Source organism: Melopsittacus undulatus, chromosome 2 (assembly GCF_012275295.1).
Source record: "Melopsittacus undulatus isolate bMelUnd1 chromosome 2, bMelUnd1.mat.Z, whole genome shotgun sequence".
Lineage (NCBI taxonomy): Eukaryota > Metazoa > Chordata > Aves > Psittaciformes > Psittaculidae > Melopsittacus > Melopsittacus undulatus.
Window position 1 is genome coordinate 26631972 of NC_047528.1, and position 72089 is coordinate 26704060.

Sequence of the window (72089 nt, forward strand, 5' to 3'; positions counted from 1 at the left end):
TTTCTATGTTGATGACACCAGAATTGCACACAATGCTCCAAGTGAGGTCTCATGAGAGCAGAGTAGAGGGGCAGGATCACCTCCTTCAACCTGCTGGTCATGCTCCTTTTGATGCAGCCCAGGATACGGTTGGCTCTCTGGGCTGCCAGCATACACTGAAGCTGGCTCATGTTCAATACACAGCAACTGGGCAATAAAAAGGAGGTCAATATAGCCAATTCTAAAATTAATTACATTTAAAAAAAATCTGGTTTTACATACATGATAACAGGCTCTGAACTGACTTTTACTGCTTGGGAATTGGACCTTTGGGCTATATAAAGATCTGTGAAAGGGGCAGGTCAGTGCTCTGACATGAACAAAACAGCAAGTCACATTACTAGGAAAGGAGCAGAGAATAAAAAACACCTTTGAGCCATTCTATAAATCCACCTTGCATCTACATCTCCAAAACTGTACATGGTTATGGATCTCCTAGCTCAAAAAACACATAGCAGAATAGGGGAAAAAGAAATAATACAGAAGAGTATCAAGAATGAACAAAAGCATGGAATGGTTTTTCCTCAAAGAATGACAACTAGATTAGGACATCACAACTTGAAAGGAGAAATCAGAGGTTTTATAGAAATCCATAAAACATGAATAGCCTGAAAATTGTTACTGTCTCTCCCTAAAGAAAACATAGGGGGTATCAAATGGAGTTAGCAGGTGACATGTTTGGCAGATAACCTTTCCTGTAATAGTTTCACATGCAGCAGTGGAACTCCATGCCAGAGGTTGCTTCAGATGTTAAATGAGCTCAGAAAACTACTGGTCATTCTTAAGAGGAAAACCATTTACAAAAGCACCATCTATGGCACCTCAGGCCTTCCTGAGCCACACAATCATTTGTATAGCCTTTAGATGTGGTCTCATGAAGGCAGTTCAGGTGTTCAAGCTAGGCCACTGCTTGCTACCTTAGCATGAAACTGCAGGACTGAAAAGCTTCTGTACAGGATCAAAAGAGCTCATCTCCTTGCTGATACCAGCCACAGAAAACACCAATGTGTTTCAATATCTTGATTTCTTCAATAGTTAACACACCCCCAGTTTTACTCTGTTTTCAAAGCCCTTTGTGAGATGGGACTGTCTTACCAAAGACGAAGGCAGCTCAATTGTCCTGGGCAGATGGACTGTCCAGAGCCAGTGCTCATGCTGCTGAACCTGAAAATCACTCCTGAAAGACCTCAACATTCTCCGGATGTAAAACCAGATGTGATAGATGTGATGAGACAGCTGTGTAACTAGAGCTGCCATGGCTGGATACAGGTTCTTTAGGAAATGACAGCAGATGGTGGTGTTCTAGGCAACTGAGTGGCATCAATCTGCGAGGGAACAGAGGATGAGACAGTCAAGATCTCAGGAGGTCAGGAGAAGGTCAGGAGAAGCTAACAGCAAGGATGTTATTGTGTGCATCTCTCACAACCCACTCAATCAAGAAGAGAAGACAAACAAAGGCTTCTTTGAGCAACTGGTTCAGAACAGACTAGAACAGTTCCTGTCTTCTGTAACTGGAAAATGTTCTCAGTTGGAAAAAACTGTCTTCACTGACAAGAAGTTTACTCAAAAGGTGTGTCTGCATCTACTAGCAAAGCTTGGAGGATAAAGTTACTATTGACACTAGCAGATGGAGTCAGGGGTGCAATAAGCTGGACATATACAAGTCCATGAGAGTGGACAGACTACATATGACAGTATCAAAGGAACTAGCCAACGTCACTGTGAAACTCCTATCAGTTTTGAAATACTAGTGACTGTGAAGTTCTAGATGGCTGGAAGAAAGAAAATGTCACAGCATACTTAAAGACAGACAAGAAGGATGATCTGGGGAACCACACGCTGATCAGTCTAACCTCAGTCCCCTGTAAGATTATCAAGAAATTCTCAAAGCCATTTCTACACTCAATGGACAAGAAGGTGAGCCAGCATGTATTTATCACAGAATCATAGAATAGTTAGGGATGGAAAGGACCTTAAGATCACCAAGTTCCAATCCCCCTGCCAACCTCACACTAAACCATGTCACCCAAGGCTCTGTCCAACCTGGCCTTGAACACTGCCAGGGATGGAGCATTCACAAACTCCCTGAGCAACCCATTCCAGCACCTCACCACCCTGACAGTAAAGAATTTCTGCCTTATGTCCAATCTAAACTTCCTCTGTTTTAGTTTAAACCTATTACCTCTTGTTCTATCACTACAGTCCCCAATGAGGAGTCCTTCTCCAGCATATATGTAGGCCCCCTTCAGATACTGGAAGGCTGCTATGAGGTCTCCACGCAGCCTTCTCTTCTCCAGGATGAACAGCTCCAACTTTCTCAGCCTGTCTTCATATGGGAGGTGCTCCAGTCCCCTGATCATCCTCGTGGCCCTCCTCTGGACTTGTTCTAACAGTTCCATGTCCTTTTTATGTTGAGGACACCAGAACTGTACACAACACTTCAAGTGGGGTCTCACATATAGTATCACAGAATAGTTAGGATTGGAAAGGACCTTAAGATCATCTAGGTCCAACCCCCCTGCCATGGGCAGGTACACCACGTAATGGTAAGTCACGGTTAACTAACTTGATTGCCACCTTTAATGAAATGGCTTCTTTGGCGGGTGGAGAAATAACAGTGAATATAATTTTCCTTGACTTTATCAAGGCTTTCAGCATAGTATCCCACAGTATCCTTGCAGCCAAATTAAGGAAACATGGACTAGATTGGTGTACTACAGTATGGGTGAATAATCGACTGGATCATCAGGCTCAGAGGGTACTGGACAACAGTTTAAATCTAACTGGTATCCAGCTGTAAGTGGCATTCTTCTGAGGTCGAAACTGGGTCTAATGCTGTTAAACATTTTTGTCTACAATTTGCATTAAGGTGATGAAAGACACCCTCAGCAAGTTTTTAGATGCCCCCCCAACTGGGGGGAGTGACTGATACACTGAAGGGCAGGGCTGCCATTCACAAAGACTTTCACTAACTGGTAGAAGGTGCCAATGAGAATCTCAAGAAGTTCAATAAAGACAAGTGCAAGTCCTGCACCTCGCATGGACTAACCTGGTACTGCAGAAGCTAAGCACCTACTGGCGTGGGAGCTGCTCTGCAGAAAAGGACCTTGGGTCCCAGTGAATAGCAGGTTGAACACGATTAAACAGTGAATCCTTGCAGTGATAAAGCCAGCAACATACTGGGTAGTATAAACCAGGGAGTTGCCATCAGGTTGATGAAAATCGTTCTTCCTGCCTTCTGAGTACTCCTCAAACCACATTCAGAGTGCTGCATACAGTTTTGGGTTCCCCAGTATGAGAGAGATACTGACAAACTGGAGAGAGTTCAGATGGTCAGGGAGCTAGAGCATATGCTCCACAAGAGGCTGCAGGAATAACTGCAGTCTTTCAAGCACCTAAAGGGGGAACTACAGAGAAGACAGAGCCAGAGTTTCTCAGAGATACACAGTGAAACAACAAGAGAGAAAGATCACAAGCTCAAACATGGACAATTCTGACTGCAGATTAGGCTGCAATTCTACACCATGACAATGGCTGAGCACTGGCACATGCTGCCTAGTGATACTGTGAAATTGCCACCTTTGGATATTTTCAAACCTGATGGAACACAGTCCGAAACAGATTTAACTTCAAAGCTTTGAGGTTTGAGCAGCTTTGTGCTTTCTTTCAGCAGGCACTTTGAACTAGACAAACCTCCAGAGGCCTCTTCCAACTCCTGATGTTTCTACAGCTCTATAACTGCCACATAAACATATATAAAACCCACGATGTTAAACCATAAACCATAAAAACTAAACAAAGCCAAACCCACATAGCTTTGCATATACAATGTAATGGTGACATGCAAACATGTCTCATGATGGGAATAAAGAAATGTATAACACCACACACTGATGGAAATAAGAGGGAAGGACTACTTTGAAGACCAACATACATGAAACAATTCAAGATGGGATTTAAGCATGCAAGATTATCAGTATGTGTTGCAGCTTCTGTTTTATCATTCAGCTTTACTGAAGCAAATTATTTACATCACCACAGTGAGAATCAGAAGATCTGGCCTGCAGAGGCAAAGCTGAATTCAACGTACAAACACTTTTGCTATGCTTATTTTGTAATTATCCCACTGACACACACTGCCAAGAGCTGGAGAGCTTGTGTCACTGCAGTCAGTTTGAAGCCCGGTTAAACAGCTGGTGAGTCTGCAGTACTTCATAAATGAACATGTAGAAGATTAAGAGCAACTGACTTTTCATTTCTATTTTATTTCACAGAAGCAATGCATTCTGGGGTGAGAAGGAGTGAAATTTCAGGGAAAACCTATAGTTCTAAAATTACATTATTCATAATTTAACCAAAGCAATACGTAAATGCCATGAAACTTGTGCATGTTCTCTGAAGAGATCAGCCCCTTCCTAAATGATGGCAAGAGAATTAACAAAGCCTACCTTCAGTGAAACGCTCTTCAAAGTCTTGCCTCCTTTATTATAGACAAAAAGTTTTCTGTACACGATCATCTCTGGTTTTCCTGACAGTATGACACTCAGTTATTGCAAAATTCAGTTACAAGCACCATGAATGTAAACAATTAAACTCAGTGGAGACAGCATAAATTCAGAGTCTACGAAAGCTCATTTGGTTTTCTTCCCATTAGAATTAACACGGTAAAATCTGGAGTTGAGATGTTTGTGTTGCTGCCAGTTAATGCCACACATGAGCCTCATGACTGACACTTGAGCTACCCTGTGCTTGTTTGTAGAGCTCCAGTACCAGTGTTTCCTGCTGTGTCAGAAGACGGCACCAAGATGTGCTGAACCCCTTCTTGCAGAGGCATAACCTAGGCAAAAAAATGCTTCAAAGCCTCCTCTTCATTAAAAGCCCCAATCAGCTTTTGTCAGGAGTCTGAATACTGGCATAAAGCCAAGATCAGACATACATCAGCTCAAACCAACTTTTGATTTCATGTTCAGATAAATGTTATCTATGTTATTGAAACACCATGAAAAGGCTTTTTATTTTTCTGTTCCAAATAATGAACAGTGTCATTTTTATCAGATTTGAACAAAATTCATCCCGTTGCTTGTCATATGGAAGTGACTAGTGTAGATAAAATGGCTGCCCATAAACTTGCAATGTTATTTCATCACTTATTTTTGTACTACCACGAGTATGACAGAAAATAGGGAATCAGAAGTTTAAATCCATGCAGCCTGACTGTCATAGGCATCACTGCTTGTAAGGTGAACTGCAAGCTGATGTGAAAAGCTGCTGGGCTGACCTCACAGTGTTTTACATGCATTTTGGCAGGGTGCAAACAATAATGTGGAGCACGACTTTGCATAAATTGGGTCCACTTGTTCAGAGGGGGTTTGACCAAAAGGCCAGGGAAGTCAGAGGAAAGGCTGTGGGGACTCTGGAGGAGCATAGAGAAGTAAACACATGCACATCATGACAAATCCTTGGTTGGTGCTGTTTCCGCTTCCAGGTATTTCTTAAGAGAACAGTTTATTCAAAACTGCAGTAAGCCTAAACAGCTTGGGAGAGTGGGAGAAGGCTGGTAATCTGTTATTTTAGAGCTTGAATAGATTCCTCCTATTTATACCCTGTGTTTTGCACAAAAGACAAGATCTACCTCTGGTACATGTTATGATAGCATCTCACAGAGAGGAGACTTGGACTTCAGCCCGATGCCTCTTTGTGTGGAGAAAATGACAGCAAATGGAAAAAGCCTTGAGGAGTAGCATCCTGACTCTTGATGATCTCTCTGCCCTGTTCTGGTTTGGGGGTGGAGGTTTAATGGAATTCCCCCTCCTTCCCTATAAACCTGTACTCAGTTTCTCCCAGGCTTCCTTCCAGAATTGTTTGTACAAATTGTGCATTTACTTAAATGAGCCAGGGGAACAGGAAAAAACTGTTCCACTTTTTCTAACTGTCATTTAGAGTATGTATGAGCTTTTCTAATTTTATTTTTTTCCCCCAAAGCAGCAGTTCTTCTGATTAAAACTGCCTGGTAATATAGCAAACATTTTTTTATCCACAAATTCATTTTTATTCTATCCACCACAATGCCATCATGGAAAGTCTTCAGCATCTGTACCTGTATACAGCTTACATCCAGCATTACACATACGCATTTTAAAATGTTAATTTTCTCATTGGCTAGACCAGAGCTACCATCAGTACCTCTTCTCTGCCAAAAATGTAACTCTTCATGATACAATCTGTTTATACAACTTAAATCCTGGTGAAAGTACTTAGCTGTCATAGTAACAGCTTTTAACTTACTTTTTGCTTTTAATACCAAATTAATTGGAGCAAAAGAAGTTATCAAGAACACACGCTTAAAAATTTACTTGAAAATCCAGTAAAATTTACTTGTTCTCTCTTTGGAGAGAGGTATTTGAGAGAGAAGTATGCTTGAACTGGAAATACAAATAATAAGTTTCTGCATTAATTATTTTTAGCAGAAAAATAACAATCCCTTAAAAAACAAGGAGTTGCTATATATCTGGGACTAGTGATGTAGCAGTGTATAAAAATGATGGGTTATCTTCCTTGATTTGTATTTCAAAAAGGTAAACTCTGTACTGCCTGAATTATAAGTGGTTTACTTGGGTTACCACTGTCCACAGGGTTCAGACAGTAGCCTTGATGGTTTCTTTCCAGCTGGAAAGGATATGGGTTGAAAATGTTCTGTAAGGTTTCCCCTTTTGGCACTTTCATCATCCTGGACTATCATTGGATATAGTGGAGCTTCTTCTTCCCTGGGGAAGGAATGAAACTTCTCACCCCCCTCACCACTGCCAGCTCTCATAAATTAGAAGGAACTGTGTGTGTCCTCACAGAAAACTTCTTGTCTGACTCTACTGGAGATGTGCTACTGGGACCTGTTGTGCTTAGAGCTGCCTTTGGAACTTGTGAAAGAGAAAGAAGGCCCCTTTCTCCTTCTGTCTTTCCTGAGTTAAGGGAATTTCTCAGTAAATTTAAAGCAGTTTGGTGTCACAAATTACTCTTCCTTTTCTGCAAAAGAAAAATGTATTATTATGTGCCTCTTCTGGCATTGTCTTCACCATCAAGGGTCAGCCATTGCAACCTTCCACCTTGCACTGCTGTGGAGAAGCTTCAGTGCTGATCATCTCTTCCAGTACAAAGGTACAGGATGCAAGCTCAGACTATTTCACAGTACATAGTTTGGGGACACCCATCTCTGAGGGATCTGTTTTCTTCAAATGTTGAGCATTATCTGCTGCATCAGCTCCTCCTCAGCAGAGAACCTTCTTCAAGCTCAAGCTGGGCCTACTGCTTTCACAAGTAGAACACGTTTGCCCTCGAAGGTGTAAAATAGGGACACCTCAGATGTAAAATTCTTCTTCATTAACTGATGAAACTGGGCAAACACTTCCACCATCATCCAGAGAACAAGGAGCTGCTCTTGAGGACTGTTTGTGCTGCTTGGAGAGAGATGCTGATGTGAATGAGCTGGAAGACCATTCAGAGAGAGGAGGCATTGAAGAATCAACTGACTCAAAGATACTGCACATGGCTGATACAGGCCTTCCACCAGTGGCTGCCTGTTTAGCCTTACTGACACCTTGTTTCTGTGGGGGAAGAGAGGCTTCCAAGTCATTGAAAAATCCATTAAGAGCAGAGTATGCAGAGACCACAGACAGGTCTGAGAAAGCCAGCTTCATCCCTGTGTCTACATCAGTCTCCTGGGCACCCTCCAAGTCATCAATGTTAAGCCTGGGGCTGCATCTCCATGTTTTTAACCTAGCTGCAGGTGACCCAGTATTTAAAAACTGAAATGGTTCACTGAAATGAGAAGTCTCTGAGGCTGAAGAGGAGTTCCCTGTGGGCAAGCAGAACAGAGACTTGCTTCGCTGAAATGACCATGAAATGCTGGAGGCACTGCTGCATCTACGTGTGAAGTCTCCTCGACCACTGTGTCTCAAGTCCTGCTGGGAGAAACCAAGATAATGACCAAGGCTGTTTGTGTGATGTGCCTTGTTTTGAGCCATTTCTTTTGGTTGTTCAGGGACAGATCGGTGGCTCTGAGGAAGAAAGGCTGGCAGTGTGGTGAAGCAGGAATCTGTTGACACAGATGGATATGGTTGCTTGCTCTGCTTTGCAGACTTCCTACACCAACTGCTTGCTTGCTGCAGCCGGGAGAGGGAGAAAAGAAGATCACATTAATACAGAATTGGCAGTCTTACAACCGTAAGTCTCTGTTGCTGAGTTGTTACTGCAAATAATTATGAAGCAGACTTCATTCAGTATGCTTGCAGCAAATGTTTCAGTTCAATAACAAGAGAAAGTACTCTGCCAAAATCCCAAATATTTACATAAGGAGCCTTGAAGACAACAAGAATAAATGGTAGAGGAGCCCTGCTTTGCGGGCTGAATTACACTAGCTTGGAATTCTCACTTCCTATTGACTTGTTCAGATTAATTCATATTCTGTCTCCCAACATTACTGCCTTAGTGAGTAGCTGAAGAACAGAAATGAAGAAATGGGGGATGTATGTTACCATCATTCTAATTTCTCATTTCTTCCTTACTGTGGTGCAAATGTTTTATTTTTTCCTCTGAAACGTCAAAAAGTCTTTAGCAAGCACCCTCATTCTCTGATGGGAATTATTATTTCTTTCAACTCTTTCACATCTGGATAGCTGAGCAATGTGCTCTACAACCAACTTGCTCTATTAACTACCTTGTAATGATTTTAAGCACAGAGATCTAATTTGCTTGTAGCTACCTAGACTGTGAAGACCTAACCTGGTGGCTAAGACTTCAGTTTGGACATGAATCTCAGCCCCAGAGCAGGATTTGGTTGTCTGCTCCCCAGAAACTTGAGCATTTGAACAGGGACAGCAGCTGTGACAAATGGGGAGCCAACATCCTTCTCAGGAAGCAGCTGGAGACCAGGTGGCTTTCCTATGGGATTAGACACTGGTGTGTGGGTAACTGTACTGAGGCCCTAGTGTCTGAACAATCATAAGGTTATTCATCAACCCACTTATCTCAGTAAGGTTTTTATAAGTTTAAATTTAAAAAAAGTTTAATTTAAATTCTTCTTACTGGACTTTCTCACATAATAAAAAATGCTAGATTTTTGTCACAGAAGGGACAGGAACTAATGGGTCAAAGTGCAAGATCATATCTAGTAATCTCATCTGTGGGACTTGTCAGTTGGAAGCAACTGAGGAGAAACAGCTAGGTATCTAAGTCGCTATGTGCTATTAAAATGAAGACTGTGACAAACATTATCCTGTGGAGTCCCAGATGAGTTAAATAATGCATTATAGACAACACTGCTAAGGCCTCATCCAGAATGCTGCACATGATTCAAATTATGCCTATGTGAAAAAGAATAAATTCAAACTGACAAAGATGCAGCCACAAGGAAAAAAAAATCTATCCATTAAAAAACCTGAACCACAAACTAATAAAAGCTTTCTAATCACAACACAAGTAGAAGAGTCTTCTGTGGCAAGTAATGGATAAAGAAGGAGCTTGATCATTTTACCAAAGAGATTATATGACATGAGTAAAAGGGATGAGACTCTGGTAACCAAGGAGATTCTTTGCATTCCCTGTCTCTAAAAGGACTCTGTACCATTGCTGCTTCTAACATCTCGGTAGCGCACATCACATTGTCTTAGTGACCCAGATCTGCCATAACCATCTTCTGGTTTTTATTGCAGCAATTTTATAAGCAAAAAAGGATTTTCACATCTGCAAAAAATGTTTTGCTTATCCATGATTGCCTAGATAGAGGTGATTTCTAGGACAGCCAAATCATAGGAGTTCATTTTGGCGTTGTTGATGAATATATATACACCAATGTATCTGTAATGAGGTATGTCAGTTCATAACTTATTTCTGTATAATATAATAAGCTGTTTTCCTCAATGCCACAAGGAACTAAATGAATTAACGGGGAAATTAACTACAGTCGTGTAGCAGTTTCATTAACTGGTAAGAAATTTAATACAAGTCAAATAAAATGAGTCAAGTTGTCAACAAAACATTAACCAGAAATTACTTTAGACCTTTCACACAACATTATTTTATTTATGTAAGATGTGAGTTAATTTGTTTAAAAAAAAATTACTTTGCAACATAAAAGGCTTGTGCCTGGAAGAAAATGCCAGCTGGTTCTTAACTGAAGACATTTTTGGGTAACCCAGCAATAACAATATGATATGCTGAAAATACACAACCAAATCATTGCACACTTCTGATGAGTTTGTATAAGAAATCACTTCTCATTCTATTTTGTTTATATTAACCAAAGGTACTATTTTTTTTCTCTGTGGTAACTCTGATATCAGATACACTACAGAGACTCAACCATTATGCTTGGCCAACAAGAAATCAACAGAAACACCTCCTAAAACTTCTCCTACCTCGTGGAGAGAGAATCCTGGATTGACTGAGCATTGGTTATTTTCACACTATATTCTTGTGTCTTTGTAGACTTAGTTGATAATCTGGTAGATCAAATATCCAAAGAAACCAAGGACACATACAAGTAAAGTCTTCTTGTTCGGGTAAAGGTAAGGAGGCCTTTGAGAGCACAAGCACTGGTTAACAGTTTAAACAAAACTTCACCTGAAAACACAAGGCTTTTGGGAACTGATCCAGCACTTGCAGTGGGGAGAGTTCTGTAGGCAGCACAAAAGCCTTGCCTTTACCTTGTGCAGACCATGCCATCTTTCTATATATGTAGCATCATAGAATCAACTAGGTTGGAAAAGATCTTTAAGATCAAGTCTAACCTTTACCCCAGGACTGCCAAGGCCACCACTAAACCATGTCACTCACCTACATGGTTTGTGAACACTTCCGGGGATGGTGATTGCAACACTTCCCTGGGCAGCCTGTTCCAGTGCCTGACCACTTTCTCTGTAAAGAGGGGGCATATATATACAAGATAGGCATCACGGGTAGGATTTAGTTGTCTAGTTAATACAGTCAATGGAGTCTGGAGAGAAATTCAGCTTTCTCTGAAGAAAATTCCTATGTCTGGCTAGCTGAACTACTTTCTAGGTCTTTGGTGTGTACTGAGTACATACCCATCAATGACAGTGAGAATGCAGACTGTAGCTCACACAAAAATACTTGGATAGACATCAGGTTTAGATGTCTGCAATCTGGAGCTGAACCAAATCCTGCAGAGATAACTCCCATGTGTTCATTTTGCTTTGATGTTTAGAGGAAGTATTTTGCACACCGGCAAAAAGCCTCATGCATGCAGATGATGTTAATGATTTGTTATTCTTATTTGTTGACATAATTTTTGACATGTGTTAAAAAAAAAGTAGTTTAATTGGGTCTCTCAGGTCACATTACTGGGAGATACTGGGTCTGATTCAGTTTTTCAAATAGTAGGTATCTATCTGCTGTATCCTGCTTGGCCTGCAAGCACATGCACAGGTCACTCCCTGTCAGGGATTTCAGTGTCTGAAAATGTGCCTGAGCATGTTTAATTTATTAATACAGGTAAAGTCTTTGGCAATAAAGCACAGATACAAGAATAGATGTTTTGAGCTCTATCTAATATTTTCAAATCCTCCAGTTTAAATCAGAAAGAAGTGCAACTAAATAGCTTTACGTACTTGGGCTAACTTGGAACATGCCTACACTCACGAGAAAAATTTACTTTAGGTAAGACATTAGTTTTAGGGTTTTCTCATTTTAATTTTTTTCCTATCTCTTTTAGTGTTCTTTGGACAGATAAAGCATTTCATTTTATACAAAGTATTTGCTGTTATTCCTTCTCCTGTGTTACAGCTCCCAGTCAAGGCCAGTTGGCCTGGCAGTAGGTAATGGTGGAACAGCAAGGAGAAGGGGACAAGTACAATCTGACCTCAGGATGGCAGCCTGCAGTGCAGACCAAGAGACGTCACTAACACAGCTTCTTTCTGACCAGCTCTGTTTATAGGAGATATTGCTGACCTCGGTGCTTTTATGTTTAGATGCATTATGATATTGAAGATCTATTTTCCAATGCTGCTCTTCATGATATTAGCAGAAAGAGGAAATAATAAAGGGAGATTATTTTAGTATTTTCATCTTAAAGCAACATAACTATGACTTTCCTGACAGTAAGAATACCAGACTGCACAACTGCACCACAGATAAGAGTGTCAGAAGTTCCGGCTCATGAAATACTACTAATAAAGATTACAGGCTAATGCTATATTGTAGGGAACTGGATTATGTGAACTAATAACTTTTCTATATCTACATTCTGTAACTTGTCAGAGATCACAGAGAAGATTCAATGATTTAGTCAGGATTAAAACTTTGGCAGACTAGCTTCTAGTTCCATACTAAGGTCATTTATTGTGCTTCTTTGTACCACCCTGGCATGGCAAATGGAGAGCTGTGTTCAGCCTGCACATTCATGTGATCACTCCTCTTCCTTTTAACCTTACAGTGCCACAAAGCCTGCTCACCAGAGAAACCCTGACAAGCAAGCAGGAGATGTTAATCTTTCACTACCCTTTGTGCCACTGGATGCTGAAAACAGCAAGACCTATTTTTGTACCTTGAGGACAGTGTGATGCACATGCAGCTACTCTTTGCAGCAGGCAGCTTTCTACTGCTTCCTAAATTCTGCCCTTGTTTTTGGAAGAAGTTGCACCTGCTTTAATTTTCTGAATCCTTTTCTTTTTTAAGTCCTTATCTTCAGCCTTCTCACAGCTTGCTTTCTGCACCGCCTGTTATCTCACTGCAGCCTGGCAGTGCTGCCACATGGAGCATGAGACTGCCATGCTGCTTTGCTTGCCTCAAGCACAAATGTAGCAGAGATGCTAGAGAGAGGGTCAGCCATATGAGAGGACAAAGACTCTAACCAAAATGACCTGTCGATTTTGACTGAAATTCCAGATACAGGGAGATTTGTCAGACCTCACCACAAACATGCACAGCAAACCTGGCCACTGACTGAGCAGATTAGCTTTCTAACAGAAGAGATTTTTTCATCTGGGGCTAATCTGCTGCTCATTTATAATCTCTGCACAAATCTTTGCGAAGCCTGGAGGGATTTAGTGTCTCTGTATACCACAATGGGCTGCAGAAGAATTTCATGACAAATATCTGTGAATGCCATAAACAACCTGTGGTGAACCTCACAGAAAGGCACTTTCGACCTCCCTTGGGCTGCCTATGCCTGACACAAAAAAATCCATGAGTGCTCCTGAAGTCTATTTACGCTACCTGCTTTTTCAGAAAGCAGATAGTGATCTCATTATGCATTATCTGCATTAAGTGTTGTCAGCAAGGCTCTGCTGAGGTCAGAACCCAGCCAGCACAGCAATGACATCACCATCTTGAACCCTGATTTTGCTTGCCTTGCTCAACAAGAGTGCGATGTGTTTAACTGTATTAAAACCAGCGGGATTGATCCAGGGGGAAAAGTCAACACAAGAAAAAGTCCCAGAGGTTAGTCCTCAGTATCACCATAATAAGTCTTACTTGAAAGGCAACATATCAAAAGGCAAAATGAACAAACTTGATTTAAAATTGAATTGAATATGTTTGTAAAGCAGCATGTACAGTGTTTACAAAGCTAGAACAGGTGGGTGCCTTGTACTGCTACATATATTAACTTTCAAGAGGTTTTGTTGGTTATACAGAGTCATCAAATATCTTACTATGCCATGAAACACAACTGTGCTAACAGAAAAGACAAAGTACCTTTAGGATGAAGAAAATCAACTAAAAATTCTCCTCCTATCTGAGTTAGTGACAAATTAGCTGTGCCCAACCTTCCAATACCATCACTAGCACTAAGAAGAACCAAACACCTACAGCACTAAAAGGAAAGAGAAAATAGAGTACATAATTTTTAGAAACAGGAGGGGTAGTATTAGACTTACAGATTAATTAAATCATCTGAAGTCCTTCTCTTGACTGAATCAATTTTTAGTCCAAAAGTTCGCCCTTTCCATCCGTTTAAAAAGAAACTAAAACTAATTTTTATAAAGGAGGCTTTGCTTACCCTTGATGATTTTCTTGCCTTTCTTCCTCTTTGTGTTCAGATCTGCCCTATCTGTTCTATTAATTCAAGCAAGCTGGAAGCTCTCAAGATGGTGGTGATATTTCAGCAAGAAACTGGTCATTACAGGGTGAAGCAGGTGACTAAATATAGGTGTTCGGTCCATTCTGGTATATCCTAGGGTGCCTGCCTGACATTCCAGGAGGGTATAGACCTCCTGTAGGTCCTGAGTCTAATCTGCCAGGACACTTCTGGATAGCTCAAGTACCTTTTGGGATGTAGTAGGTCTTATGCTTAAGCACTGCGTCACTACCAAGGTGAGATATTTATTTGCCCACCTTCCTCTCAAGTTTGCCTGCATGTCTCTCTTCACACAAAGAAGCTAGGAAATTCTGCTAAAATGATATTTTACTTTTCCTACCCTATCCAAAGACATTCTCATAATTTAAAGAAGCCATCTGTGCACTTTCTTCTCTCTGCTCACCATCCCTGCTTCCCAAACATGAATGGCCAAGCCAGTCTTATCAGTTATTAACCTTTCCTCCTTCCAATGTTGCACTGCCAGGAGTGCAAGTTCATTAGCACTTCAGCTGTCTCTGAGTGGATTATGCCCAAAAGCTGCCAGGAATTTGGACAAGAACTATAAAACTGGCAGTGTATTCAGTATAGCACTATATGGTATATTCTTAGCTACATTATTTATGTATTTTTCTGACTGCTCTGACAAGAGGTCCCCAGTGCTTCTGCTTCTGGGCTTAGCACTGGTGAAGCAGTATGGGTGTTTTCCTAGTATGGGTATTTTCCCACAGGATGCAAACATGCTCTTAAGCCTTGCTACTGCTAAAGCCAACTGAAGCTTACCCTTTGCTCAGCTGGTATATATGCTGCACCCTTGGAGTTAACTTGCTAGCATGGAAAAGCTACTGTGACAAAATAATTTTTAAGAGATTCCTTGCAAATGAAGGAATAGGTTCTGTGGTATCGAACAGATTTATCCTGCCCATGAATAACTTTATTTTCTCTTGCACTGACTCTCTCTAAGCCCCTTCGTAATTGCATTTGCAAAATGAGTTAAGAACATGGATCAATCTGGCTGGCCAGTATCCAAGTCCCTGTAAGCACACCAAAAAAAACACAGAGGTCACATCTTGTTAGTCTAATCATGGAGGTATATTCAAACTTCAACCATTAAACACTGCCTGTAATTTAACAGGGATGTTTATCTGCCATTTTGCGCATAATAGGTAATTTTAACCTCTAAAAAATGCAGTCATAAATAAAAATATTCTGATGATTACTAAGTGCCAACTGATACTTGGGCTGAAAAATACTAGGAGGCAACTGTTAGGTTTCATATAAATGGGAAGAAGTGGAAATTACTGCCAACACTGTGGCACTGATAACACTGTTAATAGCAGCACTTAATGAGAAGTCAAAGGTCACATTAAAAGGTAGATACTATAATTGTTTTGAACTCAGAATGAGTTAAAAGAATATAAGAATAAAAGAATATAGGGAGTCCATGAATCACCAAATCCAGTGTTTCCTATAACCCATGATCCCATCATACAATCCCTTTTCCTTAACTGATCATCCAGTCTTGAATTAGGGTATTAACCTGTTTGCACATGCTGGGTGGCTGTTATGTAGTTGGCCATCAACATCTACAACTGCCAACTTAAATCTACATATCAACAGTATTTTGCTCCTGTACTAGAAGACTCATTTAGTGAAACATCCTTTTCCCATTCCTGCCTTTAACCTTCAGGTATATTTTCCAAGCACAATCAGAGCTCCCTTCAGTTGGGAAATTCCCTTAGATGACTTTACGTTTCAGTTTCCATTTGTGAGACAGTCTCTCCATTCCTCTGTATGTGGTGAGAGTCCTTCCCTGTACATGCACGTCTCTGAAGTCAGCTCAGGGGATACTAACTTTGGTACACACCAGAGACTGCACTTTTAATGGCTTTGTTGTCTTGGTGGCTTGTAGTCATCTGAGTACAAACAGGACATTTCCTCTCCAGATTAGTTATACAGCTCCATTTCTGATTGAATAGACTTGTTTAAAACCTGTATACCAGAACCTAGTCCTCATAGAATCATAGAATAGTTAGGATTGGAAAGGACCTCAAGATCATCTAGTTCCAACCCCCCTGCCATAGGCAGGAACACCTCACACTAAACCATATCACCCAAGGCTTCATCCAACCTGGTCTTGAACACTGCCAGGGATGGAGCATTCACTACCTCCCTGGGCAACCCATTCCAGTACCTCACCACCCTAACAGGAAAGAATTTCTTCCTTATATCCAGTCTAAACCTCTGCTGTTTAAGTTTCAACCCGTTACCCCTTGTCCTATCACTGCAGTCCCTAATGATCTCACAAGCACATAACTTAGACCCAAAGTCTCCCCATTTCTCCCCCTGCCATTTTGCACATATTAAACTTATTTTGCTTTACTGCACTTCAAATGTGATTATTTCCCTTTCTGTAACTTCATTCCTATTTGCCATTTTGCCCTCCTGTTCAGCATCGTCGCCCTTACTGAACACAGCAGCGAGAATTAATTGCACTTGGAGGCCACACTTAGCAGGATTTGCTCTCCTCTTTTGGTGCATACCAGTAATATCTTATTCTGATGGTTTCTGCAGGGTTTACCTCAGGCTGCTACTTGACAAGTACCAATTTATCTCTGTGCTGCCTGGCACCTGCTATTTCTGAAAATTTGCTGGTTTGAAATCAAAAGCCTTATTTAGAAGCCCTATTGTTTGTTTGGTTGTTTTTTTCTTACCTTTCCCTTCAATTTACCATTGCAAGATCCCATAAACCAAAGTTGCATAACATGGCAGAAACTTCATGAAAAAGAACAGTGAAAAGTGGATGTAGGTGAGTGTGGTTGCTGTGTAGAAGTTTGGTGATAGCTTTTGTAAGCTTAAGTTTACAAGTAATCTGAGGCTAACACAGTACAAGCAGTAACCCTGACAAACTGGGGACTGTCTTGGCAGATGGGAAGGAAAGCTGAGTTGCCTGCTAAGCCCTGCACATGTGCTGTTCAGCTCTGGCATGGGGTGTCTCTGTGGGTAGCATCTGCCAAGAGGCATTGAAAGGTTTCACCACCACCTGCATAGGACTCACTGAGCACAGATTCCCCATGCACCTGGATTTTCAGTCCCAGGAGCTACAAACCCAGAGAAACTGTGCTGCAAGGGGCAGGACACACCTCTCTCTATGCTGGGTGGTCCATGCAGCAGAGGGATGGCACACGCAATGCCTCTTCCACAGAAACCAGGTCAGACAATTTGACAAGCTTCATGAATGCAATTCACTCCAAACAAAGTACTCTTCTTTGAAATCTGAACAACATTCTTCCAAAGGTGAGGGTCTGTGTTCCTAGATTTGAACAGTAAGCAGCAATAAATACCTCTGCAGCGTAGGAATGCACATTAACCTGGTTCTGGATTGCCACAGATAGCCCCTCTGCAGGACAGGCAGCTATTAAAAGCTTGCTGCTTGTTATCCCCTTTATCTCCCCCGGATGTGGTGCAGTGAAGCAGGGCATGCTGATACATTGCCCAGAGATGGTGCCTACAGATGTCTTGACAAATAAACTCTCTTTCAGAACACGGTTACGAGCACTTGAGATTAGTTCAAAAGGAGAGTCTGTGGGAATGTCTCTTTCAGGTTGCTCTTCAGGGCACATTTCTTTTCCTTCACCACCTCTAACCCCATCCTGATAATCACTGTGCAAAAGAGATGCAGTTTGTCATCCTGTGATGCTAGAAAATAATGAGTACCATCAGGAATTCTGCTTGTCTTCCATAAAAGAAATCTCATAACTGAGAGCTACTTTATAAACCCCTGTCAGTTCTGTGCCCATATTTCTACACCCATCAGCCACTATTTCTCCACTCAAGCTCATAATTCTTTCTCTCCTCATTCTTTTAAACAGCTACCTCATCTGACATCACTCTACATAAACTGAGGTTGACTGATATCTGGGTAGTATTATCACTGCTTTCCTGATTTTACACTTACAGAAAGAGGTTTCAAGTTCTTTCCTTAGTGGTGCTGTCCTGGTTTGCTCTCCTGGGGTAGAACAAAACCAAAAAAAAGCCTCCTTTTCTGCTGCCTTTGCAGGTTAAGCTTTCCTGCACAAAACCAGTAAATGTGCTTCTGTTTCCCTTTGTGCTGAGCTTACCTGCAAAAGGATCCTATTTCCATCGTGGTCTTCTGTCTGCCACCTGCCTTCACTGATGGGGCTGCAAGGGTTGGGCAAGAGAGGCACAAGCTGCCCCACATCTTTTACTCTGAACTCCAGCACTGCTGACTCTGTTGGCATTGGCACCTGGCCCTTCGGAAGCTTTTTTAAAGAAAATTGAATGTCTATTTCCATGTTAGAATAGATAGGAAAAACACAAAAGTCAGTTTTTTTCTGACATACTGGTCTTTTCAGTATTAACTCGTACAGCTTCAAAATGTCAGCAAAATTTTCACTCCTGCAGTATATAGTGAAGCGAATAATTTCTTTCCCATAGTGCACTGGGCGAATGGCCCACAGAGGAGTCTCTGGAGCCAGAGTGTAAAAGTCCTGGCTGCACGGCATGTAAGGGAGGAACTTCCCATGCACTTGCTCTGTGTGGTGGTAATGCCAAGGTGGGCGCTGAAAAGTTTTGTGGAGCTGCAAAATCGGTTCCTCTCCATATTCTTCCTGCAGAAACAGGATGATGGCAAGGGCTGGCTGGGAAACACCAGCTTTACCTGTCTTCCTGCGCTTCTTGGGTGCTCGTCTTTCTGAGACTCGAAACAGCTGGAGGTCTGGATGGATCCAGGCTAGAAGCTTATCAATGGCTTGCTGAAGAGTCTTGGATTCCCCTGGGTCTGTGATAATATGTACGCTAACAAGGAATGGGTCTTGTATGCCTTCCACTGAAAGTTCACCTGAGAGGATTAAAAGAAAAATATCCTTTAAGATTTGAAGCCAAGTTGTCAACATTTACGTGATCCTTAAAGCAGAATAGGTCAGCATGGTCACACTGGGCCTTTTTTCCAGCTCTCTCAAGGTCACCATGAAGCTCAAACTAAAAATAATGTGCAGAGACACAGCAACCACAAAATAATGAGAAGACAGAGGTTTCATCAAACACCATAAAAGTTGCTCTTTCTACTGAGGTAGCACCCAAAAGACATTAACCAATGTGTGTGCTTCTGTGTTCGAGAAGAGCTGCTCCATACAGCTGAGAGGTAGAAAAGACAAAAATACTGACGTAGAATGTGGGGGGGAAGGGATGCTAATGATGTGTGGGATGATCAGGGTGGACAGTGTTCATCCCACCTTGGTTTAACATGTGCCAGCTGGCTGCGGGCATGGAAATCACACCACTGAATTCTGCTCTATCACCTTGACGGTGGAGTTTTCCACCCAGTTAAGAGTGTTCTGTGTCCTGAAGGCAACTGTTTAATAAGTAAGGCAAAGTTTGTAGGGAGAGGTAATATCTTTTATTAGACCAACTGATACAGTTGGGAAAAAAACAGACAGGCCTTCAGGCACACAAGTCCTTCTTCAGGAAAATATATTACTTGTCCCTACAAATCCTTCACTGTTTATATCTTCAGACCATCAAGACTATATGGTTTTTATAAGATTAGGGAAGATTGGTAAGAGCAGGAAGCACAAAAAATTACATTTACTCAGGGGAGAAAAAGAACCTTCTAGTTAGCCTTGGGAATGTTCACAGGGGCTCTCTGTTGTTGTCCCTAAAACCTCATTGATAGCTCAGAAGCCGAGCAATGGCTGGTTGGAGGGAAGAGGGAGAAACTGTTGCTTCCGTTCTGCTGGAGTGGCATGCTAATAAAGTTGCATGTGAATGGATGCCCAAAACAGTTTAATAAATCATCCAGGTAATCTGGATATTTTTGCTGGAGTTGTTTCCCCTCTGTGATGCTCTGAAACCACCTCCATGTCTGAGACCCTGAGCCTGGGCACAAAGCCTAAATGTGTAAAGCCTTAGAAAGGCTTCCCAAGCTTTTCATTGCACAGACCACATTTAATAGGGGGATTGTCTCACAAGCTATTTCCCCTCCTATTGGCAATCAGTACAAACCTCTCCCTCCTCCTTCCTGGCACCAGAATCACATTCCTGTGATACTTCAGCAATTGTTTTAATGGAAAAGCAGTATTACACAAGTAATGTATTTTAGTTGTCTTTCAATACAGAATAGCTACAAGATCTAGAGAAAAGCTAGATGCAATTGCATAGCTTTCCAGAGATGACTGGTAAACATACTGTAAGCCTCAGTTTAGAAACAGCAGAAAGGTATAGTATGCAGAGCAAACAGCAAGAATCCATTTTGCCTAGGACAAAACCAGAAAAAGTGAGTAGATAATAAAAATACAATTACATCAGAGTTCTTGTATCGCTGCATGAAATGGGTGATGCAGAATGACTTTGTCAGATGGTTAATGGAACAAAAAAACTGAAGCAAAAAAATAATCTGTGTCATTATATAGCAAAAGGCTTTGCTGTGGCAATTGCTACTGGTATGTAATACTTTGAGATATTCCCTGTAGATAGTCACAGTGTGGAAGAAAGGTAAAAGGGGGGTGTGTGTGGGTCCTCTCATAGTCCTTTACATAGGACAGCAGGACAGGAAGGGAAACAAATTGCAGAGGACAGTGATCTAATAAAACCAGAATGAAAGCAATTGCTATAGCTATGCAGTCGTTCATTTTCCAAGACTGGAATGGAAGATGTTCCCCTCTTTTCTCTCTCCATTTCCTTTGTTACAGAAATGCTATCAAAGCCTGCAACAAGTGACAGCCTTGATATTTATGCATATAAATGACTGCAGCTCTGAAAGAAGCCTGGGCACAACAGTGTGAAGCAGAGACATCGTTTCTGTTGGCTTCTTGCTCTGCATAGAAAAAAGGAATCCCTGAGCATGGCTTTTCTACCCTCCTGTTGCTCAGCATGGTGCACGGACACTGAATGGCTAAAGCATCTTTCAAAAGTGGAGCCTTGTGGGAGCCAGCTTTAGCATTAGTATTCTGCAGCTATTGCTGCCTGTGCCCATCAGCACCAGATGCTTGCAGAGCCAGCCTCAGCAGAGCACCAGAGCATGGCACAAAGCCATCCTTAGGATCTAGGGTTATATGTACAGCAGAGCAAATTACCCTTTTTTTGAACTAGAAGCAACTATGCTGAAGATGGAAAAGTGTAACAAATCAGTACAGACAGAGCTTCAGTATCTATTTTATGCCAGTAAAGATGCTTTTACTGCAACACTTTTACACCTTTCATTATGTGGCTTCTGTGGTTATAAAATGGTAGCCCTTTCTGTTTTGGTAAGAAAAAGAGAAACATAAGAAAAGCAGAAATATGAGGTAAGAATCTAAGAGAAAGTTCCCCTGAAGTGATGATAAGTTGCAAATTGTTCCTACGTTACTAACAACTTTTTTTGCTACAGCTGACAAGGAAGGGGGGAAATGACACCATTTCTCATGACACTGTTCAATTTGCCCCTGGCAAATTGTCACAGAAGCAAATGAAAGCTTTGCATATGTATTAGCCTTCCTCTGTTACCAGTTAATCCCACAGAAAATATCAAAATGCTGAGGCATCCATTTAAAAATAAGCTCCACTGTTCTCACAGCTTTTACATTTTTTTCTTTCCTGTGACAGAAGGGGATTAGTTCTCTTTGTGTTGGCAAAGCACTAACATTGCTAAGAGGTAACTGCTACCAGTATTTTATAATTCTAAACTATCTACTCCTCTGTTGGGTAGCATTAACAACCCATGACAGGTTAAAACAAACTGTCAGCCCAAACGCTGCAGGGCTGTCACACTTGGTGATCCTAAAGCTGGAAGCTGAAGGTGCCCTGATATTTTATGATTGGGCTTTGGATGGGCCCTTTTCTATGTATTACTTTTTTTTTGTTGCTGTTGCAATATTGTTGAGTGGAGAAAACAGAAAGTCCTGTAAAGCAGAATATCAGTCTTAACCTGTGGCTCTTCCTCTCTTCTTTCCCCTGCCTGGGAATCAGGATCTTCTAATCAGAAAGATAATGTGACAGAAAGCAGTGGGTGCTGCCAAGTTTGTCTGTGCCAGCTGCCTCATTTCATATGACTTCACTGAAATTCAAGCTTGTTTGTTGTGAGGACAGGCAGGACAGGTACCTGTCTGTCTAGCCCAGTTGTCTATGCTACCTGCTAGTCTTGTAGAAAGATGCTGCTGTCTCTGAAAAACCTGCAGAGGATGATCTTGCCTTCCTAATTCCTTTCCACCCCCCTTACTCTGTAGGGAACACTGGTGTCTTCAGAAGACAACTGTCTTGGCATCCAGAGCTGCCCAGACCTCCCCTGGCCAGAGGTGCCTAGCAAAAGGGCTATGACAACAGTGGTGATCTGGTGACACCAGAGTGAAGTGGGAAGCAGTGGATCAAGTGCTCTGCTCCCTTGGGGTGGAGGGTTGAGGGCACAGACATCACCCAAAAGGTGCATAAGGATTCCAGTATCTGGTAACACCATCCTCGCTGCAGCTGGCCAGGAAGGCAATGCTCCTGGCCCAAAGCAGGCACAAGTGTAACTTCAGGTCAGCAACCCTAGCAGCTGGGAAGCAGCTAGGCTCACCTGGAGGTACAGGGAACTGGAGCTACAACTCGTTCTCCCAGGAGTACACATGCATTTTACATTAAACCAAACAAGAGGCAAAATGTCCCTGGAAGAAATGAGAAGAGTTTTCTCCCACATCATCTGAATAACTTTAGCTTAGGGAAGTCTACCTCTTGCATTTGCTTTTTAGCCTCAGGACTCTTGCACACCTGGCTCCGGCAGAATGGTTACTGGGTTATGTGGCGGACCCAGTAGGTTGGTGCCTCTATTATGCTGTGAGAGGCTGTACTGCCCCTGGAGCTGCCCTGCATGAAGACTTGTACCTTCTCAAGGCAGTGCTCCAACAGTTTTTTTTATTTCAGAAGTCACCAGCTTCAGCAGTCTTGGCAAACACTTGATTTTCCAGGCTTCTCCAGTGGACTTGGCTGGAAATCCACTGACTGCCTAAAACCAGCACATACCAGAACTTAGGAAGGTCTTAGGAAATGACTCGCCTAACCCTGAGTTGGTGAATCAAGATGTGGACCTAAAGACCTCTCAGACTCACCAGGAGATACTTAATGAAGGCTTGTATACAGGGTTAAGCAAACCTGGCAAGTATGGGAACTAGAATGGAGTCTCTGGCAAAGAGACATTTTGGGCAGACTGGATCCCAGCCCCAGTTTGTGCATGGGAAAGTGCCCTCCCAAACTTGGCTAGTATTTTCAATTTTCCAGCCACCAACGTTTTCAATCTTCTATCTGGGAAACTTGGAGGAAGGATTCAACCTGTAAATACTTGACATCAATACTTTTTTTTTGTTGACCTGCAACACCAACTCCCATTTTCCTGCTATGGTAGGCTGCTTCCTGGGAACCAGTGCCTGAACCAATCTTAAGCCACACAGACTAGATTCCTTTATCACTGCATCAGGCAGTAAGATTTCACATTTCATTTGACCAAACTGCATGATGCACTGCAGGAGATGTAACTCAGGCAATAGGAGAGGGTCAGAGTGAATGCACCAAGCACCTGAACTGCAACTCCCATTGAGTAGTACTTAATTTTCAGGAAATAATGGCTATCAGGAAGCAATGAAATAATTCAAACTGAACATCTCAGGCCATATCTTTTTTCATTGTTAACAAATAAAAATATTTTAATCGTGGGAATTAAAAATGACTGTATAAATAATGTCAGAAAGAAAAGCACTATAATATTTCCTAATTGAAACTTCACAAGATTTCTGTTGCAAAGAAAATGTTAATATTTCCCATTTCAGTCCTATTCTGAAACACAAAGAAATGTTAAGGTGGTACCATCTCTCACTGAACAGGACCTTCACATTTTATCTGAGTCCAAGCCAAGACTGACTGTTTTGGGTGCATTAATTGAAAGGCTCATGGGCAGACACAAAGACAGAGGTTATTTTCATAAACAAGGAGCATCACTGTACTGACATCTGCAACAGAAGCAGCAACTGGACACCTCTGGCAACAGAACCCAATGCTCTGATGAATTATGCATCATCAGTAATCTTTTGAACAAGCAGGATGTGACAGATTCACTAGCTTCTCCATTCTCTTTCTCTGCTGTTTAATAGCATCTGACAAATGCAGGGCTGCAGGATAATTTGCTTCTCAGCATGCCCTGCTTTACACACCACCTCAAGCTCATGAAGGATGTTCAGAAGCAGTGAGAAAGGGGATATTCTGCATGGAACAGTGACAGGCTCTTTCACCCTCCCATCAAAGCAGCATTTTCCTGTAGAGCTGAAGCTGAATGTTCTCTAATGGAGACAGTGGTGCTAGGGTGCTCACAACTTCATCCATACTAAGGTAGTACAGACAATGCACAGCAGACCAGCATACTAACAAGCATGGCAAAATGCTCCTTCAGATGGGTACATGATATAGTCTCTCTGTACTGTTATCCAGTTGTTGTAGTATTAAGCAAAAATAAAGCTGGAAAATTTCCATCTGCCTGATGGAAATAAAAAGCTTTCACTGGTACATTAATATGAACACTCTTACATGGTATATTTGCCCTACAGCATGCAGGCAACCCTGTGGGAATGAATCTTATAAAAAAGTAATAACTTAATGCCCACAGAGGCCCTGCACGACCAAGCAAAGGCAATGGCAAATCTCATCATGTAGTACCTTCGGTGTTAGATGGTGCAGCAATTGCTAAACTCCCTGCCATGCTACAATACAGTGTGAATTCTCATTCCTTCCGCCATCAGCTACATTCCCCTGACCTGCCTAAGGGTAACCTTACATGGTCAGCTTAAGCTACCATTGAAAGGGACCATCTCACTCCATGCACTCCTCTTCACTCCCTTATGTTGGCATGGGTACTTGTGTAGCTACACATCTTAAGCTGGTCATGCAACTTCACCCTGATACTTGCTCTCGTGTTTGTAGTCATATGGTCTATAGTGCCAAGATTGCCACCTTGTCTTGCTTTCAGAACCATATGACCCCCATCTTCTTCATAGGAAACATAAACATTGTGGCCCAGAGTCATTCCATTGAAAGTCAGGTACCTGACAGATGTCCCTCTAGCAGTAGGCTGGCTGTCCTAGGCTCCTTCTGTAGTCCACTGGAGAGACATAATTAAACCTCAGATAAAAAGCATCCTCTGTCCACAAGTGTAGTGGGAACCAAGTAACTCCGCTTCTATGTTGGACCCCTCAGCCATGCAACTAAAACTGGAGGGAAATTGGAAATTGGAAAGTTTTGCTTATCCTGAAGATCATTCTTGTTCTAGTATGTTATCTTGCTGTATCACTTTTGCAATACATGGGACATGCTTTTGTGATGAGGGTTATGGAAGATATGCTCTTGAACTATGTGATTGTCAAATCTCCCATTACATCTTCCACAACCAAATTCTTCGACTTCTTTAGTCAGGCTGCTTACTGTTCATAACAAAGCAAAGAGTCCATGACTTCTTAGGTCACAGACACACTCTTCAGTCCCTATTTCCCTCAGCTCCTCATTCACAGTACTGCAGCTTTCTCACTTATCTCCTAGCTACCTGTCAGACAAGAAACAGTTCACACTCTGTATAAAATCACCTGTGGGCTGACTGTCCAGCTGCAGGTTAGGAGAAGAGGTAGCTTGAACTTGTTACAGCCTGTTTTCTCCATGGAGACTAAAGTTTGTCCCACTGCCTTTCAAACAGTTCTGATGAAACCTGTAGGAAGTTGGTGTCTCTGTGAAGAAAGATGGCACACAGTCACATCATGTTTCCCTTCAAAAACAGGTTAAAAAGGAGGGATGGGGGTGCCACATTGTGTTTCTGGCTGTGTAATCCCATGTCCCTGACACTACAGACTTCTTGCTGCGCCTGTGTCTTCTACCAAAGCTTTATGGAGCCTGTAGGCATGTCAAAGAGGCTGTGCTTTAGTATATTAAACACAAAGCAAAGAAAGAGCCCAACTCTGAAAATAAGGTGTATGGGATCTTCACACAGACACACTGTAGGAGTCCACAGTAGGTGCTTTCACACCATGGTTACATGCAAGTAAATGGCTTGGCAATTCCTCACAAATACCCTATCCAGATAAGAATTTTTCTGCCAATGCAGCAGTCTGTTCCATGAGCTCTTTACTCTTATTCTATGGCTCTCTTGCAACCTGGTGCTCTCCTCCCTCAAAATATGCTGCTGAAACCATATGTTACATTGGCAACAGCAGCGTGAGAAATGATCAGAATTTCAGGGTTTTTTTTTTTAATTAATCTATTAATACTCTGGGAAGCAATGAACTCTTACTTCAATACTCTCCTCAATTACAGATTTAGCTGCTAACTTGTAAAAAAGCAAAATGTTGGTGTACTCCTACACCTTCAGGGATATTCTCCTGTATGTCAGCTATTCACATTTCCCCTCTTCCTTCCCATACAGTTCACCACAACTCGAGAGCTGTCTTGCTGTTTCAGTCTTGTACCTGTGCCCATGACACAGAACAGATTCACATGATTAAGAATCTTCAAACTGCCTTCACTCAAAAGTCACAATCTACTCTCTTTGCCTATCTAGGGTACCAAATATCACACAGAGATTGATTCTCACAGGAGACCCAATACTCATAAGAGAAACAACAAGGAAAAAATTTTTGATACCCTAAAAGTACTCCTCATCTGTGGAAAAGAGCTGGCAATTACCATTCTATGTATCTCAGAAACACAATGGAAGAAACAATGATCAGAATCCCCTGCGTTGGGAACCGAAGCACAATCATAACCTGCTGTTCACAGGATGTGCCACAGTGATTCTGGTGATGCTACCGGCACAAATGGGCCCAGGTCACCAGCATTAAGACATGGGACTTGATTAACAGCCTGTACTGTTGCTAATTTCAGTCTACTGGAGAAATACAGGGAAGGTGCATTAATTATTGATTATCAACTATTATCATAGAATCACAGAATAGTTAGGATTGGAAAGGACCTCAAGATCATCTAGTTCCAACCCCCCTGCCATGGGCAGGGACACCTCACACTAAACCATATCACCCAAGGCTTCATCCAACCTGGTCTTGAACACTGCCAGGGATGGAGCATTCACAACCTCCCTGGGCAACCCATTCCAGTACCTCACCACCCTCACAGTAAAGAATTTCTTCCTTATATCCAGTCTAAACCTCTGCTGTTTAAGTTTCCACCCGTTACCCCTTGTCTTATCACTACAGTCCCTGTTAATTTGGTTTATTGTTATTTTATACCGTTTGTATAATGTCAATTAAGCTTTGCTAGGAGGCATGTCTTCCCCAATCATAACATCTTCCTAAAGAAAGATATGTATCATTGTACTTGGCAAGAACCCAGATGCTGATCTTCAGTATCAGTATTAGACTCTGTACAGAGTTGCAATGTGTAGTAATTCAGCAAAACTCCCATCAGCAATCTCCAGTAAATCAAAAGCTGTACAATACATGTCAGCATTCAAACTGCATCCAGCACCATACTGTTCAAAGTCATTTGACTGCAAGCACTGTATTTTCTTAAAATCTGACTGCTATGTAAAGCTCAGATTCTCAAAAATACATTTTTTTTATAAAAGGGCAGAAATAACATTGCCTTAAAAATACCCAAGAAGCGCTGTACACTTGAGCAGTTTACAAATGTGGTCCAGCAATGAGCTCCATACCTCACACAATGTACTCTAGTTAACTGACAGTGTGATTTTACGATAGGTTTAAGATAATTTAAGACTTCACTGCTGGCACTCTTCCCCTCACTATTCCCAGCTAAGTGTTTCCAGCTCTTCCCGTGTATCAGATCTAGATGCAAGTTGAAGCAGCTTTCTAAGTTGACTGAAAAGAAGCCCTCAAACAAGGAGTAATCAATATTGTGCCTCCTGGTAGCAGTCAGAGAACTGATCTGGCTAAAGATGTTAGTTTTCAGACAGACCTCTTCTAATCAGTTTGCACTTTTGCACAAACCTTCCTGGCAACACAAAGAGCTGGCACGGAAACCCAGCCAGAGAGAAGGCAGAAGCCACAATAAAGCATTTACACTCACAACATATTTAAATAAAATGTGGGATCCAACCCTGAGGCATGGTCAAGCACTGCCATGTTTGTGTCTCTGTAGGCAATCAACAATATTAGCATCACAGCAGAGGAACTATTTGGACTCTATAGAAGTGGAAAAGTATTTTGAATCTCATAATCCTTTCAGCCATCAGCAGAATGTAGGAGACCTACTCCACACCAGCTGGTGGAAAAAAGAAAAAGCAAGAGAAAACATGCTTTGTTGTTGGTGCTTCATCCTCACCCCATACAGTGGCAGCCATGAGCCACCTGGTAATTATTTCATGAACCTTTTAGACATTACAGGTAAGAGATATTTTTTCCCTATACTATTAATCAACAAATCTGTGGTACCAAGAAAAATGAAGCAGGCAGTGGAAATCTGCTGCTCTAGAGCGTGGCAAGCACCAATTACCAAATACCCCAGTTCCCCACTGAGCTTGCATAAATAAATTTCATTTATTTTTAAAAGTTCAAATTAAAGAAAATACACCATGATAATGTACTGTGGCCACAAAGTGAGAAACTAATTGCTGGCATTCTCAGAACAGCACTCATTGAGTAGAAACTGCCTTAACAGCTTCAGCCTTCACAAGTGTTCTGTCACTTGACTCAGTGAGTCAGAAGGCTTTTCCCCTTCTGCCACAACTAGTGCCTCTGAGTCAGGAGCTGCCATGGGACAGATTTATTTCTTTAGCTTCCTTCTTTGGTCTTTAACAATTCAGACAGATGTCTCAACAATTTCCAAATTATCCTCATCACCATACCAGCTGAACTTGGAACGCCACTATCTCTCCCACAGCACCTTGCTTAAGGTAAAATACCCACTAAATAGCTGCCTAGCTCCTTGTGGTTTTCTGGGACAGCAGACATAACACTTCCACAGAAGGAAATTCAACCCACATCACCTAATCCAATGTGACTTTCTCTATAGTCTTTCCTGTAAATTTTTACTAGAACTGTGTGGCACTCGGTAGCTCAGTGCCTATCACAGATTTCCTATGCTTCTGGATCATGCTTGATAATGAGAAAAGAAATATTTCCTTATATGGTTTTGATTACAACTATGCATGCTTAAAATATGAGCTAGAACAAACATTCAGTTTGTCATTCCTACATGAATTATTATTATTTTTTAACAACTACTCTAGTTTATATCTGCTGTATCTACATGACAACACAAAAACCTGACTAGATGTGGTCAGAAAATAATATACAGAACAACAAAACCAGAGTTTTGATAGCTCTGCTTCAGTAACTGTTTAGGGTACACTTTTATCCCCTTGATACAAAAATCCAAAGCCAGCACTAGGCCAGTAGGAAGTAATTTAACCCTGGGACACACAGTTTGGTGTGATCCCAAAGAGTGGAACTTCGATTTTAACAAAGAACAGAGATTCATGGGTACATTTAAACAGGACCTTCAGTCTTTACAAGGGAAGCATATGCTTATGGTTAATGCCACACACTTGTCATACAAAAATCAAATCTAGGTTTGATTTCAAGCACAGATACACATCCATTTGTGTATGCTCTTACACATCATTGTGCCTCATTTCTTTTTTTATTTTCTCTCTCAGACCACTAGCCATTGTTAGTCATGTTTTTAAGGGCATGTTTCCTCTCTACTCCTTCTGCTTCTAAATAACCATGTGCAGTAAGACCAACCTCAACAAGCTATCTATCTACTAGAACAGCATCCTCACCTCAGATTCTTGAAAGGTAAAAGTGCAAATAGCAAGGTTAACTCAACACCAACATTTCCAGCGTGGTTTCCAGGCAATGGTGCTTAGCAGCAGTGATTATTCCATGCCATTCCTGACATAGAGAAGAGTCTATTTACAGCTCCTAAAAATCAGGATGCATCATGTGTGGGTACGTGTGGATGAGACTGGGATGTTGGTGGGGGAGGGAGGGGAAATGGTACTGTGTGATCAAATACCAGCAAACCAGGAAGAAGTTGATTAAAAATTATTCAGCTGAGGGGAGCAATTAGAGACTGGAGAGCAATGGGGCCTGCTGATGTTGCTCTGGATGATTCAAACTGAGATACGGGAAATTCTGTTTAAACATAAGAAAAAAGCTTTTTATTGTGGTGATCACTCACTGGAAGAGGTTGCCCGGAAAGGTGTGGGGATATCCAAAACACAATGCGACACTGCATTGAGCAACATGCTCTCACTGCCCATGCTTTCAGCAGAGGTCTTGGATTAGACAATCCTCAGAGATGCCTTCCAACCTCAACTTTCTGTTTCAGCGCTATACTTTTCTATGCTTTACACAAGTGCTTGCTCCTTCACTGTGGCGGAATTTGATATAAGCAGCTACATAAACAAGTTTCGCTCATCCAACAACTTCTAGGTGGCATGTAGCAATGACATTTTCCTGCTTCCACAGCTTCAGTGGGAAACAGCATTGCTCTGTACCTCTAGCAGCATAAACTGGCAAACAAGATATGCAGAACATGCTCACTGTATTTTCCACAGAAGCTGACACTTCACATTTCACTGCCATACAAACCACCTGAATCTGCAATATTGACAGATGCTTCAGGCTAAGAGCTCTACATTATTTGGGTTCAATTTCCTCTTTCATTTTTCCTCATCAAAGATCTTTAATAAGGCTTCCTTTTACAATAACAAACACCTTCTGGAAATGCAGCATGATTCTGGCAAGTCCACTCTAAGTTGTTTTTACAATTGTATTTAATAACAGCTTGTTGCCAGCCATTGTAAAAGCATCTCAGTTCTCTCTGGACATAATATAGAATCACAGAATCATAGAATAGTTATGGTTGGAAAGGACCTAAAGATCATCTAGTTCCAACCCCCCTGCCATGTCCAGGGACACCTCACAATAAACCATATCACCCAAGGCTCTGTCCAACCTGGCCTTGAACACCGCCAGGGATGGAGCATTCACAACTTCCCTGGGCAACCCATTCCAGTGCCTCACCACCCTAACAGTAAAGAAATTCCTCCTTACATCCAATCTAAACTTCCCCTGTTTAAGTTTTAATCCGTTACCCCTTGTCTTATCACTACAGTCCCTAATGAATAGTCCCTCCCCAGCATCCCTATAGGCCCTCTTCAGATACTGGAAGGCTGCTATGATGTCTCCACGCAGCCTTCTCTTCTCCAGGCTGAACAGCCCCAACTTTCCCAGCCTGTATATCACAAGATATACCAAAATATATCTTTGTATTGCAGTAAAATAATATAATTATAACCTCACATTTATTACATTGTTTGGAGAAACAGTAGATACCCAGTCCAGCAGTGCCTGGGTCAGAACTGATTTGAACTAACCTAACGTACAGTAGGCAACTACATTATGAAATTTTAGCTTGGTGACAAATATTTAGAAGCCCATATCAAACCTAGCCTCCTTCCTGTTCTTGGTTATTTGTCATCACCTTTAACAGTTAAGTGCAAGCAGCCATATTTTTAAATGATACACAAGTAACTGGAAGCCATTTCTCCATAAGCTATTGTTACAAGGCACCTATACATCTGCATAATACTATTGATTCTTACATTCCCGTAGCTCCCACTATCCCTGCAACCCGGAAGGCTACCTGCTTTTTGTCAAAAGCTCCATTAGTGCCCATTTTGACAGATGTGACCCCTTGGTCTCTGGAGTGTTTGGTAACGATTTAGAAATGGGAGAACTTCTGGAGATGCTGATTTTGCTCTCCTCTATAAAATACCTAGTGCTCAGGCTAGCTCTATGCTCTGTTTTATTGAAGGGTATATTTTCCTCTTCACATTTCCTTTCAACAATACTTATAATCTAACAGATCAAATAGAGAGGGAAGAGGAAGATTCTTGCCAGGTAACATCAAGAAGCAAACGCTGGGGGTTTGGCAGGGAAGAGAAAAAGAGACAAACCAGAAAGAGCTAAAGAGAGAGGCAGCATATCGTTACATGCACGTGGTATGGAAGTGTGTGAAAACTGTCATGAAACAGTGCCTTGGCAAGCTACAAGCGTGGATGGGACATGTGGCCTAACGCACACCCCTCACAACCTACTTGATGGACTACATTGGCACTTGATTGATACTCAGGTCCACAAATGTGCAATTTCTACTTCTAATGAGGCCCTAGCATCACAGCTGGCTTCAGAGTAAACAGTTACTTAAAATGAGGGCAGATAAATACAGCACTGAATCAGGAAAAGAACGTAACACAGCTTCAGGAAAACACACGTTTGCCTCAAATTCAGGACAGTGTTATCTTTTGGGCAACCATTTTTATCTTACTTGAACATTGTCACTTGACTACATGCCATAAAAAGACAAGGAGTAAGTCTGAAAGAAAAAGGATGCCTTGGACATGTTTGGGTACATACACAAACGCAGGTTTCAAGGGGCTTTTCATAAATAGAAAGTATGGTAGTGCTGGTAATTTCCCATTCCCCATGGCCAGATCCAGCACAAAGAGCAGATTCCACTCGGGAAATAAAACCTACCATCCAAAGTGCAGTTAGGGCAGCCTATTTCAATACACAGCTGTTGCATGAAGGTAAGATACAGCCTTAGCACCTCACCCTGCCTCTGGAATCAAGAATAAGAGAAACCTTACCCTTACCAGCCCTCCATAAAGACTGCAAATTTTGCACATAAGGACTCTTTCCACTTGTAGAGAAAATAGAGTCCAAACCCAGCCCAGGGAGCTGATGCAGATGACACTGACAAAACATTGACCAAATCCCAAAACTGGAAGTTATACTGGCAGAGGAATAGAACACCAAACAGAAAAAAGAATATTGAAAGGAAACATGCTCAATAACCCACGTTTGTAAATCTGCCAAAAGAAACTGTCTTGAGATAATCTTTAGAACCAGAAAGTGGGTGAAACTCCATGGGTTAGGAAATATGTGCAATACACACATAAAATTTTAATATCCCAGATCTTGGGTTTACCATGGAAGAATATGAACAATCTAAAAACACCTCCAAAGGACTGAATAATTTCCCATCTGGTAAATGAAAAGCAAGGGAGCATGGCAACGCAAATTACCAGCTTTCCAACTACAAAGCAGGTAAGTGACAAGCCCTTTACCCCACTGAGAAGCACATCATGAACCACTGCATGATATAGGGTTTTACCATCTCAAGTGCTCTAAAATCTGTCACAAACTTGCATCTTATCCCATAGGGCTAGTTTCATGTTCCATTTAACGACTTAGCTGGAACAGTACAAATGTGTATCCAGGCAGCTCCCTACTGATTGCCTAACTGAAAAATGTCAGGAGATGAAAATAAAATCACTCGCTTCCACAGTTATTTCTAGGACAACCTGGTTAAACTGGCTCCAGAGCTGACTAGATAAGGGGTATTTCAAATGTTACAAATCACAAAAGTCTTCCTTCAAAATGTGCACTTTTGGTTTGGGTCTTTCTGAAGAGTTGTCTTCATAAACGCAAAGATTATGCAAAGGAGAAAATAAGCAGCCCCCATCAAAACTCCTCCTCCCTTGTTGAAAATTATCCCTGAAACACGTCTCAAAGCAATTTGAAGATAATTAAAATGTTGATGTGCAGACACTGCTGTTTATTGTGCTAACCAACACTAATTAATTATTTCTTTGTGATTCCAAGTGTCTGTATCCATGTGCCACCTATGGTCTTCATATCTTGGTATTATGTACCTTGGGTAAAGGTCTCTTCTATGTATGTAAAGTGCCTCACACAATCCCCTCTCATATAGGATTAGGGATTCCTGATGGTAATTGAAAACCATAATTGAAAAGGTAATCGAAACTACGAGCAAAAAGAAGCTTGATACATTTCCTACATTAATGAAGAGCACACCAGTGAGCAAAGTATCCTAATAAAGCAAAGGACACCTCCTGCTAGAACAAAGGATACCTCCTGCTAGAGAACAAAGGGAAAAGTGGCTCTACACACCACAATTCAGGGAAAACAATGTCAAAAGTAATTTAGCACTTCACTTTCTTCAAATCACACTGCTGAACCTTTCAAAGCTGTAATAACTCAAAACTCAGCATCCAGCAGACAGGTTAGTGTGGCCTATTTACTCTGCTCAATGAGAAAAGACAAAGTGGCACACAGTCACCCTGACAACAGGCAGAGCCCGCACAGCAGATAACTACTGCATTTTCTTGCCGAAATAAATACACTCTGCAAACTTGAGTACTCTTTCCCAAAGTACTCACTGTACAAAACCACAAATGTTAGATGGATGCTTCCAGTAAAAAGCTTTTTTGGGTTACCCAAAGCTGGGACACAAGGACAAAGAAAAGAACTGGGATGCTGAATTAAGACCCAAGGTCCAACCAACCCACCAGACAGGGCTTTGAACTGCTGAAGTGATACCCTGCCAATGATAACTGCTGCCATATGCATAGGGGAAAAAAGTACTAGAAATAACGCATGTAACAGAATGATCCTTCCATTGGCATCTAGCAGCTGATGAGATTTGACTTCTGACTTGGGGGGGGGGTCTAGGGTTCCTCTATACTTTTGCATTGGTGCTAAGTGCTGCAACTTGTTCAGCTGCTGTCATCGCAGCACATGATAGAGGCAGCTGTAGTTAGTTCACCTGCTAAATCTTTCTTATCCTTTTCTTGGCATGTCTGTGGAAAACTGCTGTCCAGTGGACAATTTATAAGATTATTCATTTATTAAACACTGAAATTGGAGCTTCACTGGTATGACCAACTAAGACTCCTGTAAAACCAAACAGGCCTGTAATCCTTCCACTGAAGCAGCTGCAGATAGTGTAGGAAATGGAAATTCTTTGCCTTTTAACTTACAACAGCTTACTTCATATTATGTTAGGGCCTAACAGTATCATTGATTAGGCTGCTTTTTGTGCTATGAATGATACCACTTACTGAATCTTTTCCCTGAAGAAATTAAAATGGCCAAATCACCTTTTTTTTCCTAATAGCTCTTCCCTAGTACTCTTTTCTTCAAATGCATCATGCACCCCCTGACTGCCAGCCTGTAACTTGAAAGCATTTTTATTTTGCTGCAATACTCTTATGTGGCTGTTTCTGTTACTCCTGCACTGTCTGACCAGACCTACCACATAAATCCCACAAAATGCTAAATTAAACACTGCTACTTGTGAAGCTGTATCAATATAATTTGCCTTGGAAGCAGAAAAGAGAAAGAAGGAGGCTGTCCCATCTCTTGAACTTTTGTGTCTTTGCTGGAATGATAATACCTCCTTGTACTGACAAATTACTGTGCTGAAATACAACTGTAATTCCCACATATTCTGGACAGCCATGGCCAGCAAGACACTAAGGTGACCACAGTTATCATGACACACTGTAGCTGCCACACATCCAAAAATAATCCTTACAAACAGCTTGTTTAATAAAAACAAATACTTACAATTGTAATTTATGCTACCTTTAAATGTCACTTTTATTTGTAAAATGTGCAGCAGTCATGCAAAGTTGGTAAGGGATTAAACCCGAAGTTTTAGATAAGAAATACCTCACACCTTGTCTTCTGTACTTTTCTGTCAAATATACACTCCTATGAGGCAAATAACCGTAAGTCACCACCCAGAAAGATGAGGAAGCTGGCAGTGTATTCTCGGAGCCATGACCCAAAAGCGTGAGCTGTGGGGGTGGCAGGGCACACATCTGATGCAACCAGTCAAATCCAATATGCTTTTACTATCACAATTGCTTCCCAATCATTAAAATTACACCTGGCAGCAGGAATTCAGAAATCTATTTAAACAACAGAATTTAGGAAAAAGCTGCACTAAATTCTCTTTCTCAGACATACACACACAAACTGAGCAGATGGGGGACAGACAGAGAGCTCCCTGCTAGTCAAATCATCTCAGGAGCCAGACATTATGAACACTCTCTGATCCAGCTCTTGCTGAAATCAATAAAAGCCCTCTGCTGAAGACCATGGAAGATGGAAAATAACCCTCTCCACACTTCAGCCAGAATGTGTGAATGAGAAAAAACTGGCAGCTTTCTTCCCTCTGATTTTCATGATGCTTAAAGATCCAGATTATAAAACACAATTTGTCATCTGTGAAGTTTTGTGAAGCTCATGTCTACATGTGAATTAGGGAGACAGGTATCACCTTGCACTTTGACAAAAAAGAGATAGTAGTAGCTGTGCCTGAATAAGCACTATTACATTTCGAAGTGCTGTGGACACAGTGTGTTCTACAGCTAAGAAAATGGTTGGAGTGGACAGAGAGAGGACCGAAGAAGTGCTCCTTGTTCCTTAAAAAAAATGTGATTTTGTATTGCTGAAAAAGAAAGGATAATCCAAACACCAGGATTCTTTTTATCATTCAGATAACCTGAAATCCAGCTGGCTATCGTAAATGTCTAGAAAGACTGTGATGCTTACTAGAGCATGTATAAACTTGGAAATCAAAGAATGCTTCACCTATTTTACTCTCAAGTCCTTCCTTGGCACCAGCTTACAATAAGCATCCAACTATTCCTGCATCCCCCAGCTCTAGTGACATCCATCACTGCAAACTCATTTGGCTGGAGGACCCATTTGCACTGGCCACACAGTGTCTATAGATTTTATTCTCATTTTTCTTGCATTCATGTGAGCTCCATTATTTATGACTTTACACATGACTCATATTATGGTCATCAATATCAAATCAGTTTAATTTTCTATATAATTTCTTGACTCAGACCAAAAAAGAGAAGGAATTTGGGCTTAACTGTGTCAAAGTGAACTCCATCATAACACTAGGTTGATATTAATAAAAATTAGCAACCAGAATAAAAGAAAATATGAGAATCCATTAAAAAATATATCAAAGTTATACTTACTGCTGGTAGAAGACATACGGCTATACTCAGACCTGCAAGACAAAGATTTTAGTTAGATCATATTAAATCCAAAAGAGATAATGAAAAATGTATCGAATCTAAATTACATGGCATATTAAAATAGCTTAACACCCATTTAGCATTATTTTTGTCCTAAGATAATAACTGGAACAGGTTTTCAACATGGCTCAGTAAAACTGGAATCTCACATGAATTTTGAAAACACCTCCATAGAGTAAGGCAGCTGAGGTTTTGTCCGATGGCTATTCACGTTACTAACTAACTTCAGGCATAAAAATTAAAGCTCAGAAGGCACTCTATAAGTTAAAAATAGGCTGCTTCAGGCACAGGCTGGGAGCAGAAGTCTACTAGGTTTTGACCCTGCTCCTCTTCCTTTTCTTATGTCTTCTAAATGCTGCTTTGCAGAAGAGAACTCCATTTGAAGAGCAAAATTTTTATTGTTCTTTGGTCACAACTGGCAGGGAAGACACAAAAAGAGTACCAAATTATAAACATTCAGATGACAAAGCTTTTTGTTTTAGAAAACCCTTTTCCTCTTCAAGACATCTTTCAGTAAAACCACACACCCATTGGTTCTGCTTCAGTGCACACTGGATTACCCACGAGAAAATAAGATCAGTTAAGAATTTTGTGCAATGAAATTTTGCTCCTGCATGCAACCCCAAATTCCTGAAAATCCCTCTCTGAGATTATTAAAACATGGCCTATTTATGCCCTAAAGATTCAGAAATACTAAGGTAAAACAAATATGCCATCACTGAATATTTTGTAACAAAATGATTCATTTCCACTTTGAGGCCCTACCTATGAGTTCAGAGTGCGTGGTTTTGGAGATCACAGTCACACAGGCTCCACTTCCTCATTCACTGGGTCCTAAACTAGACCCCACTCACAAGAGCTCTCTGCCACAATTAACATCCTGCATGTATGCCCTACGGTGCCCTAAACGTAACAGGCAAACTGTCTGGGGAGCTGTAACACAGTTCTTGAATTAAAACTTTGTTTTAGATGCATATTTGCATCAAGTTTGCAATATTGCTTTATTTAAAAAGCATGTGAGCCTTAACTTCTAATATATTTGTCTGGAAATAGATACCATCTAAGCATATTTTTAGGATACCTTCATACTCTAGGGTCTCAGACATCTAAGGAAATAACAGACATCAGCCCCCCATAACTATAATGACAGCTTTCAATTTTTGTATGGACGTATCTCTGCAGAAGAAACAAAGCGATTATAGTCACCCAAATACTTCATAGCCCTGTGCAGCCCTGTGCTTAGCAGTCAGTATTCTGCAGATCAGATGCTAAGACTGTTGATTTAGATGAGAAAGACCATGAAGCATTATCTCCTTGCTGATCCTGCTGGACCAGTGAAAGATCACACAATCTGAATTTCTCACAATACTTGTGAAAGAAAATCCTCCAATACCATCAAGTACCATGGGGCTATTATAGCTTTTGAGAAAGGTCTGTAATGCTGGGGAGAGGCTTGCTGATGGGGCCTTATAGGTCTCTCTCACCCTCTACTAAATCCTGCACCGCCAGCCACTTCAATAATGCCAGGGAGCAAGGAAACACCTTCGTCACACATGGCAGAGACCACAGAATTAGGTCATTAGTAGCCCCTCTCAGTTACTCCATATATACCTGATAAGTAGCACCTCCTCCATGAACAAAAAGCTATTCCTCAACCCACCTCCCCCAGGACCCTTGCCTAGCTGGCAAAGGCAGAAGCAGTAATGACATTAGCAGAGGAGATCTTGCTGCTGCTGGGCCATGTACGCACTGCTGGTCTGGCTCTGAGCAGAGACCAAGGGGAAGCGATCCCAGGGACTGGCTAAGCAGTGCTGTGCAGGCCATAAAGCTGCACAGTATTTACGCACCAAGTCCCATTAGTATCATTTGGCACCATGTATATTTGGAAGGGTGTGAAAACTGTGTAATGTGTCACTGTTCAGAAACCCAGAGGCAAGCAATATACATCCAGCTGCCTCCAAGCATCCCAATAAAGGATTCATTTATTCTGCACTTCTGTTTGAAAACAGCCTGGGGCTGTCCTTCAGTGTAGCTGTACTCAGCAGTCAGTGGCTAATTCAATATGAAACTGCACTGCTTGGAATTTTAGATAGAAGCGAGACAACAGTTTGCCTTTTGCTTACTGCAAGTACAAGCAGCATTCTATTACTTCACACTCTTATTTTATTATCCCAAAGTGCTGCAGGCACATAGGACATAGAGAATTAATGAGTCCTGAACCAAGGAAGTGGCAGTCTATGTACAGGCAGAACATGAAAAATGAGACAAGAGGAAAAATAAATAGATAAGGAGCAAGAAAGGAGGTGACAACAGTGTGCTTGGAGACTAATTGCACAGACACATTTTAATAGGCTTGAGAATCGTATTGGGGTTTTCATGTAATTCTAATAAGATTCAAGGTAATATTTAATTCATGTTTGTTGCATAACCAACATACACAAAATTAAAAAAAAAAAAGATAATTAAGCTCAAAGGCTCATGTAAACCTCAGATGCCAAAAGGAGAACTGTACCATCCCTCAGCTCCCTGTATAGTCAATAAAAAAGAGAGGTCTGAAGTGTGTCTCTCCCTAGTTATTCTCTAGAGTTGAAGCCTACAAAAAACACATTGCTAATGTAGGACCCTCGGCTACATGCCTAAATACAAATGGAATGAATCTGAGTCCCTCAACATGCTCTTAGGGCCAACCTGAATCACCTTTTTCCTTCCTTCGACTCCTTACTTTCTTAGAATTTCCTTTGAATCTAGTCCTTAAGAACAAAAATAACAGTGCTGGTAAAATCCTTAATATTTTCAAAACATCAGCATAAACCAGTCAGATTCATGACACCTTTGGCAATGGCTTACAAAAGATTTTTTTTTCCCCTTACAATCAGTTATTTAGAACACTGAATTCTGAAGTTTCTGTAAGCCTTTTGTACTTTTTAGACCAGAATACACAGCAAATATTCCTTTGGAAGAGATCATGCGTTAGAAAAATTAAGTACCAAAATAAACATCTCCTGAGTCACACAGACTCTCTGGCTATCAAGCAGTTTTGTTCCTTCCCATTCTTTCCATCCCTGTTTTAAACATCCTGAGTATTGGCTTCTATCAGTTCCCTTGGAAGAGGATTTTCCCATTAGGACAACTGAAGAGTACTTATGGGCTTTAATAGTGGCAGACTGGGGCTGTACTGGAGCTCAGGGGTTCTAGGCCAATTACATGGTCTTGAAGCAAGCTATTTCCTCTGGTAGATGTTACATTAGAGTTAAAAGGAAATAGATATTCAGGACAGAAACTGAACAAATGGAAGCCTGTTCCCTTTATAGGCACATAATGAGGAAAAAAATGATCAAAAAGGGTACTGAAGCAGTGGGAGGTACTGAAAAGGAGGGCTCATCATTCAGTCAAAAGACAAATCAGTCTGCAGAGAATTTGTGCTCAATGGTCAGCCACCAGCAAAGAGGAGTTGTGGAGCTGTCAAAGGACATTAAAGTAGGAATGTAGAAGCTTGAGATAAATGTGGGACCTCGACTCCCATTAGCACTATTGAAGAATCAGAACCATGTGTTATCAGAGATGGTAAGACCATCAGGAGCACAAAAGATCCTGAGCAGTGCTCTGAGACCACCACACACTACTCAATGTTGATTACGAATACAGAGCCTCAAAATACCAAAGCAGGAGAAATAGTCCACTGAATACCAGTAAGCAGCTGCTAGTGCAACTTGCAGTTACTGAGTATGGTGTATGTGAAACCACAATAAACCTGTTTCTTCAGGAAAGAAGCAGGGCTGTGTCACACCTCTGAATCACACATGCAAGGTAGCTACACCAGTGTCCCACTGTGCTTGGGTTACCTTGGCATGCTGATCAACCGTGGCACAGCATCATGTTAACATAGCTGCAGCAGTGGCATCTATGGTAATAAACAAACACACTCAAGAGAACTGTCTGGGACTGAAGCCAACTGCCATGAAACAGTCTGCACCTGTACCATTAAAACCTCTTGCCTTCCAGAACATTCCCAGTGGCCTGCTGGGAGTGGTCCCTGAGCCGTGGTAATGTGGTAGAACAAGTGCCTGGCCCACAGTAAAACACACCCAAGAGTCACATGGGAGATATCTAGATGGTCCCATCCAAACTTATTCCTAATAATATGGACGACCCTGCCCATGTGTTCAGGGACATCTTCATGCTGTTTCACATGGTGACATGCTGTAACTAAGGTTTCTGAGCCAGGCAGCATCTTCACAAAGCAGTCTACCATATAAAACAGACACAGATCTCTCAAGTTATTCTAGCAAAATACTACACCACAATATGCAAGTCTCCATTGCCAGGACTCCTTAATCCTCCCAGATGAAACTGTGGAAATTTTCCTAGCTCTTCTGCTGTCTGCATCCCTCTCTTGCTTAGGAGTGATGGAATGGCACCTACTGGATTCATATTTCCCATGCCTTCTCTGCCTAAGTTGTTTCAGATTTCACTGTTTCATACAGAGAGCTGTATTTAACAGCTTCTTTGCCCTCCCTCCTCCAAAAAGCACTCCATGGGGCACATGAGAGGATTTTATAGCAGTTAAACTACAATGCCTGAGTCAGAAGATTTAGCTTTATAGCTCTGTCTTGGGTTTCTTCTCACCAAATTCCTGTGGTTCAGATTACAATCTGCGTTACTAATATCAATCCAATGCAAACCCGTTATCTTCATCATACTTCTACTTGTATAATGAAGACGCTTGCAATGGAATAACTCAGAGAAGCTTGTCTTAAAATGCTTTTCTATGGATTTCTAGTAGAGCAATGAAGTCAGATGATGGATTCCCATCACTCAGATCTATTACACTCAGGAGCTTACTACCAACAGTACTGTTTGAGGCCCCAAATGAGACATCATCATCATCATATAAGGATGAAAGGTTGTTTGTCCTTCAAAAAGCATCTGATGAAGCAGGACCACACTATGCTTAAGTGAGCAAACCTACCTGCCTGTGTGATCCGCATCTAAAGGGATGCATCAGGACTCAGGCGGGCATGTACCTTCCCATCCAAAGCTAGGGGATAAGTCACCCTTCCAAGGTCCTCATGCTCTTAACTAACAACAGAAGAAGCCTCATTTATACCAAACCTTCACACAGCCACAGTTAGATGAGGTGAACCTCATTGCCTCCTGGGGCCTAGCCATCATAGGTGTCAGCACTGACCATCTGGCCACCAGAATGTGATTCAAAGTCTGTTCCAACCTCAGTTTCAGAGCTTGGCCCCAGTGATAGCAGATCTGCCTGCCCCGAGGTTCAACCAAACAGCTTCACCAAGTAAATCTGGTCAGAAATGGTGCCTCAACACCACACTGTGACAAATAGCTTGACTTTATACTATTTGAATCTCAAGTCAGAGACAAGTTGTCTGCCTTTACACATCTGGAATGACGTATGTATAGGAAGTGAAAGTTTCAGGGAAAAAAAAACAAGAAACCCCAGGGTACAAATAGTCCTTAAAATAGGTTTCATCAGCAGTGATTTGTATTCCTGAGTTTCTCAGAGGTGGATGAGATGATACATGACAAGAGACTAACATGCCATGTTGAAGGACTACCATACAGCTGACAAAGTCAAAAGTGCTGAAACCACTTATGGCTTTGAGCTAGAAACACATGACATGAAAGCAACCTCTGACCCCAATAAACCATTCAACTACTCACATCTATTGAAACCTTCATAATGCCAGTTCAGTGAGGTGTTATGCTCAGTCAAGGCCTATATGCTTGACAAATAGGAGCGATCGTTGCTATAGAACTAATCCTTGAACACAGCTAACATGTCCAAACAGAAGTTTAGGAATAAAAAAATTAAGACTTTAGGTCCAAGAAACTACCTGTTTTCAACATTTGCTACACCCCACTCAGGATATTGGTCCTGAATGCAATTAATTCATCTGATGCTGTTCCCTTGACGTCAGTGGTAGCAAAAGTCTGTCTCATTGCCATTCAAAACTACATGTCTAATAATGTCTAAAATAGTCATAGTTTGTCATTTTGAGTATTTCAGTCTCCCAGACCTTTATTCTTCTATTCAGAGTAAGGACAGTGAAGTAACAGCATTAGCATGGCTTGTAAAAAGAAGAAAATTTAAAATCTAACATTTTTACAACCCATTTTAAGTAACTTAGTATTAATTTTTCCTAGTTATTTTTTTTTACAATTTATCTGCAGTTCTGTTAATGTATATGTTTGTTGTCCAATTTCTTTTTCTACTTGTTCTGCCCTCTGTTTGCTTTCTATTGAAGACCAAAGAAAGACCATTCCTTTTTCTTAAACCATCATGTTTTATAGTACAAATCCACTACTAAAATTATTACCAGAGAAAGCTTTCTGTCTCCCATACCTCTGGGCTAAAAGGCTTCAATAGCAGATGAAATAAGGTGTTTATATTAAAAAGCCCAAAAGTACATTTCCCAAGAAGAGAAAATTTGTACAGGCAATGTCTCTCAGATCAAGGATGGTCAAACTCTTTCAAATATCATTAATAAATAGCCAATATACACTAATGGGTTTACATGTTTTACTCCCTTTTTATAAGTATTGAGAACAGCAACTCAATCCATTCTTATTGAATTCAGGAGTTCAAAATACACTATGTTTGTTCAGCAGCTTCATTGCCAGCCCTATTTACCACGGCAAATGCAGTAAGAGGAATATATTTTTCAACAGGTTAGGAAAATGAAGGCTTCAGACTGTAACTGATCTTGCCTGTAGCACAGAGTTTTGCCTGCTTTTGCAACTGGAAGCCGCAGCAAAACCTTAAGGAACATATGCCCTGTAGAGTATTTGATGTATTCAACTGGTTAGTTGCTATAAGCAGCTTCAGCAGTACAGGCTCTGTAGAAGAGCTCACACATCATTACATACAATCAAGATGACAAGAGCTTGCAGGACCTGGATTTACTACAGTCACTATCCTCTATTGTTCCCTCAGTGACAGAAAGGGACCACTTGATGTTATTGAATTATTTCCTCCTACTTTAAGAGGATGATGACTAAACTTTAAACTAGTTCTTAATTTTTGTTTTAATGTTGGATTGTTGGGTTTTTTTTTTTGTTACTGTTGAGTACTTAGAGAAAGTATTGTTGAGTAATTAGAGAAAAAAACCCAGCTCAATTCACAATAGCTATGATGGGACTGAGAGAAAGCAGAAAGCAGATCTGATAAGAGGGAAAAGCAAGTGTTGCTAAATGGTTTGGTGAGAAAGCTGAAATATAAACATTGTGAAAGAGACATATGCAACATGTTTATCAGACTAAAATAGCTGCTAAACAGAGCAAAAAGCAATAATTGAAATGCTTTTCAAAATAAACTTTGGTGCAAAGCACTGCAGTTATTAGTTACCGTATGTCATTGTTCAAATTCCTCAGACAAACCCTTCTGCTAACCTACAGTTTCCAGCCAACCTGGGACAGGGATGCTTTGTAAAATCATCATCTTTAGCACCTCACCACCATCAGGCACAAGCAGCTGTCATGCTGGTCACTGAGGTCTAAAGGATAATGTCACCAGCTGGGTCAAATCCTTTCATGTGCTCTTCCCATGGAAACCCTGTTTTTTTTTATTCTAGATAAATACAGCAAATTAAGAGTGACTTGATCCATTAAGAATTTTTTGAGCTTTGAACCAACCATGAATTCATCAGTTATTTTGTCTTCCTTTTACTCATGTTTCTCAAAAATGACTAAAAACCTTTTGTCTCAGTATCTGGAAAGGAGGCCTGGATTTTTTCCTTTAAGCTCCATAAAATATTTTTAATTTTTAACTATTAGTACAAGGTGACTGAAAAAACCTTCTCAGACCACAGAAGCAATTAAAAAAAATCAATTTGAATGAACAGCTAGATGTATGAAAAAGATCATCATACTCCATTTCCACCTTTAAAAATAATTGTAATATTGACACTTCAGTTTTGGTGCTGTGCACCTGACATCACTTTGCAAGGAAGCTTTACAGTTTTGCAACAGTTGCACTAAAGACCAAAAGAGATAAACCAGACAAGGAGCTAGGGAAAAACAACCAGGAAAGCTAGAAGCAGGGAGAATGAAGACCTAGAAGTGAACAGTATCACAAAGTCAGAGAGAAAATGTCATACTCATTGACTCCAATATGACCAGCAAAGTTCATGATGAGTATCATGACAACACCAACTCAATTTCAGGTTGTTATAAGTCTAACCTGCTTTCATAGGTGGATCTTTGATGGTCCTTTTGAACTGTCAACTTTGTCTGCCTGGTGCTATCCAGGTGTCACTGACACAAGGACAGCATAGGTAGCTGGGCATGCTTCCAGGCTGTCTTCAACAGAAGTTTTCCTGGGACACAGGGATGGCATGGCACTCAGCCCTCACCAGTGTGTCTGCAGCTCTGGGCCCCACCGCTGAGGCAGCACAACGTGCTCTGGAGCTCAAACTTAAAGCCCGTGGCCATAATCTCTCAGTATCTTTCTCCCCATGTATCACAGGTGGATAACAAGACGAAGACAGACTTTTTACAAAGGTGTGTGGTGACAGGACAAGAGAGAATGGGCTTTAGCTGACAGAGGGGAGACTGAGACTAGTTATTAGGAGACAACCGAACGAGAAGAAGAATTCCCCGGGGGATCCCAAGCACGGCGATGCCCGGTGGCAGGGGCACTCCCCGGGTTGCAGTCAGGATGTCGGAGGTGCCTTGGAGCCCTAGCTCCGGCCCCGCTGCTGCTGGGACGTGGTCGGCAGCGGCCGCCGGCAACAAGTGCAGCGCTGCGGGGAGCTCCCCAGCGCCTCGCCGCCAAGGCCCGGCGGGGGAGAAGGCACAGGCCCCGTACCCGTCCCCTGCCACTCGCTCACTCACCCGCCCGTCTCGGCTCCGGAGTCCACGCAGTCGTCCTCGCCGCCTGGCTGCTTCTCCATGGCGGCGGCTCCAAGGCCGCCCTCCTGCGAGGAGCGGCGGCTGCCTTGACTTGCCCCTGCCGCTGCCACCACTCCGCCGTGTGAGAGATGCAGCGGCCGCCCGGGGGGACGGAGCCGCTCTGCCGGCTCTGCCTCTCCCTCGTCTGCTGCGGCGGGCACTGAGCCCCGCTTCCCGCTCCGGTCGCCCTCCTGCCGAGGGAGATCCCGGTCGGAGCCGGGGGGGGGGGCTACCTCCAGCCTCCACCGGTCCCTTCAAAATAGCCCCGTCCTGCAGAGAAAACCGTGCACCCACGGCTGTCGGCAAGGCCACCGCGTGTACTTGCTCGTATATTAGAAACCACTACAACACCCTCATTCTATCACTTCTGTTTTTCCAGTTGGAAGAAGGACTAAAAGGTGCAACGCCCCATATCCAGCGAAAGTTAGCAGAGCCCGTTGGATAGATATACTCACTATCCCTCTGGGTTTGGAGTATCTGCTGTTGCTGCCTTTTATTTGAAGTCTTTTGCTGTGCTGAGCTTTCTGCAGTCTCCCCCAGCGCTGCCTGGCACTGCTCATTACATCGGATACAATAATTTTGAAATTACACACACAAGTGGGCAGGGGATGGATTTCCAAGCCCATGAGAATGCCTGTAATGATGACAAAAGATGATGTGATGCAAAACAAGCATTTTGAATGCTGCCTGTGAAGAAATGCTGATGTAGAAAAGCCTGCCAGTAGTGGAGCAGTCGTATTCAATAATGTGAGAGTGCAGGGAAAAGTTGTAAGTGACCTCCTGTGTTTTGTGCATGTCACACATGCCTCCTGGTTTTGTATTAGGAGGTGAACACCTCTATGAACAAACCTCTCTGTTTCTCCATCTCTTACATAAATACAGCTATTCACCCATGTAGGTGTGAACCAAGACCTCACACAGCCAAAACCAAAAATCAGACTTTCCTGAGCCCTGTCATTCAGGCTGTAGCAGATGACAAGAGGAGGAGCAGAACTGATTTCTTAGCTTGTGTCTCCAAGCAGGGAGACCATCTCTCCATTGCTTCTGAATCAGTTCAAGCACAAAACTTTCTGTTGGGAGGTGGTAGTCTCACAATCTGGATACTGTGGGACAGTTACAGTAATAAACCTACCTCAGAACTGGGGAACCTCTCCCATTAAGGTTTTCTGGCAAATGTCAGTTTTGATGAATTGGAATTTTCTCTTAAAAAATCTCTAACTACCAAATTTCTATCAGTTGCAAGAGATGGCAGAAAGTGACCAGAAGTAAAGAAAGAAAAAGTTGTGGTTTGAAAAAAAAATATATTTCCTTCTACCTTTTATTATTTGTGTTATAAGAAAAAAGAAAAATAATGAAAACCTCAACATCTGAGACATTAAATAGACCGTAAAATAAAAATACACTACACAAGACAATCTTACATTGCATAAAAGTACTGTCATGCATAAAAGTTTGCCATCAGTACATTTTTAGCTATGTATACATTGCATGGCATTCATACCCTCCATTTCAAGATCTCTTCAAGCTTGCCAGTGCTCCATCAAGCTGTATATAGCAGCATAAAATAATAGCAACATCTAACATTGCTTAACAGGATGGAAGTAGCTCATGCTGTTGTCTTTACAAGTATATGGCCCTGGTTCTCTAAAATAATACTAGGGTAGGACTATTGTAAAATCAAAGGAAAGAACACTGCAGGAAGAGCTGTCAAAGTGTTGTTAGTAGGATTAAGTAGGCACCAAACCCAGAAATACTTATTATATTAATCAGTTTTAACTGGTGAATTCCTGGTGCTCTAACATGGAGAGATACTGGGCTTATGCACAGTCCCATGGCCTCTTGGCATTACAGCAGGTCAGCCCACTGTTTGTCTCCAGTGATCTTCAGAAGAAACTTTCAGCCTCCACTCTTCATCAAGAATTAGAATTATTGTATAGGAAAGTTGGCATCTATTCCATTTTAAATATCTGTCTAGGTTTACATACATGTCATTTTGAAAGCAAAGAAATGATTTTTCAGTTTATGTGGACAATTTCACATAAACATTCCCATAAATATAAATTCCATTCTAAATACATTTAGGTATGGAATTAAGGCCCTTTAATTATGATCCCTCTTCTGCCTTTCCTTCCCCCTGCAAGTTAGTAAAAGCTACTTTAGACAAAATTGAGAAGGTTGGGTTTGCTCAGCCTGGAGAAGAGAATGCTCAGGGGATACCTTTAGAGCAGCTTTCAGTACCTAAAGGGGCTACAGGACATCTGAAAAGGGGCTTTTTACAAGGACATGTAGGCATAGGATAAAGGGGAATGGCTTTAAGTGAAAGAGGGGAGATTTAGACTAGATATTAGGAATAAATTCTTTAGTGTGAAGGTGATGAGACACTGGCACAGGTTACCCACAGAAGCTTTTGCTGCCCCATCCCTGGCAGTGTTCAAGGCCAGATTGGACAGGCCTTTGAGCAACCTGGTCTACTGGAAGGTGTCCCTGCCCAAGGCAGGCGGTTGGATGTGGATGAGCTTTAACGTCCCTTCCAGGCCCAAACCCGTCTGTGATTCTACAATTTTATGAAAATGCTATAACAAGTGCTCATACAGAACTGCCCAGGGCATGTACCTACATAGTAGTTCAGAATGTACAGAAACAAACTCTTAGAATAACAGAATAGTTAGGGTTGGAAAGGATCTTAAGATCATCTAGTTCCAACAGCCCTGCCATGAGCAGGGACACCTCACATTAAAAAATGCCACCCAAGGCTTCGTCCAACCGGGCCTTGAGCACTGCTAGGGATGGAGCATTTACAACCTTCCTGGGCAACCCATTCCAGTGCCTCACCAACCTTACAGTAAAGAATTTCTGCCTTATAACCAGTCTAAACTTCTCCTGTTGAAGTTTTAACCCGTTACCCTTTTCCTGTCACTACATTCCCTAATGAAGAGTCCCTCCCCAGCATCCCTATAGGCCCCCTTCAGATACTGGAAGGCTGCTATGAGGTCTTCTACCCTTCATGACTGGGAAACTACTATCTAAACCAATTTACTCACAAAATTAAATGCATAGACTTTTTCTAGGACTTGGCCCAAAATGTTGTGCCTAACTGTAAAAGTAACCATGGCATGAGCTGGTTCTTAGCTTGCTAGTACTTGAAGCATCATATTCAGCTAAGAGGCATTAACCTGTTTTTTAGAAGCAATGTATCATTAAGAGACTCATCCAAGTCTAGAGAGAAGCAAAACTGAAACAACTTAGCCTGTCTCTCTGTCTTCAGTCTATCTATCTATCTATCTATCTATCTATCTATCTATCTATCTATCTATCTATCTTTATTCCCAGCTTAGGCCTCTGGTTTGGGTAAATATTTATTCTCCATCAACTGCAGCGGCCATGGAGTACCCTGAGCTCACGAAGGAGATACCAGCTCTCTGTGTTACCAGAAAGGACAGACCTTGCTGTCTCATGGATTCTTAGTCTACACACATGCTTTTATTTAGGTAGTGCAAATGTCACTTTCATTTGCTTTTAAATCTGATTTCAAAGTCAAATAAATTGACCCTAGCCACTGCTGAACAGATTTAAGATGTAACCAAACCTCCTTAAGTATTTAGAAATAGGTTTAGTTAAATTGATACATTTCTGTGTGTAAAATTTTAGGTGGTCAGCTAATAGATCTTTTCCATCTCTGACTTTTATTATTCTAGTTAGTTATGTTTAAGCACTGGCATATGAGAGGGTCTGGAACAGATTTTATGCTGCATTTAAGATTAATTTATTCCATCTGTCCCAGGGAGGAAAGAAAGAAACATTTGAAGGAAATATATAATTAAGATAGTAACTAAAGCTACCACAAACTCTAGGCTCTCTTATTTATATATTTGCCTCATTTAACTCTGTTTTATTCTGGTCTTTCACGTAATTATGGTGAAAAGTAAACTTCTCTTCAATAAATTCCAAGGATTTCAGAGATTTTATTGAATGAGGTGTTAACTCCTGTCCTTTACTTAAATTTTCTCTGTTATCTGTGCTTCAGATTATATGCTATGTAGGGTTTGTTGAAAAAAGAAGTTAAGTTTTAATTACTTTCTTATACTTACGAGGCTGTGATATCAGTTTAAAGATAAGAATAACAGTGAAAATATTCCTAGGTCAAATTTCCTCAAATTTCAATCCTTTCATTAAATAGCATTCAATAGTAGAGATCACAAAAACTCAGACATAAAAACATCAGGAGACACCTTCAAAGATACTGAAGAAATAAAACACCCTGTTGTCAAAAGCAAACCCCAAGCACATGAAATTAATGCTAGTTCTGCAGAAAGTTCTCTTGTTTCTAGTTGTACAGGGCTGGATCTGAAATACGACTTTACATTCTTAAAAGAGGATGTAAAGCAAATTTTTATGTCTGTATTCAAATCTATTATCATGATAAATCATAAACAGTGGCTAATTAGGAGGTGTCTACCTTCCAAAGGAAACTTTCACTGTGTCCAGACTGTAGAATGCTAGCCATTCATCAAAGTTAAGCATCACCTAACTGCAGCCTCTAGCTGCCATAACTTCTGTCCTTGTGGAAGCAAATGCACACAGCAGAACCTCGTCCTCTTTTCTCATGTAATGGTCTTAGTAACTGAGAACATGGTGCTGGAGAGTGATAACTGCAGCCTGGAGATGAAGAAAGGCAGTGGAAAGCTGAAAGATGAACCACACGAGATCATACATGTGCTAAAACAGACGAGGAAGCGAAAGCATCAATTTCCCTGATGAATCCACACCTGGATTCAAATTGCAATCTCCTCCCTGAGTCCTGCCTGCTGGGATATCATCTTTCCAGCACCAGTCATAAGGATGAAGAGCATGAGTCTGGCTTTCCAGCCCAAAGAGAAGTGAGCTAAAGAAGTGACTCATTGCCCCATGTGAATGTCCTACCAATTCTGTTATGACTTATGGGATATTTTGAGCTTCTCTGTATATTTCATTCTATAAAGTGGCAAAGCTTCTCTCTAGGGTAAGGAGAGAGGAGAAAAATGTGTCCTTTCTCATGTAACTGAAATTCTGGTGCCAAGGGCACTCTGCAGCATTAAAAAAAGAAATCACTTGATTTGTTCCTTTCTTGCAGCATTTTGGATCTCTCCCTTTTTCTGTGAAATTCCAAAAGCAAAAAGGACACATGCCACTGCAGTTCCTTCTGGGATTATAGGATAAATTAAAGGCTCCTTCTAGGTTTTGGGAGAAAGACCAAGAACCCCACTTAGGAGAGGATTCAGGATGAAATTACAAAGATGCTGAAGGATGGGATTTTTCATTCCCATCTAAAACTTCTCAAATTTGACTACAGTCATGCTGTCTCCAGCCTCTGCTACCTGGCTCTGGAGTCAGAATCTTACCCCTAATAAGGGGTTCTGAATTCCATTCCTGGTCCTTTGCATCCCACTCTAGATGTTGAATTAATGAACTTCTCAGTTTACAGGATCTGGGATTTGTAGAAAAGCTTTTCTCCTTTAGTAGTCCCCATGGAAATCAGCACTCTGCAGGTCGAGACTGTTAACATTCACTCACAACTGGACTTCAGGCACTGGGTTGTGGCTTAAAAAATAACTTGAGGCAATTGCAGTTTTGGAAGGAGTAGGAGAGTTACGACTTGGCCTATAGATCAGTCTTCATGCTAGGTCAGCCCTATCAGGCTGGCTTTTAGAGTGGCAAATGTTGCCAAAATATTTGTGGCAGTTTCTCACACAGACTTTTGGGTTGTTGCGATTTTTAAGGGTTATGATGAGGTCAGTTTCATTTGTGGTAGGTCTCCAGCCAGACACCCAACCTCCTAAAATTCTACAATTTTGAGGTAAAATACAACTGTGCAATAAAAAGCTGTTTCTTCAAAGCACTGAGGCAAGGGTTTTCAGTGGATTTTAAGGTAGTTTGCTTCCCAAGTGTTACTCTTCTAAGTTTCATTTGAAAACCATAGCACACACACTCCTACCAAAGTTCATGGTACAGTGCAGCAAATATGTATTTTATAAGTAAATTGCTCTTTTTTACTTGAATTCTAGTATATTAAAAGTTTTATTGAAAACTTCTAGCACTCAGTAACAACTGCTATAAAAACTTGAGTATTTGGAGTCACTTTCTGTATCATCCCAAAGCCCAGAATTCAATGGCAGTGCAAGGATGAGCAGAGCTGCACCCCATCAGTGTGTAGGCATCTGGTTGGAGGCTTGACTAAGCTGAGCAATGGAAAGCCCTTTTCAGGGGAAGTAAAGTTGAGCTGACTCCATATGGTGGACTTTGAGTAATTAATGTTGTTCTCAAGCTGAAAATGATCCTATTCAGCCAGGTCTTGTGAGTGGTTGTAATCAGTGTGTTTGCTGCGTGTAGGTGCCAGAATCAGTACCAAGTCTTGGACTTTAAAGCAGGGGGTCTGTGTCAAGCAATAATGAATCAGTCCCCAGGCTCTGTGGACTGATTGATACTGACATCCTAGATACAGTATAAGAGGTGAACCTTTATGTCAGACCTTGACCCAGCCCTCACTGGTGTGAGAGAATCTGGAAGAGCTTAATACCAGTTTGGGCAGGCCTGAATGTGAAGCCTGGTGTATAAGGGCTACATGCCACAGTTATGTGAAAGAAGCGGAGGCCCTTGAGTGACTTGCCCCTTTTTCAGTCACACTAGTCACACTAGTGTTACACTGCACCTCTCCTTTGGGGCCCTGCGAAAGAGAGTACACCAGCACAATTCAAACAAGGCCATGTGGGACTCCACTGGCACTGGAGAGCTGCTTGCTCAGTGGACAAATATAGCCCTATGGATTTGTATGTGTTTTCAGGTACTCTTAGCATGCTTGGCCTGAGGCTACTCTGATCTGTTCTGGCTGATGGATGGGGAATGTAGTTGTTTTCTGTGAACTTGTTGATCTGGGAGGCAGTGCTTGAGCCAGAGTGTGAGTTAGGTGATGCTTAAATGTTTCACAGAATTACAGAATCATAAGATGGTTCCACTCACCCTGCCATGGGCAGGGACACCTTCCACCAGACCAAGCTGCTCAAAGCCCCATCCAGCCTGGCCTCGAACACCTTGAACAAGTTTCTTGTTTAAAGAAGTGCTACCAAGTGTCATATGGAGCCACATGTAGGAAGAGTTTACCAGAAGAGCACACAATGAACTTGGTGTCACTTGTATGAGGTCAGTGAGACAGTCCTGGCTTCTGGTGAGCATCGTGAACCCTTCGCATAGACTAAGTGAATGACCATCCTATTCACAAAAGCACCCCTGTGCTGGTAACCATGACAACTCTTATTAAGTGAAGTTTTTCATGAAATAGTGTGCATTACAAGGCAGAGGAAACATTTATTTCTAACGACCAATTCTGTACCACTGGTTTTAAAGAGAAAGGATTGAACCCCTATGGCAACAGCACTGAAGATTGTAGCAACATTTACTCATAGACCCTTCTGAAGGGGTGAATGGTCTTCAGGGGTTTTTTTTTGCTTTGGTCATGACAGCGAAATATCTCACTCTGGAAAGCAGCTACATTTAAAACCGTGTTGGATCTCCAAGAGAGATTTTATTTCTTAATTGTTCTATCACATTTTCAAAAATCCAGTTTTGAATTACCCGTGATATAAATTTTTAATCACAAGATTGACAATCAGATGGTCCTATTAGGTTTAATTTATTTTTTTTACTAAAACTCTTCATCCAGTATTTGTGAACTTTAGCAACTGATTTACCAAGCAATCAGCAGGAGTGCTTGTTCTATGCATAAACACAGTGAAGTAGATCACAGAAATAAAACATAAGTAATTTTCGCTAGAAGATGTTTGATTCTGTTTCCACTTCTGAGAGTAGATTTAATGATGCAGAGGGAGACATTAAAGTCCCATTTCCTCTGGCAGGTATAGCAGCTCCTGTGTCCAGTGGCTTTGTACAGCCTTCCTTTCCTCTGGTGAGGGTGACTGAGGATATAACTACTCCTTGTACTGATATAGTGAGAGAAGAAATCTTAAAATATCTCTGGTATATTTTAAGATTTCTATATATGATGTCTCTACCTATTCTGAGAATATTAGGAGGCAATAGTTGCCAGTGAATTATGAGTCAAGAGTGTTTTGCTTTAGAGGCATCATTACTGATGATCAGCATAGGGAGAGGCAGGTGTGAGAGAGAAATTCTACTTGATATAAATGTGTGCTTCTATTAATAAAAACTAGCAAGGAATGAAAGCAGAGTCTTGTATAGGAACCATCGAAAGAGTAAGACCAGGAATTAAAAGGAGGGAAAATGCTCTGCCCCAGCTTACGGGCCAGACAGTTCTTTAATGTCCTCTCACAGCAGGCAAATTGCTGAAAGATTGTAAAGCATCCCAGTTTTCTGGTTGATCCATTTTACAGGGTGGCCTTTTCTGAGAGCTTACAGATCAAATTAAAGGTCTCAACTAAACCCATAAACTGCATCACCCAGTGAGCTTCAGAACCAGGATTTCTCATTGTTTTGCTAGCAGCAGAGCTCCTCAGCAGCTAACACTCAGCTAGAGTGAGGCTGCCAGTCTCCCGTCCCTCACCATGCATGCCCTCCTTGTCTCCACACTACCTGGAGAATTTGCAGGAGCTGATCTGACTGAAAACATGCCCAGTGAAAGAAAGGAGTGGTTTGTCTTCAGCCAAATGTTTCCTGGAGAGATTGACCTTCTGCTTGCACAAATGCCATCAGCAAGACAACAGAACAGGATAGGACAGCACGGCTGGCAGTGCAGGGCTCCCCCACGGCAGAGGATAGGGCTACAGCAGCCCAGATTTAATCTGACTTCAGCTGCTGTTCTCCAACTGCACTGAAAGAGTTGCAGAACAGTAACTGCACTATATAAAGATATGAAGGGCAGAAAAAAATCTACCAAAAAATTGGCCCCAAAATCCATTAGCCAGAAAGGATTATTAGGAAAAAAATTTGGATGCTTTTTTCTGTGGTCTGCAAGTTTTAACTGAAAATTGAATAATTTATTTTGGCTTGTATAAATAAACTTTTAAAAATCAGCTTTGATGTTTAAGAAGCTCAGACATCTTGCTATGGCATTTTGTAAGAAGTTCATAAAATAGCTTAAGACCATTAGTATTTGTGGCTGCAAACTCATTCTGTAGCTTGGGAGCCATCTGCCTAACTCCAGAGTTTATTGCCGCTCATCTATCTTAGTATTTTGGATGGCTGCCCATCACTGGCGCATGTGAATGTCTTTCCTTCAAACAGCAGTGCCTCCTGGATTCCCTGGCTGCTCTGCAATCTTCTTTTATTAGAGACTATAAGAATGGTTGTAATAGGTCATATCCATTATTCTAGTCCACTATCTGTCCCAGTCAGTAGCCAAAAGTGGATGCTTAAAAAAGCATAAGGACAGGACAAACTTCTCATGATATTCATTTGATTTATTTTAAGATGCAACTCTGATTTTTAAGAAGGCCAGGGATCATGAGAGTGTATGAAATAGATCAGAGCATAGGTACACTTAGCCCATCTCCAGCTGTGATAACAGTTTGACTATGAGAATCCATGGCTGATTTTGTGAATGCTACACATTCTAGTAGCATTCAGGTAGCATCATATGGCTAGTGATGGGAAGAAATCTTAACAAGCCAGGAAAGCTGTCTTGGCAGCATTTGCACTCTAATTTCATTGCCCCTGGAAAGCTGCACTGTGTAGGTGACAGAGCGCCTAATGGTGGTTGTCTTCAGCTCTCATGTGCCTCAGTCAGAGTTTTGAGATGTAGCAAAACTTCTTGGTGAATCTTCCAAGACCTTCGCACTGGTGGCTGTCAGTGCTGCTGCCTGGAAATGGCCTCTGATGATTTAAAGGCATTATAATGTACACAGATGGGTGGTTATATCATCTCTGAGTATACTGATTTGATTTGATGGGGGAAAATAATTGTCTGGAAGAATAAAGGTAACAATATCAATCACCATCGAAGACATATTAAGAGGCAACATCCCACTATCAAAGTTGCTAATTGCATCTCTTAGCTCCAGGCTGTTTGATGCAATAATGAAAGCCCAGATGCCCACAAGTGCAAGAAAACATAGCTGGATTTAAACATTCTGCCTTTCAGGGAGAATAAGGTCCTGTTCTTGACAATAAGAGTGAAGTGTATCTTCTCTCTATCATGGTATAGGATTTGGCCTGGCCCTGCACAACCCTGCCTAGTTCCACTGGCCCTCTGGAATTAAAGTATCAGTATGGCATCAGGAAGAGGTCTAAACTCTCATCTCTCATCTCTCTCCTCCCCATTAATTTTATTCCTTCCCATAAAATTGCACGTGGCTGATCTGCTGGGTGTACAGGGGCTGTGTGACTTGGGGTGGGAGTGGTGCCCTGCAGTAGGAAGTTCCATACCCCAGGAGAACGCAGGAGCAAGCAAGCTGTATTCAAACTTTAAAAAACCACCAACCTTCAAAAAAGAAAGGAAAAAACCTAACTGTACCTGATGTTATACTTACTATAACAGATCTTTTGGGAATACAACCACTGCCATAGCAGAATGGCTAAAATCTTTATAGGATGAACTTAGAAATAATTATCCAAATAGAAGCATTTACTCTAGTAGTTGGGATCAGTTTTGAAATGCAGGTGGAAATGAAATAAATAGAAAAAAAATCTCTCTAGACTTACCCTTTTTCTCTGATGATTGTTGGGCTTTTCCCCACACTCAGTCCCATGCAGCTCACTGGCAAATAGATCCTTTCAGAGAGCCCAGATGGGCAGTGCAAGGATGAGTAGAGAAAAAGGTTTCCAAAAACTGTTCTCAAGGCACCTAACATGTAGCAGCTAAAAGAAAGACAATAACATGTGCAAGACACTCTTAATCCAAATCCCAGTAATGGAGTTACACAATAGGCTGCAGCCTCTTGCCTCTTAATTTATAAAGGATCAAATGGTATTAGAGCCAGTCAGCTATGCATCATAAAGTGCTCATCACAGCATGGCAGCATGTAAAAAATGCCAAATGCCACTAAAACAGAATAGGGAATAAATTCATCATCTCTCCTTTAAGTAGCTATTCAAGAAAGCTGATCAGCATGGTCTTCTATGTGAGGAATGTTGTTTATGTGCAAAGAAATGATGTGTGACTTTCATGAAATAGTTTAGATATGGATACTGGGCAAAATAGAAATGCATGAAACCCATGAAGCAGCTCATTGTCTGAAAAGGCACTGTTCATCTAAGGCAACACCATTATTTGTATCTGTTCAGCAAATGGCACCACTATGCAAAAAAGTTACATTTTGCGTATCACTGTATAGTATGTTATGGATCTACAGAGTATTTTTGGTATATGCACTATGGACAGTATTGTATGTTTGCAGCACTGATCTCACAAAATGTTCATTTTCAGCTATTTTCCATGGTAGTGCTATAGGTCAAGTTACACAATAATCCTTAAGACAAACTTACAAGAAAAAAAAAAGAAAAGAAAAAAAAGGTCTAAAAACTTGTAAAAATGTGATTCCAAAGCTGTCAAAGGAAGAAGCAAAATACATTATTTTAAGCACTTATATTTGCTCAAAGAATGTGAAAAGAAGTTTTACAAGTTACTTCTGCTTGCCCAGAATTTGTTTCCGTAACTGCTCTCCAGAATTTCTATTCAGGGAGTAATGATAAGGATGCTAAGTTTATTCACCTGGGGTTTACTAGCTAAAATCTCATCCTACATTTAGACAATCACTTCAAGCCTATATATGGACAGTTAGGGTTAGATTCCCACATAAATCTGACAAGATTTTCAGTGCTTGCTGTCCATGGGCAATGCAGATGCATGTTCTTCAAAATTTACATCTCTTTTATTGCTCTGAATATGAACCATTAGTTCAAATATTGGTTGCAGAGGATAAAGAAGATCTCAAGCGTGCAAGAAAGTGATGGAGTGAGTAACAGAGAAGCAGAGGATCCTCTTATCCAATCCAAGGTTACACCATTCCTCTATTTTGCTACAGGTTTCATATATTTCTTTTTTTTTCTTCTTCTTTCTTTTTTTTTGGCTTATGGCCCTAAGAAAAGTACTTTTTTAGAAGTGTTTTTTTTTTTTTAATTAACTGTCACAGCTTGACCTCTTTTAACACATCTGCAGTGTTCCTATCCTATTTGTTCCTCAAAAATCTACTTTTTTCCTGATACTCTCAAGAAACTACAGTGAAAATGCCTCTTACTGGAAGTTCCAGCATCTGCCTATTGTCCTCAGGCAGTCAGCTGAAGTTTGAGGAATATTTAATATAAGGCAGTGCAGGAGTACAGGAAAATCTGTACTGCTATAAACAAGGGTTATGTCATCTTCTCCTTCCACTCTTACTGTACACAAGTCTGTGTTGAACATACGAGAGTAGCAGATTTTTGCCTGGAAAACTTAGTAGTCCTAACTTCTAGGTAAAGAAAGCCAGAGGCATTAGTCACCAGCAGAGCACAAGCACAGAACAGAGGAGAAGTCTTCACTTGGGGAAAAGTTTAAAGTAAATTATTTGTCTGTAAGAAGGTTTGAAAGAGAAGAATGGAGATTAGCTATGTGTGAAAGCAGGGAGCAGTTCATTGAGTGAAGACCTGTGTGCAGCTCCATTTTGTACTCCGCGGGAAGAGGGACCATACCAAACAGGTATCAGACAGAATGAATTTTCCTTAATATAAGGCACTTTTCTGAACATTGTTAGGTGAGGAGCTTAGCTGACCTCGTCTTCTTCTCCTTTTGTCAATGGAGAAGGACAGACACCTTCAGGGTGGCTTACATATCATGGTGTCTCTCTTCATTGTTAAAGAAGCCTACACATGGGTGGTAGGGAAATGGTGTCCAGGCTTGTGATAGTATTCTTCTATATAGACAGATGCCTCCAAATTCTTCATTCTTGAAGAAATTTCATAATGCTAACCAATAAATGACAGTAAGTGTAAACATCTTAGCATACCACCTATTTCTGCTAGAAAAACATTTTGTGTGGGTAAGATAATTTATCTGGTGTAGAAAAGTTTCTTTTAGTAACTATTATAGTTACTGTGGTTGCTATATCGTGCGATCACCCACACGAAGAGGATGTTTATTGGATTGTTTGAGTGATTGCTTCCTTTCTTGCAGTTTTGGCAAAGCTTTTGGGCACTGGAAAAAGTAAATGGACCAAAAAAGTCTTATTCACCTCCCCACCCACATTGTCAGCCATGATTATATCAGCCATGATATAATAACACATGTTTAAACATTTTGTAAGTAAGGAAGAATTTTAATGGGTGATTATAGGGGAAGCTTATGGTATAGCTTGTGACTAATATTGCAGTGGCTGTAGAAAGGGTATTAGGTGGCTCAGGGAACTGAGTGTGGGCTCTGGATCATTTCACCAGCCAACAAAAAATAGTAGTGGTTTACAGTCCAATAGCTGTATATTGATTTATCTGCTGCAAGTGTTCCAGTGTAAGTGTAAATGACAAAACACCACAGCCATATCTAGCCACCTAGTAGGGGAGGAAAAAGGCTGGACAATAGAGGGAAGCCAACCTTCCCTCAGAGTAGGTGTCTGATTAAAGCTGGGTGTTGGTGGAGTGTTGAGGACACATAAGAGTTTATTGAGGTATATGGCTAGGTAATGTTTACAAAGTGCTGCAAAGATATGAAGAGCTATAAGAGTGTTGTCTTTGTTGTTTTGCATATGTTAGTAAATATAAAAAGCTATGAATCCTGCTGCTAATCTGGTCTCTTTATTTGCCAAGTGCAAGCTCAACTTTCAACAGAATCCGCAATAGCAGAATATTTATTTAGTCTGGAACAGAGACACATTGCTATTTGCTTTTCTCACTATTTATACAGATCTGGTTATAAGAGGAAACCTTTCCATGTTATTCATCACACAGTTTTTTGAACTAATTTTAGGGCTGCTCTGCAGTTACATCTTGGCTTTCTTTTCTTTTTCCATGCAGTTAAATAATGTATGAGGACCAGCCCTCACTCCATGACATTGCAGGTTAGCCTTTGTGCAGAAAGGAGCTCCCTTGATCCTGAGTGTCCTGCATAGGGAACAAGGCACAGGCTATCACTTCAGCTGTTGCAGTAAGGCCATTGGGCATGGGCTGCCTGTCTGCTGCCCCTCACAGAACTAGGGACATGGTTCTGGAGGACTTTGGCTATGCTCCAGGAGATCTCCCTCGCTCCGATATAGCAGTGGTTCTTGGAGAAGATTCATCAGCAAGTGGTCTAACTGCTGAAGTTTAGACACCCAGGCTGGGAAATCAATTGCTCTGGACTCCTGTCAGTGAAGAGAAATAGGTCCTCTGAGTCACTTCCAGGAGAATTTGTTCCCTTCCAATTACTGGTCAGCACACTTTTTGCAAGTAGGAAGTATTTTAAACATCCAATTTCAGTGCTTAGAGCTAGTGAAATCCACAGCCTGTGTATAGACTTGCAAGGTGGATTGCATGCCCTGAACCAGAAAATTCGTGTAATTCACATAGAATCATGCAGACAATAATGACCAAACAAGTAGATGTTGGGACACTGAGCTATATGTGGACTGCTACTCTACCATTTATTGATCATTTATTCGTCTTCATGGGTCACTGATCTTTTCCAGCAGGGTGGCCAAGACAGATAGAAAGCTGCCACAAGAAAGGCAGATGTTGAGTGATGAGGTGCTACTGGTGTTTATCCAAATTCCATTTTGTAATAAAATCACTAGAAGTTGTAAGCTTCAGGACTCCTGGATGCATTCAAGTTACAGTAAAAGCCTTCAGCAGCTCAAGACCTCTTTTCTAAGAGCATCTATCTTTAAATGGTGGACTACTTTTTCTACTGCTTTGAAAGTATGAATGGTTAAGAGAAGAAAGTGACTGCTTGTAGAGCATTAGAAATCCACTCTAGCTTTCATCACTCAGTGGGATCCTAGGTCTGTGTGCTAGAAAATTAAGTGCTTCCTTTCCCACTTTACAATTAAATGCCTTATTAAGACTTCAGTTCCTGTGGCACTAGCAGACATCTTTGACATCTCTCCATCCATCACTGTGGAGGGAAGATGTCAGAAGGGATGTCTGTACCTGGGAATGGAACACAGTACTGATATTCCCCAGCTGGTGGGAATACACCCAAGCCATGCAGATTTACCAGTTCAAGTCCCAAATCACAGAGACTGAATGCATGTAACAGTGCATCTGAAACAAGGGTTGTGAAATGGGGTTCGGTGCTATGTGAACACAGACTGCTTTGGAACCTGAGCAGTGTCATATCCAGGTACCTTCCTTCCATCCTCACAGCACTTCTTGCTCATTTTAAGGGATCCTCTTCAGGCATCTCTAGCTCTCTTAAGGCTCTGTCTGAGATTTTATCATACTTATGCAGCGTAGCACATCCCTAACAGACTGCATATTCTGGCCCTCAGGGCCAGGGAGAAATAAGTCTGACCCTTGCATGTTGCATTGAGACCTCACATAAGTCTCACTGATGAGAATGTTCTACCTAATCTGCTCCATTTTCTAGTACATCCTTGTCACCTCCTTTTCCACATCAAATAAGAAGAGGATTAGGATTGAGAGTATTTTTTTTTTCCCTGTAGAGAAAATCTAGAACCAGTCTATAAATAGCTGATGTCTGACTGTCCTAATGAAAGTAGGCTTCATGTCTACATAAACTAGGCTCTTTCTCTTAATACTTGGTAATTTCCATATAATCCACAGGCAAGTCTACATGAGAGAACATGTTGTTCAGGTTGAAACTGCCTGTCTCCACACCTCTGTGGAAGAGAAGCAGTTATAGGAGGAATGAATAGATGTGGCATCAATCTTGAAATCTTTAATCTTGATCACAAACATGAAGGGTGGGTGAGGTAAGCCATTATATAGCCAGGACAATGGTCAAGGAGGACAGAATACTGCTCATTCCAGTATTGACTTTACTACAGCTGACTTAAAACACAGCTTCGAAGCAGGCTGATAGAAACTAAGCAAAAACTCCACAAAAATTGAAGCAAGGAACGGGAAGAAAATGGAGAGAAAACTCCTATGCTTAGGAAACTGTTGCAAGAATTTGAACAAGTTAGTGACTTTTGCAGGGGTGTGCAAGCCAGATGAGTTCTCACTTGCAGAGACATCATTCTGGTCTCTTCTTATGTTCTTATGCTATCACCTACACAAGCAAAGACTCAGACCTGAGAAGAGCAGAAGTTCATGTCTTTTTCTAGACCAAGTTGCTTGGGTTTCTTTGTGATAAGTTTTCTGCCCGTGCTTAGAAAACCCTACTGAAATTTCTAGGAAGTGGGGCACTTTGTAGGACAGCTGCCTATGGGCATGAGAATGCGAGGAGAGCCTGACAGGTTTTACTTCTACAGAGTTCCTCCTAGCCACTGTTGTCACTGCCATTCTCTTCTCTTTGACAGCAAGGGCAAGTATGACCATGGCTCTGACTCCTGGGCACAGAGCAGTCTGCCTGCATCCCCACACTCCAGTGGCTTCATGCCATTAACCTAATTGTATCAGACACTGGAACTAGTGAAGCCTTTGAGTTGTATATCTGACTGGTAAAACTACATTAAACTTCATAAAACAGAGAAATCTAAAAAGTTTTTCTGTGGACACCTTTACTAGTAATTAAATTAAGGAAGAGATTGTGAATCTACTGAATTTGATGCATATCTAGGCAGCAGCTGGCTTATGAATGGAAGAAAAGATTTAAGCAGTTTGGCCCATAAAATGAATGTTCAAATGACTTTGTTATAACTACAGATTAAAATAAAACTGAAATCAATTATGAATTCAAATTCTACTCATCAGAATGCCATTCTCACTTTTCCCCATACAGCAGGGTCCACTCTGTTTATGTGCATTTTCCACTTGCAAAATCCAAGGCATCTGCAAATCATGGAAAACTGAGAATGATTAGTATAACAAAATGGTGCTATTTATAGCAGCTTACCACTTATTTATTATTTCCAGTTTTCCATTCAATGAACACAAGCTATCACAGAAGGCAGTGATAAAATACAGTGACTTCATCCTTCATTCCAGCCTGATACCATTGTCAGTGAAGCTTCTGCTTCTTTTCTCCAAATGCCTCTCACACTCAATGGCACTTCTTAAAGGGACACTGGCAACCTGAAGTGTATTTGGTTTCAGAAATAAATAAAATGCATTTTCAGATAGTGCAGCTACTCAAGATTCTTGTCACTTGGTGCCTTAGGGCTTTCCTTTTTGGATTAAACTATACCTTTTTTGCTTCCTTGTTCCCATATAGAAGATATATACAAGCCGAATATTATTTTTTCATTCTATCATCCTGTAATGCTGAAGTTGAGGTGAGCTTAGCCAGAAATTCCAGCTGCTGAAGGATTTTCCTGGGTTTGGCTGGGATACAGTTAATTTTCTTCCTAGTAGCTGGTGCAGTGCTGTGTTTTGGATTTAGTATGAGAACAATGCTGATAACAGACTGATGTTTTAGTTGTTTTTAAGTAGTGCTTACCCTGATCAAGGACTTTTCAGTCTCTCATGTTCTGCCAGTGAGGAGGAGCACAAGACACCGGAAGGAAGCAGAGACAGGACACCTGACCCATACTAGTCAAAGGGGTATTCCATACCACAGCACGTCATGCCCAATATATAAACTGGGGGGTGTTACCCGGAAGGGTCTGATTGTTGCACGGGTCATACTGGGTATCAGTCAGTGGGTGGTGAGCAGCTGTGGGTTTTATTCATAAAATCATAGCATCATAGAATGGTTTGTGTTGGAAAGGACCTTAAAGATCATCCAGTTCCAACCACCCTGTCATGGGCAGGGACACCTTCCTCTAGACTATGTTCCTCAAAGCCCCATCCAACCTGGCCTTGAACACTGCCAGGGATGGGGCAGCCACAGTTTCTCTAGGGAACTTGTCCAAGTGCCTCACCACCCTCAGAGTAAAGAACATTTTCCTAATATGTAATCAAAATCTTCCCACTTTCAGTTTAAAGCCATTTCCCCTCACCTTATGCCTATACACCCTTGTAAAGAGTCCCTCTCCAGATTTATTGTGGGACCCCTTTAGGTGCTAGAAAGCTCTCTTTTTTATTATCTCCCTTTTAATTACTATTATTATTGGGTTTATTATTATTATAATTATATCTCTACTTAATTTCAATTATTAAACTGTTCTTATTTCAACCCATAGCTTTTATCTTTTTCTGATTTTCCTTCCCATCCCAATGGGGGAAGGCAGGGAAGTGAGTGAGTGGCTGTGCGGTACTTAGTTGCCAGCTGGAGTTAAACCACAACCAGGATCATGCCCTAATTCTCCACGAGGAATGAATAGAAATGTGTACACCAAGAAACCGTGACCAAGCCCAAGATTTTCCATCCCTTTCAGCTACAATAACCCCAGTGTTATTTGTGGTTACATCAAACAAACAATTTTCCAAGAAAAGTAATTTTTTACAGTGTCTTTCTGAAGTTTAGACATGCTACATTTAGACTTTAAGTAGTTTGTCCCACTGAAATGACTTATATATGGTGTGGACTGGCTCATATACATAAGGCCTTGTCCTCATAATAAGCAATAATATTGCTTGTTAAAATGCAATTTCTTCACAGAGGTGATACATCTTCCCCTTCCTACCCAATCCACAAAAAAGACACCCAATAAAATCAAGCAGAACTATGAAACAGATTGACTGAAATGAACAGAAAGGGATTAATGACATCTAGAGCAATGACAACACAATCCCAACCCCAAGCAAAGCCCAAGAGAAAAGAACTGCCTGTGAGGTCCATGAGAGGGTTGTTTTTGCAGTCTATGCTAGGCACAATTCATTTGAAAATGGCAGTGTGAAATTCCTAGGTATGTTATAATGAAAATAAATCCATAGGAGTTTTTTCCTAACTTGTACTGTAGTGTGCTAGTGTGCACCAAATCCTTGACTAGAGTGAATGTGCGTAAATCATTTGAATTAGCTTATCTATACCAGCTCAGGTCCTAGATTTAAGTGCTATGCTTATACCTGTAGATGAAACAGGTTCATGGTGCCATGAAATCATAACTAGCCCACATTTCAGCAGTTTTAGCTTGTATCAGCCAGTGCTCCATTGAACAGTACTCATCACAATTTGGGCAGCAGCACAATCCTTCCAGCTGACATAAAGACAAAGGCAGATATTCTGGGATAAAACCAGAATTTGTCTTTCACTACTTGATGTACCTGCACAGATGTAGCCTCACATGCCACTGGGTGAACATGAGTAACATCCAATCTTTACTGTTCTGCAGCTTAGTAGCAATACAGAAATAAGAGTTGTAGTACTGTTTGTGAGAACAATCACAGGGATAACCAGCAAGATTACATCAGATGTCTGCACATTATTAAAGAAATAACAGAAGAGCAAGAAACGAGGAACTTCACCCCTCTGCCCCTGGAGCTTTCTAGGCTTATAAAAGAAAGGACTAATCAGAAATTCTTTTCAGAAATAGCCTTCTGAGTTACTAAGCAAATTTCCATAAATTGTGCTTCCTCTTTTCTTTGTCAAAGTATTGAAATGAATTTGCTGTCTGCTAAAACTGTAGAGTTCTCAGCATCTGACTTGGCAGTTGGGAGCAGAAATACCTCCCATTGATCTCTGATGCTGGCTGAAAACCAACATGAGTTTTCTTCAAAAGCAAATCCTGAGTTCATAATCCTGAGTATTCAGCAGTTCATATCCCATTACTGAGAGTTACTAACTCAGTCAGAGAATGATCCCATGAGAGCAATATATCCTAAACACCCTGAATTCCGAACATAAAAATTCACATTGAGCTGTTCAGAAATAAGATATGAAAAGTATTCATTCATAGGAAGCATTCAGTATTTTCTTACAGTAACAATTGAAACCTCAATTTTTATTCACATGGTGCTTACAACCGGAAATGTTGTTGGTAACTCAGTGTATACAGCCACAGTTTGCGTTATGTCCTGGGACCTCAGTGCTATACTGGGCATCTCAGTGCTGCTAAAGGGAATAGCCCTCAACCAGCTCTGCAACCCCAAATATGTATTACCAGTGACTACCCCCTGTGCTGAGATTGGTGGGAAGCGGTGATCCCCTTCTCTTTCCTTTGATTATCCATGGCTGATGTAATCTAGATTCACATTGTTAGTAAAGATTTACATAGCCCTAGTAATCTCCACAGCTTTATCTGAGAATGTCACCGCACCTGTGAGGCTTATACGGTTTCATACCTTCCATGTGTGAATCACTGATCTCTAGAAATGCCTGAGCCCAGCAAATTGTTACTTAAATATGTGAATCGGCGTAGATAAATACCTCACCAAGAAGCTCGGCTGTGCAATTGAATGGTCAGAAATATGAATAACTCTGGAGGTCAAGGCTTCCATCTAGTGGTAAAACTGAAAGGTGCAGAAGGAGCAGGTGATTGGAACGAGGATGGCTGTGAAGTCCTTGAGAGAATCCTCCTTGTTTCTAACGACAGCTGACTGAGAAGAGCAAGAAAATGAAAGGAGAAAAAAAGCCAGGCAGCCCACAGCATCTCCGAGGCTTGGGACAAGCATTACAGTTCAGGAAAGAAGGGAATACAGTTAACTGTGGTGGCTGTTTCAAAGTCAGTCAGGATGTTCTGCAGATGAACTGGCAGTAGCAGGGTATACTGCATGAGCTGTGAGCACAGTCCACAGCCTCAGCCATGGCAGAAAGCAAAGCCTGGTCTCTGCATGGTGATCTATATTTTCAGATTTAATTTTTCAGTAAAACTATATCTCTCTTGGAGGGTGAGGAGAATGACATTTTCCAGATTATGATCATCTTGTCAAGAGCTTTTGATAATCTTTCTCTCTCATATGGTTTTAGAATTGTAATCTGGCTCATAATCCTCCTGCAAGGATATGCCAAAAAGAAGAAACAGAGCCCTTCTTGGAAACTATAATGACATTATAGACTCTGCAACAGCAGTGAACTCTGTAAAGAAAGAGGTCTGTGACCCTGTGGAGGTAGCTTTTGCAAGATCAGCCTGCATCTTTCCCCTCTTGACACCTCCCAATCCCCCAAACACCCCACCCAGCCACCACAGAACAATACCTGATATCCAGGCACACATCCAGACACACTGTGGAGGAATCTAAGTGCATATTTCATAAGCACATCAATAACCATAACCATATTCACTATGAAAAAAAAGGAAGAACAGTGACACTGGAGTGATAAAAGAGAGTGTTCTGCATACTGTTGAAGTCAATAAGGTGAGCTGAAGTGAATTAAATTATGAACTGAGTTTCTGCTGCCTTGTGTTTTCAGACAATTGGATTTCTCCTTATGCAGGAAGAATTATGGGTGATAGATTGCATTTCATTTCCACTGCATCAAATTTTCTGGATGTTCCTGTTGAGCTTAGCTCCAGTGAATGTGTTAAAAGATCCTCAATGAAGTCCTTGCTGACTGTGTTTTGAGTCAGAAATGCAGTGACCTTTGCTCGTTTTCAGCTCTGACCACGATTTCATCTGTTATTTGGGCCTGTGCATTTCTGTAACTACCACATTTCCTAGAGATGCTTTTTCTTAATAATGGGTTTAGAAAAAAAATCACAAGAGGAATGAAGGCTTCCTCAGTCCTTTCGATCTGAAGTGCAGCAGCTGGTGGCAGGTCTCGTCACAGCTGTACAGCCACTGATTTAGAATTGCATGTTTTTCCTCATATTTAGATTCCACACATCAGGTCAGCTACTGTGGAAGATGACATCAGTTCCTGGGAGGACATAAGCAAACTCTCTTTGCCCCTACAAATAGCTACAGCTTGAAGAAGTATGTGGTTTAACTGTTCGCTATTGATATAGGGGAAATGCTTTTTGAAGTTTCCCCTATCCTTTAAATGTGTCTCACTGAATACAGACTGGCATGGCTGTGTTACAAGCACAGTGGAAAGGTAGGTGGGAAGTGAGTAGAGGCAAAAGATCAGACTATCAGAGGAGAAAGAATTTATATTTATCTGTAACAGTATTTCCTGTTAACACTGGCAAATGAGCAAGAACAACATGGAATCTGAATCCTTCCACTTATTTGCTGACCACTCAGAGAGGCAACCAAAACTAGTCCTGGCAATCCTGCCTAATAATCAGTAAACCCTCTTCCATTCCAACTGTTCATGGGGTAGTAACAACAGTTGCTGGAGCAGAAGGCTGTTTGTGTGCACTTACAGTAGTGATGGCATTATAGGACTCAGTCCTTGTAAGGTGTTATTGAAGGTGTGGCTGGTTATGTTGAAAGGTCCTGACTGGCTCTTTGTATTCCTTAGCATGACCAAAGCTGTTCCAATTAGAAACTGCTTTTGCAGGTGCTGAAGGAGATGAATTAGGAGATGTGTTTAAGAAATGTATAGGAAAAAGAATAATTCCTTTTCATTTATTATGTCATGGCAGCAGGGACAGAGGCAGGGCAGGAACACTGTGTGTTAGGCTATATACAGATGCATTTTCCCTCAGTGACATAGTGCAGAAAAACAGATAATACACTAAAAAAATCCGTATTGGGAGTTCAAGATATACTTCTCTTTCCATCCTCCCTAGCATCCCTATGATGTGTCACTTGTACATTTCCAGACAAACTGCTTCTTTGCTTCTTCAATTAAACTACTCTCTGCCCTGTTTCACTGAGTTAGCAGAGTAGGAAACAGAAATGGGAATTAGGAATCCAAGAGCAGTTATGAGAATGCTTGCAGTTATTGTGAGTGGGCTTTTTCTGGAGATGACAGATATGGTCTGGCAACTCTTTGACTTACCAAAACATCCATACTGGCCCCTCTCATAAATCCCCCTTTGGACATTCTTTGTGGGAAGGATAAATGGTGCATTAGAATTTAATTTGAATGAGAAACAGATGATCCAGTTAGAGATTAAGACAGACAGGTCATTTAACTTTGACTTCTATAAACTAATTTGAAGAACTGTTGCTTACTACATCCATTCCTCATTGAGCTATGATGAAAGAATCTTAGCTATTTATCACATTCTCCTTGCAAAGACTTTATCAATGGGTGATGGATGTAACAAGCAACAAGCCAGACATTGCAATAATTCTTCAGACATCTTTGGAACAAAAGACTCAAGAGGTGAGGCAATAACTAATTCAACAAAGAATAACAAAGCTTTGAAAGTTCCTAGCAGTGTTTCTGCTAAATGGACATGAATTCTTCCAATGAAACAAGAAAACCCAACCGGTTGTCTCTTGACCCTGTGTGACAGAAAACAAGACAAAGCTCCCTTGTCAAGCTTGTCACAGAGATAGAGTTTTTAATGACAGCAGGGTTATTTGAGGAAACAAAGGAAAGGAGGAGGCCAGATAGAGCAGGAGATAAGTGTGGTAACCTCTCACCCTCTGAAAATGCTGGCAGGCAACAGCCTAAAGCAGGGGGTGTTTCACTGAACTGCATTTATCAGTTTGTCATAGGATGCTCACAAAACTTTTCCCTGAAATGATGCCGGAAGAAGCAATAAATAATAAAAAAATTTACTTTTATTTCATTTGTGTGATCATTTCCTAAGTATTTCTTGGTACATGAATGGCATTTCTTTATTTTTGCATGCCTGATAGGAATGCAGTCACTGCTTTGGTTGGTCCCAGTCAGTGCTTATTCTGCAAGAAAACCTATTCAGTGAATGCGAATTTTGCATGTGGTGAAAATTTATTGAGAATATGCAGGGTCTAAGTCAAATGGAAATATTTAGATTCAAATTTAGATTAGATGGAAAGATGATGCTCCTGATTTACCAAAAATACTATTCATCCTCTGGCAGGAACCTGTTTTCTGACTCAGCTGGTTCTGCAGGTCAGTGTTGCCTGGGTGACAGCATGGCTCAAGTATATACCCAGATAAAGAATGATCCCTGTTAAATCTGATGTAGGTGACACATCTAGTTTTCACTGCACTTATGTCTAAATCAGCTTAAATGAAAATCTTTAGCTATTTTCTTGGGGAAACTTATTTCTCCAGTTTCATGCCTCAGAGATATAGTAGATATTTCAAATGCATGATATCAGAGTTGCTCTCCTTTCCTATACTTTGAGAACTTCCTGAAAGAGTAATAATACTAAGCAGTTGCTGGTAGCATTTTTGGGGATGCAGAACTCCTCCTGACTGCTATCTTATTGGGCTGAAAGAGAAGAAACAACTTGAGGATTCTTCTTTTGATACAAGTTCCATTCTTCTTCCATCTTCCCTTTTAGTCAATGAAAGGTAGGAGTCCTGTGGTATTTTACCTCTAATAGTGGATGTTTCTTTTCACCCACCAAACCACTGACATTCAGCACCTGAGTTATAATTTGGGAATGTCCCAACATCTAACCTTTTCGAGTGTGTGTGGCCTTGGAAACAGTGTCACAACAACCACCATAGGGAGATATCAAACCTTGGGATGTTATTTTTCTTTAGTATTGAACTGTGGGCTCAGCATTCCTGCATTTATTGATTTTCCCTTAAATCTCTAGGACATTTTGTATTTTTTTTTGGCGTGTCTTTGTAGAACTTCAAGGGAACATATGAAGTGTCATACAGTAAGGGACTAGTGAGCAAAGTGTAGATGCCTGTTCTGATAAATTGGTTTCTCTGTTTTCCTCTGTTTTGTTGCTCTCTCCAAACTGTTTACCCTTTTATGTAGCTATATATACATAGCAGAATTCAACAGAGATTGACAACTCTTATTTAATTTCTGAATTATCTAAAGTAATAAAAGGCTCAAGAACTTCACTATCCACTCACATGTTTTGTAAGTGTGGATTTTTGCTTTACAAGCAAAGAGTTTTCACTTCACAAAAATATAATTAAATATAGTATCCTGAATAAGATATGACTTTATGATAGAGAAAGAATACCTTTTCATCTACAGTTTGTCAAAGTTTTTTTTCTTTGACATCAGAGCTTTACTTTGTTTCAAGGATGATTTGACATTCCTCTGCGTCACTTGAGTGAGATGTAACTATCAAGTAGATAGATTTATATGCTTGGTATAATGTCATTCTGGAGATAACAATGCATTTTGACAAACAAGTTATTGTGGAAAACTTAAAATATGTGTGACCATTTTTAATTGCATGTATCTAAAAATTTTATTTTATTGTTTTGTGTTTTTTTCTTTATTTTGGGGAGAGTTTGGTTTTTTTTGGGGGGAGGGGTTAGTGGGTTGTTTGTTTGTTTGTTTTTCCCCAACTGTGTATTTAATTTAGTTAAACAGGACACATACACTAAATTTTTTAATTTGATTTTCCTACCCAGTCATGGTGGCTCAGAAACTGACAGAATGGCAGGGCTAAATAACAAAGCAGTTTCAGGAGTGATTGGGTGGTGATCTATAGAACTTAGATCACTACAGAAAAGGCACAAACACTGAAAACAGTAACAGGAAAAAGAGAAGTCACATAAAATAAAAAGTATTGAATAAAAAAAGTCAGATTCAAGTAGCCAAATAAACAAACAAGGTGCAAGCATTGCCTTGTTGAAGTTAGTAATCTTAGATGCCATTAAATATTTATTGTGGTCTATTTGATTAGTGTAGTCTATTTGATCTGCTTCTCACAAGCTTCTTCAGGAGGTCTTTGTTTATGGTTTAATAGCTGCTCATAAGCTTGGTACTTTGAATTAACAGACTAAATATTCTTTCATTTCCCATTTGATGAGTGTCATTGTGCAGAAGAAAATAATTCTTGAATAAGACCCTGGGTTTTAATTAACAGCTTTCTTAAATAACAGTAGCATATTCAGTCCCCAGCAGCAACACTGGGGAAGAGACCTGTGATCTGTAGTGGCTGAATTATAATTGCTTTTTTATTTACTTAAATAGGGACACTTGCATGTACGTGGGGACCAGAATTTGACTATAAATAAATAAAACACTACTCAAGAAGCACGTTTCAATGTAAATGTCTTATAGGAAAATATCTTAAAAAGACACAGGGTATTCCTTTTCTAGCAAAACTCCCTAGAGACACTTGTGACCTTTAAATATATCCATTATTTTTCCCTTAACATTCTAAGTCATAGAATAGAATCATAGAATAGTTAGGGTTGGAAAGGATCTTAAAATCATCTAGTTCCAACCCCCCTGCCATGAGCAGCAACAACTCACAATAAACCATATCACCCAAGGTTCTGTTCAACTTGGCCCTGAGCACTGCCAGGGATAGAGTATTCACAACTTC

The 72089-nt window shown here is 41.0% G+C and overlaps 1 protein-coding gene across 1 annotated transcript; it reads right to left on the reverse strand.

Annotated features, from left to right (window-relative positions):
• Positions 1-7391: 7391 nt before the first annotated feature.
• FAM124A (family with sequence similarity 124 member A) lies at positions 7392-45958 on the reverse strand. Its single transcript, XM_005147703.2, has 4 exons — positions 45900-45958; positions 36984-37015; positions 18247-18986; positions 7392-8195 (listed from the first exon to the last, which is right to left on the reverse strand). The coding sequence occupies exons 1-4, from the start codon at positions 45956-45958 to the stop codon at positions 7392-7394; spliced, it is 1635 nt and encodes a 544-aa protein (XP_005147760.1).
• Positions 45959-72089: the final 26131 nt, after the last annotated feature.

Coding starts and splice junctions, on each gene's coding strand:
- FAM124A (XM_005147703.2), bottom strand. CDS start 45,958: ATGGAGAAGCAGCCAGGCGGCGAGGACGACTGCGTGGACTCCGGAGCC. Junction 37,016..45,899: donor TCCGGAGCCGAGACGGGCGG/GTGAGTGAGCGA, acceptor TTTGTCTTGCAG/GTCTGAGTATAGCCGTATGT. Junction 8,196..18,246: donor GAAATAGGATCCTTTTGCAG/GTAAGCTCAGCA, acceptor TCCCGGCTGCAG/CAAGCAAGCAGTTGGTGTAG.